This window comes from Microcaecilia unicolor, chromosome 1, assembly GCF_901765095.1.
Source record: "Microcaecilia unicolor chromosome 1, aMicUni1.1, whole genome shotgun sequence".
NCBI lineage: Eukaryota > Metazoa > Chordata > Amphibia > Gymnophiona > Siphonopidae > Microcaecilia > Microcaecilia unicolor.
Window position 1 is genome coordinate 314,374,290 of NC_044031.1, and position 72,089 is coordinate 314,446,378.

The 72,089-nt window shown below is 42.9% G+C and overlaps 1 protein-coding gene, 2 non-coding genes and 1 pseudogene across 3 annotated transcripts; 2 read left to right on the top strand and 2 right to left on the bottom strand.

Moving 5' to 3' along the window:
• Nucleotides 1–2,058: 2,058 nt before the first annotated feature.
• LOC115460786 lies at nt 2,059–2,249 on the bottom strand. The gene has a single exon (XR_003940577.1). It is a non-coding gene; the product is annotated as a U2 spliceosomal RNA (small nuclear RNA).
• An 8,148-nt stretch (nt 2,250–10,397) lies between these two features.
• On the bottom strand, nt 10,398–10,567 carry LOC115460790 (annotated as a pseudogene).
• Nucleotides 10,568–21,136: 10,569 nt separating this feature from the next.
• Nucleotides 21,137–43,100, top strand: RPL3 (ribosomal protein L3). Its single transcript, XM_030208498.1, has 10 exons — nt 21,137–21,243; nt 22,211–22,403; nt 27,692–27,860; nt 28,512–28,647; nt 33,647–33,833; nt 36,782–36,942; nt 37,024–37,125; nt 41,135–41,230; nt 42,685–42,804; nt 42,976–43,100. Exons 1-10 carry the CDS (start codon nt 21,241–21,243, stop codon nt 43,018–43,020), a joined length of 1,212 nt encoding a protein of 403 aa, XP_030064358.1. The 5' UTR covers nt 21,137–21,240; the 3' UTR covers nt 43,021–43,100.
• On the top strand, nt 34,172–34,264 carry LOC115460872. Its single transcript, XR_003940643.1, has one exon. It is a non-coding gene; the product is annotated as a small nucleolar RNA U83B (small nucleolar RNA).
• Nucleotides 43,101–72,089: the final 28,989 nt, after the last annotated feature.

The window sequence follows — 72,089 nt, forward strand, 5'->3', positions numbered from 1 at the left end:
ATTTGCATATTTATACAGCTGAAATTTATAATATGCCCACGATTTCTGGGCCCCTACCTGCAACAACTCGTTCAATGCTTGCTGTGCTTCCAAGAGTTGTGTACGGACCCTCAGGGAGTGAGCCCTGCCATATTGCTGCCTAAGGGTAGTCACCTTCTTTTCCAAGCGGAGGATCTCCCATGTTCTCACTTTCTTCTGAAAACTGATGTATGATATAATCTCCCCTCTGAGGACCGCTTTAGCGGTCTCCCAAAATAGACTAGGATCATCTCTATGCTGTGCATTGGTCTCCCGATATTGCTGCCACTTAGCTACCAAGTACGGCAGAAAATGACTGTCTTTGAATAGCTGCGAAGGGAACCTCCAGGTACTCCTTCGAGGACTTGTATCATCCTCCCTCATGGCCATCTCTACCCATGCATGATCGGAGATCATGATCAGCCCAATCTTAGTTGATCTCACTTGGGTTAAAAGTTCTCTTGAAATCAACAAATAATCCAGCCGGGACATCGTAGAGTGTGCCCTAGACATATGAGTGAAATTTTTCTCTAGCGGATTTAGCGTTCTCCACACATCCACGATGCCCAAGGCACTACTCAGCTGACTCACCCCTCTTCAGTGGTGTGCTGGAGCCGACTCGCACCGGCTCGCAAGAGCCGGTTGTTAACTTTGCTCAGCTCTTGCGAGACGGTTGTTGAAACGCGCGAGCCGGCTCTTCTCCTCCCTCCCGATCCGATTTGCTCCCTCCCTCCCGATCCCTCACATCATCGACCCAACCTGACTCTTCAAATTCATCGGGGCAGGCAGTCTTGCCTGCCCGCTGCCAGAACTGACTCTCCCCCGCTGGCGCTGCCAGTTCGCACTTTAAAAATGGCTGCCGAGACTTCCAGAGGTGGCCTCGTGAGACTTCTGCTGAAGTCTCGGCGGCCATTTTGAAGCGTGAACGGGCAGCGCCAGTGGGGGACAGTCAGTTCTGGCAGTGGGCAGGCAAGACTGCCTGCCTCGTTCGAAGAGTCAGGAGAGAAGGGAGTCACTGGGCATTTGTGGATGGAGGGGAAAGGAGGGTCACTGAGTATGGCTAGGTGCATGCAGGGCAGGGGAGAGGAGGGTCACTGCTGGACATGGGTGGATGGAGGGCAGGGGAAGGGGGGTCACTGGGTATAGGTGCATGCAGGGCAGGGGAGAGGAGGGTCACTGCTGGACATGGGTGGATGGAGGGCAGGGGAAAGGGGGGGGGGTCACTGGACATGGGCGAATGGAGGGCAGGGGAGAGGAGGGTCACTAGGTATGGTTGAATGGAGGGCAGGGGAGAGGAGGGTCGCTGGGTACATGCAGGGCAGGGGAGAGAAGGGTCACTGGACATGGGTGGATGGAGAGGAGGGGGGAGCCAGGTTTCGGTGGCAAATAGAAAATCTAATGAGTACAGAGAAATGATTAGAAACTGAAGGCGATTTGTGGCAAAGTAAGCAAACATTAAGTAAACCTACCTTCAGAGAACTAAGTGAAGGCAAAGCACAGAAGGTGGTGACATGGGAGTGAATAAGGCGAAGGTGCGGGTGTACATTAGGGAGAAGTTGAACTGGAATTGGAAGAGGGGGGAGGAGAGCGCAGAGGAGGCACTGGATAAAAGAAAGAGGTACGTGTGGGAAAGAGCCAGCAAGCACCCTAGTGGCGCCCAAGGATCACGACCTCTGCTCAGCTTTGATAAGAGACTGCTGAGGGGAGACATGATAGAGGTATATAAAATGAGTGGAGTGGAACAGGTGGATGTGAAGCGTCTGTTCACGCTCTCCAAAAATACTAGAACTAGGGTTTAAAACAAACTGGAGATTTCTTCACCCAAAAACTCTGGAATTCGTTGTGGGAAGCTCTGCAGGTGCCCCTTGGGCTGGATTGGTGCTGTCCTGGACAAAACGCTGGGCTTGATAGAACTCCAGTATGATATTACTTATGTACTTTCTGAAGCACATATACACCAAAAAAACGAAAGCAATGCTCGAAAAAACACATACTACTAACATAGCTCTATTTTTAAATACCCATAATGTTCTCCCCAAAGGGGAGTGCACCATTCCTGGAGATACTGCAATACCAGGTTGATGCGTGGAGTGGATGAAGCAAGCTCCTATTCCATCTCCCTGTTCCAAAAATCAATTTAATATATGGTCCCTAGATAAGGGACGTATCAGATATTAAACTGATAAGAACAGATACTACACTTGATCTTAGCCAAAAGGCCGAGAAGCGATACTGCAAAGCGTTCGGTGACGAGCAGCCCTCTGTTCCTCTTCTCTTTCTTACTCAGGGTGAGACAGTTCTTACTCTTTAATCCTAATCCCATAATGCCACAGGTTTTCTGGTCAATAAGCACAGTATTGGTTTTCAAAACAATTCCTAAGTAAACTGGCTTATTTTCTTTCCAGAGAGATTTTTTTCTCATTCCTTTCCTTTCTCCGGGTGTCAGGTGACTCGTTGATATTTGCATTGGCCTGCCCACTTCTCTGACGCTTTCACCTCTCTCGCTTCCCTTCCGTTGCTGCTGTAGCAGCAGCAGCAGCGAGCGAGCGATCGTACTTGGCTTCTATCTGGACAATGTGATCCTTTCGGGGAGCTGAATTTGAAGACAATTCCGCGAAGCTGGTAAACAGCATTTGAAAAACGAAATCTAATGTGAACGGAATGAAAGTGCCCGTTCCTGCTCTGCAGTGGCACCACCTGCAGGCCACACTTTGTAAACACATCACTTCGGTCTCTGATCTGTTAGATGGTAATGTATCGCCGAGTTCACTCATATCCTGTACACAAATCAAAGTTCAGTTGTTGTTAACTTGGGGAGCAACACCCAGTACCGCAGCCTGATGTCTTGGATACAGAGCTCTCAAACCTGTCGGTATTCCTTCAGATTTTTGCTTTAATTTATGGAACACACAAAACGTATCTGAGTACTGGTAAAATCAGTACAAAAAAATTATAGGTGTATATTGGATCAACACTGCAAAAACACCTCTTCTCCTAGTACTCTCACCATCTTGTGCCTTTCCTGAGGACTCCAAAGTCGCACAAAGTATATGGTTGGATAAGAGAAGTTAGCAAACACAGATCGTGTTGTACCCTGAAACCATTACCGAGCTGGAAAACATACACCTAGGAATAAAAGCACTAGCTGTGAGATAGTTCACTTTAGTACTCAGACACGGCTGGGTTTAATAATACGACAACTACAGAGACACAGCCGCTTACCTGGAGACTCTCTGAGCTTTTCACTATATTGCTGGCACCTGTAATGTACCCAAGTGGCTCAGATGAACCGAATGTTCTCTTAGCTCAGCAGCAACCAGAGCCTTCTCTGACACGCTGTTCCCTGAGATTCCTGCTCTCCCAGCTAGAGGGCTCACTTCTCCCTGGGACACACCTCCCCAAAGAATTGAACTTTGCTGTGTACAGGGCCGCTCTTAGCAAGTGCGGGGGCCCTATGCAGACCAATTTGGTGGGGCCCCATTCTAGCCCTGCCCCACCCTAGCTCCACCCCTTTGATAAGATTATTCCATTTTTAGAAAATTTAATTTATGAAATTTCAAATAGACAAATGAAGCTAAACTTGTACAAAAAAACTGATTGAAATAATAAGCACAATGCTCCCCAGAAATTATTCAGTTCAACTCCACTACAATTAGTAGTTCCAATTCTCAAAACAAAGGAGAATAAAGGAAAAATATTAAAAGATCCAGTACTTTCAAATTCCCCTATTACTCTGTAACCCATCAAACCAGAGAGGCAAGTAGCCACATCAGTTACTAAAATAGTTTGAACTGATTGTACCTGCTTTATATCAGATTTTGCTACTTCATGATTTCCATTCTCAGATTTTAGCTTAGTAATCTTTTCTTCCTGTGATTGCAAATGATTAATTCGAGGTGTCATATCATTAATTACTGGAAGCAGTGTTTTAGCTAAATCTTCTATTGCCATCCAAATTTTTATCAGGAGAAATATCTGCAGATCTATGTGAAAATAACACAGATATGTTAGAAACAGCCTCTTCCAAGCCAGAAGATCTTACTTGCTCAGCTTCTCCAGCAACTAATGTTGTTGGGCCAAATTCCTCTCAGGGAGGCAGACATTTCCAACCCTTGCACCGTCCGCAAGCATCGTTAGATGAGGGAGACACTTCTCCTGATCTCCTGCCTGCATGGAATCCGATTTCGATTTGGTATAAGTGCACAACTGTTGGCGTCAGCAATGATGGTTCACCTCACGTCCTCACCACCTCCGACCAGGCTCCAGCTTTTCCCGCTCAGTGACTCCCGCCCTCGCATCCGGAAACAGGAAATACATCAGAAGGCGGGACATTGAGCGGGAAACTGGAGCCTGGAGGTGAGCCGTCGCGCTCCAACTGTCTGTCGTCACCATCGGGGGCGGGGCCGTCGCTGCCTGGCTCGCTGGCATCGCTCAGTTAGTCGCTAGGGTCTGGAGACTCGGGAGCTGACGGCGGGCTCAGCAGGCCCAAGCCGGGGGTGGGCGCCACACCGGTGGTGGTGGGAGCGGAGCGGCTGAGCCGCGGGAATGGGGATCATCTCAGGCGACTAAGGTGAGCAGAGGTCGGAGCGGAGGCACAAGTGAGGTGCGCCACGTGGGGCCCCCTTAGGCGCGGGGCCCTATGCGGCCGCCTTGGTCGCCTCTGCTTAAGACTGGCCCTGGCTGTGTAGCACGCATGCTTTTACTAAAAACACATGGGTGTTGCAGAGTTATAACTATAAGGCTTTACAGAGGCAAGAACAAAAGCATCACCACCTCTCCCACTCGCTTCAGGTCCAAAAAGGAGCAACTGTCATGATGCTTTGTCCAAAACAGCCGTATCTGGAGGAAAAAGGACATTGGGGAGAAATGAGGCGGAGACTAATTAAGGGGTAACAAAAGACACCGCTTGCACGGGATCTCTCTGCCTTATTGGTCATTCTCCCTTGTCTCTTTCCTTTCCCATATCACATTTAGAAAACAATCAGAGCAGGGTGTGAAAAGAGGAGATATTGGAATCTTTATATAGACTTCCTTGCTTCCCATCTGCTTCATTCAGACTAGATAAGGGCACCTCCCAACCAGGGTTGAGAAATATGCAAGACTTCCGGATGTTGATTAAACGTTACTTCTCCTCCAACACTTGACAGTACTAGAAACGGGGGGGGGGGGGGGGGGGGGGGGGGGGGGGGGGAACTGAGGCTCCACAGTTTTAGGAGAGGAGAAGGAAGCTTAGTTTCTTGCACAGTGAGCTGCAGAACCTTTTTTAATTCCAGTGCCACGGATGAGCCATGAAGCAGTGACATAGCTATGGGGAAGCCTGGGAGAGCCGAGCCTGCCCGATTTAGATTTGCACCCACCCAAAAGTTTGGGGCTTCCTGCCGAGGAGGAAGAGGTCTTCGGCTGGCGGGGCTTGGAGATGCTCACTAGCTCTGATATTTAATATTTTGGGATATGCAGTGTGTTTTTTCTAGCAAAAAAGGTGCCGGTACTCAAATGCCAGGCCACCCTTCAGGGGTGGGGTGATCACTGATGGACCCACCCCACAATAGGCAGGTCCCCTACAACTAGTCACAGAATCTATGACAGGCACTGAGGGGGAGACCAAGATGGCGGCCTGAAGGGAGGGCGGCGAGGTTGCTCAGAGGTGATTGATTTTCCTGAGTCCCGTTTACCTGCGGAATACCGAAGCGGAAGGGCAAGCGGGTGCCTGGTCCTGTGGCACTCACGGGACCCGCTTCGGGCACGATGGACCGCTTTGTCGTGGTGGGAGGAAGCCAGCGGAGTTCGGAAGTCTTGCTGACCGGAGGGGCGGAGAGAGGTGAAGCGTCCCTGTTGCCTGAGATGGAACTCAGCCCGGAGGTGAGGGAACCGCCTCCCATGCCTGCGTCGGTGCGAGATACGTGCAGACAGGGCTTCCTGGCCTCCGAGGAGGGGGCGGACGGCCCTGCGACAGGACCTGACTCGGGCAGGAGAGCGCAGCATACCCCGGAGGGGGGGGCTTACCAGTGAGCAGGGTGGCGGTGCTCCAGGGGGACGACAACTGGAGGAGGGGGCCGGTTTCTCCCTGGGGTCCGAGAGGAGTGCTGAAGTTTTGAGTAAGTCTTCACTTTTGCCTAAACCTCCGAATTTTACCTTGGAAACTATATGGGATGCTTTACTTACTTTGGAAACTTCATTGTCCAAGAAAATGTTATTACTGTCGCAGGCCTCACAGCTTCCAACAGAGACTGTTTCACAATTGGGACAGCAATTAAAAATAGTAGGAGAAAGATCTGAGGCACATGATTTGGCCATTAAGTCAGTACAATCGGTACAAACAACCATTATTAAAGAAAATAAATGGTTGCATAGGAAGATTAAGGCTCTAGAAAATCGGCAGAGGGCAAACACTCTGCGAGTGATAAATTTTCCTAAACAACAGCTGACTGCACCGATTCTGACTTTTAAAAAATATCTCTTTGAAGTGTTAAAGGTGTCTGAACCGGCATGCCCGCCTATCTCGCAGATTTATTATTTGCAACCTTTTAAGCGAGTGGCTCAAGGCGAGCAGGCTGGTATTGTGGAGTCTGCTGTGCGGTTTGACACCTTGGACTTTATTCGGGAGTTGGAGGGTGAAGAGGAGTGGCGGGAGCGAGCTACTCTTATAGTGACATTTGTTTCACAGTTAGATAGAGATTGGATACTGAAGTTATTTTTTTAAATATCGGAAAGAAAAGTTTTTGAATGTTCAAGTACGGATGTATCCTGATGTGACCAAGGTAACGCAGAGGAGGCGACAAGCTTTTCTTAAGCTGCGCCCCACTGTGTTTCAATTGGAGGGCCTTTTTTGGCTAAATTATCCCTGTAAATGTGTGGTGAAGTTGAATGCTGTAAAGTATGTGTTTTTTTAACCTTTGCAGCTGAAAGCGTTCCTGGACTCCAGGGGGGGCGGGGGTGCTCCTTCTCTGTCACCTGGAGCGGAGATTGCATCTACACCTCAGATATAATTGTCTTCCACATCTCCCTTCAGAGTCTCTTTTGTGCTGGAATGTATTATAGTTTAATTTTTTTTCCCAGAATAGTGGCTTGGTCTTTAGCTTCTGTTGTGGACTAATATAGGAGGCGAGAGTGTAAGTTGGGGGTAGCGGTTTCCTGTGTAAAGATGTACTTACTGTTCTCCTAAGTTGTACAAGAGGTGTTTTTGGTACTGTATATATGAAATGTATAAATAAAGAAATAAAAAAAAAGAATCTATGACAAGGCAGAATTGGTGTGTAGAGCCTGATCTCTTCCATTAAAACTTGGGGGACCATGGGTCAATTTTACCAGACAATGGAAAAGGTGCCGGTACTCAGTACCCCCCAAGTACCCCCTCAAAAAAAGCTCTGAGGATGTGTGGGTGGGGGGAGGAGGAGGAGTGGACAGCAGAGCTGGGGACAAATTCTGTTCTCATCCACCTTGGACTCAAGCATATCCAAAATCAGCCTTCTGGCTACACCACTGCAATGAAGAGGACCTGAAAAAGACTAAAGAAGGACCAAACAAAGCACGCAAGGGGGAATTTAGGTAAATCACCTTTCTGGGCCAAAGTGGGAAAACCTAAAGGAATGAGAAGTGCAGACACCTCTTTCCTCCCCCCCCCCCCCCCACCTCCATAAACTGCCTCCCTTACAAATCCCTCTTCCTCCCCTGTGTCTGAACTGTCAAGAAGGGAACCTTCAGGGGCAAGAAAGAGAATGACGGGATGATCATTGCTGGCTCCTAAGAGGACCTCTACTTTCCCAAGTGATCTCAAACAGATCAGGATGACAGGACTTTGTTTTTTTAAATTTTTTTATTACAGCAACAACCGCCTCCTGTGAGCCAGCTTTAGCACACCTTTGCTTCAGGGGCAAGAAAGAGAATGACGGGATGATCACTGCTGGTTTCTAAGAGGACCTCTACTTTCCCAAGTGATCTCAGACAGATCAGGATGACAGGGGTTATATTGTTTGTTTTTTTACAAAGATTATTGTGGATCTCAAAGGAGGAATAGCTGGGGACAGACTCCCTAGGCTTGAATAGCTGCATCAGGTCTCCAGATCCTTAAAATTAGACAGGGCCTTAGGATTCATTGCTAAGTTGTGCATCAAGATATGGAGGTTCCCCAATTTGGACTTGCTGGAGTTGTAGAAGGAAGCAGCAGAGCTGGGCACTGCACTACTTATTCTAAGGGGAGGTGTGTTCGTGCTCTTGTCTAAGCAGGAGTGAGAGTGGAACATCCTGAATAACTGATGGCTCATCTGTTTCCTTGATGACTACATGACCTTGGGGAAGGTGATGGCCAACAGACTGAAAGGTGTTATCACTCATATGATTTGTCCAGACCCAGAGTTTTCAAGTTATCCAGTTGCAGGAGGGAGACTTTTTGTTCGGTCTTGGTTTTGAATTTACATCCTAAAGGAGTGCAAAATTTGTAGTCTCTGATTCTGTGGGTCCCAGGATGCCTCAGATGGGGTTGTCAGAAATCCTGGAGTGGCCCAAAATCTCCCTCCTGGGATTAGCTAACTTGGCAGCTCTGTAGACCAGATCTACAGTGTCAAAGGTCCCAGGATTGTACACACCCAGCCTCAACGAGGGACACCATCCAATATGCCGAACCCCAAATTCTATAATGTCCTATGCAAATTTATACATCTTCCCCTGGATTCTATATAAGGTGCGGCGAGTAGTGTGCATTAATTTATGTATGCAGCCACTTTACGTATGCTACTGAATTGAGTAACGAGCCAATCAGTGATGATAATTGGCTGGTGTCAGCTAAATGCACTGTGATTGGCTGAGAGAGACCTGGAGGAGGGGCATAATGGAAAGAGATGTCCAAATAGGTTTTTGATTTGGACGTCCTCGCACGTCCCAATTCTCTCCGGCGGTGGTCAGTATAGGCAGTAGAAGGACACCCATCACAAAATAATCTGGGGGAAAAACGTCCAAGTGCTCGTCAGGGACGTCCTTATTTTTTGTTTTGTGAAGGACGTCCATGTTAGGCACTTTAGAAGGACGGCCTAACGAGCACTTGGACTTTTTTTTCCTTTTTTTTTTTTCCTTACATTTATAGAAGTTTTTAGAGGCGAATAAATCCCGCACAGTCCCAACGAGAGGTACAGACCTCCTGTTAGATTTTCCACGGTTTGGCAATCGGAAAATGGTAGCGCATCTCATTACAATACGATTTTTACACATTATAATACTAATTTGCTCATCTGTATTCCGTTTTCATTAGCTGCTACCGTGATCGGAAAATGGCTTGGAGAAGCCTTTTGTGCATGCCACGGTTTACTACTTGCTCGTTAATGGCTCGTTAAGTTTAGTGCATCTGGCCCTGACTGAGAATGTCCAAGGATGACAGCGGATGTTTTTTTGTAAGGACCTCAGAAACGTGGGATGAAGAGTAAACTGCACGAAACTGGAAACCATGTTCTTTGGACCTACTGAGGCCCAGCAGTAAATTGCTTCCTCACCAGGATAGGGTTGATCAAATCCTGGGTGTGCTGTGTTGGAGTAGAAGCTGAAGTGGTAGAACTACACTTTCAAATGTGAACCAGTAGAGACTGAAGATGTGCTCCTTCAGGGGAAAGCTCCTGATGCCTATCCTAATTCAATGTGGTTTTAATGTAATTGTTCTTGATTTTGTTCTGTGCGGAGTTTGTTATCCACTTTGGACAGATATGTTTTCAAAATAGCGGAAAATAAAAACTGCAAAAATAAATAAAATGCTCAGGAATGAGGCCCCTCCCCATAACTGCAAACAGCAGTGCAGGTTTCAGCTTTTCCAGCAGCCATGGCCAGAGTCAACACCAAGGCTTTCTCTGTTTCATTTGGAGCGCCAATCCTCACCGTATAAAATGTGCAGTTCTGTTCATGAAGTAACTGAAAAGGGGATAAAGCAGGCCTTCATCTTGCCACTATCTTCAATTATTTCCAGGTGATCTTAGAATCAACTACAGTGACCTGGCAGGATTTCTTAAGCTTCAAGTCTTCCTCCCTACCTGTAGGAATGAAGGGGCATGCATCCCTTACAGATTTCAGTGTAGTTCTTCACATTTGCAAGTCTATCATCCCAACACTTCTGGGCTGCTTCCTCTCCCCTGAACCTCACCATTGACCACCTGCTAGGTATTACCCTTGTATGCTGTGATTCTTGCTAGTGTGGACGTAATTGCAGTGTACAAGAAATGAACAGTAAACCAGAAATAAAATACAGCACTGCAGTTTCCTTTATTACATCAGCCTGTTTTGCATCCCCAGCATCCAATATATTAAAGAATTACTTGACAGCCTAAAATGACTAAATTCAGAAGCAGAATTTTTAAAATTCTTAGCCAATTCTCTTTTTGTTACCAAGTAATATTTTCCCAGATGGGAGGTGCACCATTCCTGGAGATACTGCAATACCAGGTTGATGCGTGGAGTGGATGAAACAAGCTCCTATTCCATCTCCCTGTTCCAAAAATCAATTTTATATATGGTCCGTAAGGGGCACATCAGATACTGGTAAGAATAGGATTTTTTTCTAACTATTAAAATAAATTCTTTAATTACAGTATGATGCCGATTATCTAAACACCGATTAACTGGATGTCCAATTATCTGGACTGGCACTCGACAGAGTACTGTACATACGGGTGGGCCAGGGTGGGAACAGTAGCAGTGCATCACTTCCCTGTCTCCATTTCTCTACCACACAATTACAGTGTTCTGTTGTGTGCTCTATGTCCAATCATCCAGCTTTACAATAACCCAAACCACCCCGCTGCCAAGGATAGTCCAGATAATCGGAATTGCACTGTTACTGTATTATTTTTTTCAAACTCAAATCTGTAAATTGCCCAGTTTGAAACAAAGCAACTTCAAAACAGATTCAATGCCTGGTTATTGCAATAAATGCCTTTACATTAGCAATTTAATACAATACTTCAGCACATCAATCCAAACTTGTTTATTGTTCAGATTAAAGCAAATAACCTATTTCTGTATTTGGCCAAAATGACTGTAAAATTACCCATGGTCAACAATTCCACCATTTTACCCCTCTGTGCCTTTTTTTCCTTTTCCTCTGCCTCTCTAGTAAATGAATCATGGAGTTTTGTAAATATATATTCATGACAGTTTCTTTTGCAAGTTTCTTTTTTTATTATTATCTTTCCTCTTGACTGCCAAATATGTTTCTTTTAGGTTTCAATATTTTTATTGAATTTTCAGCAGAATACAATCAAAGTCAAGTTCAATTAATTATCAAGGAACAACTATAACATCATTCCAAAGAATCAAGCCCATGTTTAAATTATCTTCTTACTAGTGTTTTCTTTCAGGAGCTACCCTCCATATCAGATCTTTCTTTTCATTATTTAAAACCTTGGGAAGAATGGTGCCCCCGCCCCATTTTAATTCTGTTTACCTCTACAGTTCTTTTTTTGTACCGTTTAGCTAGTAACAGTTGAATACATTTTTTTTCTGACTGAGCAAAGCTTCCCTTCATATATCCTTTTTCCTAGTGGTAGAGTCTTTTCTCTGAAGCTCTCAAACCTGAGTCCTGCTTTCTCCAAAGCTTCAATCTTATCATCACACTGTCTTAGAAAGAGGACTTCAGCTGGCAGGGGTCTGTGCTGGGACTGCTGCTTTTTAACATATTTATAAATAATCTAGAGATGGGAGTAACTAGTGAGGTAATTGAATTTGCTGATGACACAGAGTTATTCAAAGTTGTAAAATTGCAAGAAGATTGTGAAAAATTACAAGCGGACCTTACGAGACTGGGAGACTGGGCGTCTAAATGGCAGATGACGTTTAATGTGAGCAAGTACAAAGTGATGCATGTGGGAAAGAGGAACCCAAATTATAGCTACGTAATGCAAGGTTACAAATTAGGAGTCACCGACCAAGAAAGGGATCTAGGCGTTATCGTTGATGATATGTTGAAACCTTCTGCTCAGTGTGCTGCGGCGGCTAAGAAAGCAAATAGAAAACAAAAATGAGGACGCTATAATGCCTTTGTATCAGTCCATGGTGTGATCAAACTTTGACTATCGTGTTCAATTCTGGTCACCGCATCTCAAAAAAGATATAGAGGGGCATAATCGAACAGAAACGCCTATCTCCATGGGCGTTTATCTCCGAGAACGGGTCCGTGAAGGGGCGGCCCCAAGCGTATTTTCGAAACAATTAGACGTCCATGTTTTATTCGCCAAGTTGTGAGCTGGGCGTTTTTGCTTTTCAGCGATAATGGACAATGAAATCGCCCAGCTCAAAAACGAATAAATCCAAGGCATTTGTTCGTGGGAGGGGCCAGGAGTCGTAGTGCACTGGTCCCCCTAACATGCCAGGACACCAACCAGGCACCCTAGGGGGCACTTTTACAAAAACAGAACAAAAGGTCAAAGAGCTCCCAGGTGCATAGCACCCTTCCCTTGTGTGTAGAGCCCCCCAAATCCCCCTCAAAACCCACTGCCCACAAGTCTACACCATTACTATAGCCCTAAGGAGTGAAGGGGGGCACCTACATGTGGGTACAGTGGGTTCGGGGGGGGGGGGGGTTGGACGACTAAGCATTAAGCAGCACAATTGTAACAGGTAGGGGGGGATGGGCCTGGGTCCACCTGCCTGAAGTCCACTGCACCCCCTAACAACTGCTCCAGGGACCTGCATACTGCTGCCAGGGAGGTGGGTATGACATTTGAGGGTCAAAATAAAAAGTTGTGAAACATCATTTTTTGTGGTGGGAGGGGGTTTATGACCACTGGGGGAGTCAGGGGAGGTCATCCCCGATTCCCTCCAGTGGTCATCTGGTCATTTAGGGCACTTTTTGGGGCCTTATTCGTGAAAAAACAGGGTCCAGGAAAAGTGCCCTAAATTCTAGCTAAAAACGCATACTTTTGTCCCATTATCTGTGAAATGCGCCCATCTCTGTTCGGCAGATAACCACGCCCCAGTTCCGCCTTCGCCACACCTCTGACACGCCCCCATCAACTTTGTCCGCATCCGCGACGGAGTGCAGTTGAAAACGTCCAAAATCGGCTTTCGATTATACCACTTTAATCGTTTTTGTGAGATAAACGCCCATCTCCCGATTTAGGTCGGAACTTGGACGTTTTTCTCGTTCGATTATAAGCTGGATAGTGGATTTAGAGAAGGTACAGAGAAGGTTGATGAAAATGATTAAGGGGATGGGATGACTTCAGTGGCGTTCCCAGGCTGCTTGACACCCGGGGTGGATCGCCGATGCGCCCCCCGGGTGCAGCGCAGCCCCCCCCCCACCGGCAAAATTACAACCCCTCCACCGACGAAATTGCACCCTCCCCCTCCGGTGCATTTTTACCTGCTGGGGGGGGGGGGTGCCGCGTGCCTGTTGGCCGAGTCCGCTCATTCCCTCCCTGCTGCTCCCTCTGCCCCGGAACAGGAAGTAACTGTTCCGCGCAGAGGGAGCAGCAGGGAGGGAACGAGCAGACTCGGCCAACAGGCACGCGGCACCCCCCCAGCGGCGTGCACCCAGGGCGGACCGCCCCCACTGCCCCCCCTTGGTATGCCACTGGATGACTTCAATATGAGGAAAGGCTGAAGCGGGTAGGGCTCTTCAGCTTGGAGAAAAAACGTCTGAGGGGAATTATGATGGAGGTCTATAAAATAATGAGTTGAGAGGAATGGGTAGACAAGAATCATTTGTTTACTCTTTCCAAAAATACTAGGACTAGGGGGCATGTGATGAAGCTACAATGAATCGGAGAAAAAATTTCTTCACTCAACATGTAATTAAACTCTAGAATTCGTTGCCAGAGAAGGTGGTAAAGGCAGTTAGCTTAGTGGGGTTTAAAAAAGGTTTAGACGGCTTCCTAAAGGAAAAGTCCATAGACCATTATTAAAATGACTTGGGGAAAATCCACTGCATATTTCTGGGATAAGCAGCATAAAATGTATTGAACTTTTTTGGGATCTTGCCAGGTATTTGTGACCTGGATTGGCCACTGTTGGAAACAGGATGCTGGGCTTGATGGACCTTTGGTCTGTCCCAGTGTGGCAATACTTATGTACTGCAACATCGATGGTAATCGAGCAGAGAGGGCTCTATTTTTGTGCACCATAGTTTCAAGGTCAGCTAAATAAGCTGGAGCCAAACCACGTAAAATCTGGAAAGTCAGGGTGCGCAATTTAAAAACAATACAAACCCTGACAGGAAGTCAATGCAATTTTAAAAATAAAGGAGAGACTGACTCAAGTCTAGATGACCTACAAATTACTCTGGCTGCATTATTCTGATAGGTTTGCAATTTTTTTTCAATAGACCTTCTGATAAGCCCACAAATATTACATTGCAATAGTCCAACTGTGCAAGAACCAAAGTCTGAGCTATCAGTCTTTGAGTGAAGAAATATTTTCTCTGATTTGTTTTAAATGTACTACTTAACAGCTTTATTGCGTGCCCCCTAGTCCTAGTATTTTTGGAAAGAGTAAACAAGCGATTGACGTCTACCCATTCCACTTCACTCATTATTTTATAGACCTCTATCATATCTCTCCTCAGCCGTATTTTCTCCGAGCTGAAGAGCCCTAGCCACTTTAGCCTTTCCTCATATGGAAGTTGTCCCATCCCCTTTATCATTTTTGTCGCCCTTCTCTGTACCTTTTCCAATTCCACTATATCTTTTTTGAGATGCAGTGACCAGAATTGCACACAGTATTTGAGATGCGGTTGCACCATGGAGCGATACAAAGGCATTATAACATTTTCATTTCTATTTTCTGTTCTTTTCCAAATAATTCCTAATATCCTGTTTGCTTTCTTAGATGCCACTGCACACTGAGCAGAGGCTTTCAATGTATAATCAATGATGACAACTAGATCCTTATCCTGGGTGGTGACTCCTAATGCATCACATAACTATAGTTTGGGTTCCTCTTTCCCACATGCATCATTTTGCATTTGCTCACATTAAACGTCACCTGCTATTTGGATGCCCAGTCTTCCAGTCCTGTAAGGTCCTCTTGCAATTTAACGACATTGAATAATGTGTCATCAGCAAATTTAATTACCTCACTAGTTATTCCCATCTCTAGATCATTAGTAAATATGTTAAAAAGCAGTGGTCTCAGCACAGACCCCTGGAGAACCCCACTGTCTACTCTTCTCCATTGAGAATACTGACCATTTAACCCTACTCTCGGTTTTCTTTTAACCAGTTTTTAATCAACAATAAGACAATACCTTCTATCCTGTGAGTTTCTAATTTCATCAGGAGTCTTTCATGAGGTACTTTGTCAAACGCCTTCTGAAAATCCAGATACACAATCAACTGGCTCACCATTACCTACAATTATCTACATGTTTATTCACCCCTTCATAGAAATGTAGTAGATTGGTGAGACAAGATTTCCTTACTAAGGGCCAGATGCACTAAACTTAATGAGCCATTAACGTGGGTTTTAAACTGGTTCTAGCCAGTTTAACGTGCAAGTAGTAAACCAGGACATGCACTAAAGGGCATTTTCCTATCACGGTAGCAGCTAACGAAAATGGAATGCAGATGAGCAAATTAGTATTATAATGAGTAAAAATCATATTAAAATGAGATGCACTACTGTTTTCCAATCCCCTCACCGTGGAAAACCTAACGGGAGGTCTGCACCTCTCGTTGGGGCTGCTGTGAAGGAATCGGAAGGGGAAAAAAAATGTCCAAAAGTGCTCGTCAGGGACGTCCTTCTAAAGTGCCTAATATGGCCGTCCTTCACAAAAAAGGATGTCCCTGATGAGCACTTGTAACCCTGGTCTCACTGTACAGTTTGGGCACCAGCTGGCTCTTTGCGGGTCAGCACTGCTGCAGCAAGTGGTCTCCACTATGGATCAGACCTCCCTGTCCACACTCCTCCCAAGGTGTACCTCTCAGGGCTACTACCTTTGGCTCCGAACAGGCTCCCTCCCTGTTCCTGCTTTCAGGCTAGGTTCCCCTGCTTTCCACCTGGAGCACTCCTCCACTTCATGGTTAATGCTTCGTTCAGTCTTAGTTTATTCAGTGCACTTTTTCTAGTGAAAAAGGTGCCGGTACTCAAATGCTAGGCCACCCTTCAGTAATCATTGAGGGACCCTCCCCACAATAGCCAGGCCCCCTGCAACCAGTCACAGAACCTATGACAAGGCAGAATTGGTGTGTAGAGCCTGAGCTCTTTCATTAAAACTTAGGGACCATGGGTCAATTTTAGCAGCCAATGGAAAAAGTGCCGGTACTCAGTACCCCCAAGTACCCCCTCAAAAAAAGCCCTGAGTTTATTGATCCCATCCAGGACACCCCCCTCTCCATACAGGTCCCCGCGGGGGTAGAGTCAACCAAAGACCATGTGCTCCCCCCAACAATATGTATGAACTCCCAACTCCTCCCCTACTGTCATTCAACACCCAAGAACATTTCTCTCAGCACTTTCCCATGAATACTCCCCTTGAGGCTGGGCTTCTTACTCTCTCTTTCCATCAAGTTCCTCTTCACCCCCCTCCCCATGACTCCAGGGAGCAGTCTCATGTCATGTTATATTGAGGGATTACAAGTAGATGTTACAAAAACACAAAGGCTTGATCTGGGACAGAAAGCAAAGCACCACCACCTCTTCTACTCATATCATATCTAAAGGGGAGAAAAGAGCGGAGGCTGCTGGGCTTGGCCTGGCGGAAGAAATTAACAAGGCTTCAGGGAGCGATGGAGAAGTGCCTGCCCCCTCTTTCTTTTCCTGAAAGTGGCAGTGGTGGGGAAGAGAGTAGCAGGATGATAGCTGGGTGGCAGTGGACTCTCCATTGTTGTCCAGTGAATCGATATGCTTGCGGGGTGTGCGGGGACATTTCAGACCCTACCTGTGCTGATAGGCTGTCTGGCCACAAACAGTGGGGAGCCTGAAGGAATGAATCACTCGCAGTGTAGGGACACAGGAGCAGGTTGTGCCACCCTCACCTCACAATCCCTTCCACCCACCCCTGGATATTAAGATGGTAAATCATAAGTTACCATGTATGCCATAGAACTCGAGTTATTCTGAGTGCCTCTGTTCAAGGAACAAGGGAGAGGAGAATAATTAAGGGGAAATAAAGGGATATCCTTCAGGTGCACTGTGCGTTGCTCAGTGTAAATATAGGAAAAAATGTAATTTAAATTACTTACTCCCCAGGGGGGGGGGGGGGGGCTGTTGCCAGCATCGAGAGGGTCCACAGGCAGGGAAAAGGGGGTGGAGCCTCATTATGCTGGCTCTTGGAGGAGCCTGCAACAAAGAGGAGGACAAAGAGTAGCTGCATACATGTACCTGGAAGTGCTTAAGACTGTGGGTCCTGGCTGCATTCCGGGACATGTAGGAAGAAAGAATTGGGCAGGCTGACAGCAGAGTGAGCCGTGGCACTCTCTGGTGCTGTGGAGAAGAAAAGAACAGTCAACAGGGGACCCACGGCACTCTCTAGTGTTGCAGAGGAGGCAAGAGACAGGCCGGCAGGGACAGTCGCAACATTTTTGGTGTGGCAGGTGAGTCACCAGTAGTTACCAGTTGCCAGATGGGAAAACAGTTCCCAGCCCAATCCGCTCCCAAAAGGAACCCAAGATGGCTAGCCCAAGCTGCCCAATGGGCTATCTGAGGAGCGGGGAGTGATGGGCAATACTGAACAGTTTATGCAAATCACATTGTTTAACACAATAATAGTAACCGTTTAAAAAATGCATGAGTTTTTCTGTATGCATTTGCATGCAATAGAGCTCATGACTATTTTTAGCATGTTAGGGTGCATCAATGCCACATGAGTGGAGGAGTGGCCTAGTGGTTAGAGCACCAGTCTTGCAATCCAGAGGTTGCCAGTTCAAATCCCACTGCTGCTCCTTGTGATCTTGGGCAAGTCACTGAACCCTCCATTGCTTCAGGTACAAACTTACTACTACTTAGCATTTCTATAGCGCTGCCAGGGTTACGCAGTGCTATTGAGCCCTCCTGGGACAGAGAAATATCCAGAATACCTGAATGTAACTTACCTTGAGCTACTACTGAAAAAGGTGTGAGCAAAATCAAAATAAATTAATTAATTAATGTTAACCTAAGCTAACACACAAGCATGTTAAGACTCTGTTAGACTAGAACCTACTTCAGTAGAAAGGGGCAATTCTATAAAACTGCATACCTCTGTTTAGGTGTCTCAAGGGTATATACTACCTGCTTATTTTATAACAGCACCTGGGTGCCCAAGTTCTAATATTAGCATGCCTAACATTTACTTACCCGCAGTTACATCAATGTGGCAGGAATGTGTATCATTTACAGTATTCTGTAAATTACATGTGTTAGTGGGATCTCCACCCATATCCCACCAATCTCCACCCATGCATATACTCCTTTGCATTTACATGCTATGTAAGTTCAGCGTGCTGTTACAAAATAGCATTTAGGAGCCCTGTTGACACTTATGCATTTAAATGCTAGTATTCTGTATATTTATGCATGCAAGGGATGTGCAAATGTGTGCGTCTAGATTACAGAATTGCTCTTCACATGCTCATGGTTGTGCACATCTTGGCACAACCGAAATACAGAACAGCAACCCTTGTATCCCTACAAACAAAACAGTCCCAACAAGGGTGATGGGAAAAAGAGGGAAGGATAGAAGATGATATAAAAAAATTCCACCTTATTGAACATCCAGGACTTGACACGAGCTGTGTTTTCGGCCCACAAGGGCCTTCTTCAGGAGTCATTCAAATTGGATGTATATTGATGCAACTAGAAAATTGTTATGTTCAATATCTGAACAAAAGTAAAGTCCTTATAACCTGTCTGTAGAAGTACCTCAAAATTCGCTGGACTCGGGTGAGTTTTTAGGAGTTTGAACTCACCCGAGTCCAGCAATTTTTGAGGTTGAAACCAGGGAGCATTTGAAAGTTTTTTTTTCCCCTTTGCCAAGCTCAAAAGAGAAAGATGGTTTGTGGGAACTTGCTCCTTCTGTTTTGAAGACTGCAGTGATATATTATAAAAATGCACTTAATATTGTTTATTACTGTTATTTACTACTGGTTGATATACAGCAGAAGTTAACCAAATCAGCTTAATGCTTTGTAATATAATTTTTAATAGCATTTTCTAAGTTATTACCCAAATACAAATACAATTATAATGTTAATTATACAACTGTGTCTGTCTCTTATGATAGGATAACCTGGTCCTGGAGTTACCCAAGGCAGTCAGGTTTGTCAGGATATTGACAATGAATATTCATGAGAGAGATTTGCATACAGCGGAGGCAGTGCTTTGAGTCCTACTGATCTGTTATTTTGGTGGTGTGGGCTTATAGGGAGGGAGGGGAGTACGGGAGGGGAAGGGTTCTTGGGGTATGTTCTCTGTAAAAGTTTTTATTTTGCCATGTTGGATGGTTTACTGTTTTTTCTTGTTCTGTATGAAGCTTATCAACCAACATGTTTTGCTTTTAATAAAGATGATTAAAACATAAAAAATAAGTTTTGGATGTTACTGAAATCTATTATTCTGTCTCACTGTATTTCCAGTTTTGGCACAGTATAAGCCATCATAAGAACAAAATATAAGAAAACCAATGGACTGCATTAGGGGCTTATAGCCCATTTAGTTATGTTTCAACAAATGAGAGATCTGTTTGACAGAAATTTTTTTATTATTTTAATTTATAAATCACTTGCCCCTGAAACATGCTCAAACAACAGAATAATCCATTTGTATATCTAAAAGGTAAACTTCTACAAAACAAATGAAGATGTGATTTCATGTGCCCCAATGAAATTTAATTCTACTTCCATTTAATTTCAATATATTCCATCATCTTTATAACACCAGGCTTCCCAAGGCAGATTACAACAACATTTAAGAAGAACCCTTCAGGCAACAGGATATCCTCACTGAAATTTGGCCATCTGTATTGTATGCAGTGTATTTATTTAGTTTTTAGAGTAGAAAAATGAACACAAAATACAGAGTTTAAAATAGCTGTTTCTACCAGCTATACTAATTTTTAAAGCTGTGTTAGTAATATTCAATTGTTATGTCATGATATTTATATCTACATATGGGAAGCTTTCAAATACTACTACTACTACTATTTAACATTTCTAAAGCGCTACTAGGGTTACGCAGCGCTGTACAATTAACAAATGGACAGTATGTGTGGACAGACAAATTGGGGCAGTCTAGATTCCTGGGTAGAGTTGAAATGGTTAGGTGCCGAAGGTGACATTTTTTATTTTTTAAATTACATTTGTACCCCGCGCAGAGCCATAGCGAGGGGAACTGACACCCGGGCGGGTCGCCGCTGCGCACCCCCCCGGGTACAGCACGGCGCACCCTTCTCCCGCTGGAGCGCACCCCCCCCCCCGGAGCGCATACCTCCCCCACCCTAGAGCGCATACCTGCGGCGAGGGACGGGCGGGAGGGCCGATCCGCCCCGACTGCACGTTGCTGGGGTGTGTCGGCTCCGCGCTGGTTCACTGCTCTCTCTGTCCCGGAACAGGAAGTAACCTGAATTAACCTGTTCCGGGGCAGAGAGGGCAGTGCACCAGCGCGGAGCCGACACCCTCCAGCGGCATGCACCTGGGGCGGACCGCCCCCCACCCCCCCTTCCTACGCCACTGACCCCGCGCTTTCCCACTCATGGCAGGCTCAATGCGGCAGGCAATGGAGGGTTAAGTGACTTGCCCAGAGTCACAAGGAGCTGCCTGTGCCGGGAATCAAACTCAGTTCCTCAGTATTGAAGAGATGGGCTGTCCAATAAGTAAAAAAGAACAAACAAACCCCAAAACAAACTTTTGTCCTCCACCTTTTAAGGCACTGCCTTGAAACAGCTTTAGACTTGCTACAGAGATGGACCAACAAATAAAAAAAACCCCGACAATGTGGATGCAGCAGCTCATAGGTTTGCTTGCTTTGTTTTGAGTGAATGGGGATGACGGCTGCGCTGGGAAGGGGAAAGTTAGATTGTCCTAATTTGCTTCCTTGCTTACAGTGGATTAGATAGGCTCACTTCCACTCCTGTTTATTAAACCTCCTTGAAAAGAAGCACAGGTTTTGACGCTCCGAGACGCACGGAGCGAGTAAGCGAGAAGAGCTGAACCGGAACTAAAGAGCACAGGGAAGAAGTCAGGAGAAGATGAAGGCGCAGGCGCGAGTTCTCCGAGTCTATAAAGGGCGCTCAGTAGGCGCATGTAGCCCTTTCTTTTCTTGGTCGGCTTGAGAGGCGAGATGGTAAGTGAGGTTGGGCAATTTTAATCGGGTTCCATCCGCCGCGCACCCTTCCCATCCGTTGTTGTTGTCCGTCCTCAGCCATGATATGATACTTTGGGGTTTCATACCATGCTTATTGTTGGGGGGATGGCGAGACAGTGAAAGGTGTAGGGCGAGGAACTAGGCCGCGGTGCGTCCGTGTCACAGAGGCGCTAGGCGGGCCGGGACCAGTTCCTCAGGGCTGACGTGTATTTCTTGTGAACGTTTTGGAGGGTTTATTGTAATTAGCTTGAGTTGTGCGTTTTGATTTACCTCCTGCCCAGTTCAATTCAGGTACGCACACCTTGCGTGGTTTGGGCCTGTTCCCAGCGCTGTGCCTAGCCAGGTTTTTCTTGATCTTTCGGTTTTTTTTTTTTGGTCTTTTACACTGGCATATTGCTTCATGCTTCCACCTTGAAGGAATATTTTGTGGTCTTAACGCCAAAGTCTATACTTTCTGATACTGATATCTAGATTCATTTAATCAGGGACTTGCTAGTCACTGAAACAGTGTTTGTTGTATGGGCGTATCAGGTACAATCGCTAAATTTATGCATCTTCCTCTCTGCTTAGTCTCCTGTAGGAAGTGAGAGACAGGTACATTACATATTTGGGTGTTTTCACGTCTTTAACCCTCCAAAATGCCCTTACTACGTGCATTATAGGACTCAATAGATTTTCTTTCCTCCTGGAACTCATTAGAGCAGGGTCCATAAACCAAATGAGTAAGCTGAGTAGATGTGAACTGGAAATCATAAAATGACTAGAGGCGGACAGTTTTGTGATAAATTTCTGTGATTTTTAGCTGTGTTGCTACTGACCTTAAATTCATCCATTTCAAATGGAAAGTTATAAAAAAACACTTTAGGGATATTATGAGGGACAGAAATGCAAAGCAACTTACCTGTTTTTGTGTCATTTTGTTATTGATTTAGATTTTCTTTTCTAGTCCCACAGAAAATTTTCTGCTCCCAGGCATGGCTCCTTAGGTTTCTTGCCCCGCAAGCGCAGCCGTAGACATAGGGGCAAAGTGAAGAGTTTTCCTAAAGATGACCCCAACAAACCAATTCACCTTACTGCTTTTCTGGGATACAAGGCTGGAATGACCCACATTGTTCGAGAGGTTGATCGACCAGGATCAAGTAGGTCTTGATCCTTAATGTTCTTGGCATTGAAAACTGCTGTTTAAATTCAGGGTTGGACAAATAATGTTGATGTATATGCTTTGAAGTAGAAAAGTACTTTTATACAGCTCAGAACCCATCTGTTACTGTTCAAGTATTTAGTGCTGATTACTGTATAAGGTAAATTCCTGTTCACTATTGGGGGGGGGGGGGGGGAGGTGATAGTATATAGATTGTGCAATTAGTACTAAAGATATATAGAGGCCCTTGTTTTGTCACTGGGTATCTTATTCGATCTGCTAGTATGCACACCACCTAGCACAAACTGTTTCTAGTGTAGCACAGAGGGGGCAGGTTTAGGGATATGGGCTTTTTAGTTCCATGCGGATTTGTGGATGACAGACTGCAAGTGATGATACATTCTCGACGGGCGGACATAAGAAAATCGCCTCTGGCGGTTGCTGCTGAATGTCGAGTACTGAGTGGTTCTGTTCATCCCTATCCCTTCCCTATGCATAGTAGTGTTCATGCCTGCCTTTTTCTGAGCTGCTTAGTAGCACTGTTAAATTCCTTTACAGTACTGAACAAGGCACTCTATTTTCTTCAGATATTTTTTTACATTGCAGGTGAGGGTGGGTGGTCTTACCCTTGGTTTACAGGTGGAAGTGAGGTCTCAGTTGAGGCTAAGCTTATAAGAGTTACTCAAAATCTTGTCAGGGTCTGCTCTTCATCCTGAAGTGTTCCAATCTGTCTGGCCCTGGCAAGTGACCTGGTGACCTTTGAGAGCTAAGGGGAAAGTTTGGGAGAGGAAAACAAAAAAAAGCAGTTTTGCTTAGCATAGTACTTCTGATCTTGTAAGTATAAAAATGTCTTCTAGGTTAGAATTTGTGATTCAGTTCAATATTCACATGCTTATCCTATAGCACATAAAATGTTTATGTAGTGGAACAACATTTTTAGTACAGCTTAGAGAAGGAGAGCACTTTAAACCAGATGCATGAAATTTGGTTCTTGATAACTGCTCTGGTTATATCACAGAAACAGTATTACATATTACACAAAGGGTATATAGAGGAGTTATGCTGAGCTAATAGAATTTTAGAGGATGGGCAGACTGGATGGGTCATATGACCTTTATCTTGTGTCATGTTTCAATGTGTTGTGCTAATAACATGTACCACAATGTTCCCTCTAAGGACCAAGTTGATGTGAGCTAAAAATATTTTTAATGAGCAAAGGACTGAGTTGAGATGAGCAAAAATTTTCACAAAAACAAGGAGGTTGGAAAGAATTTCATGAGCCATGCTATGCATGCTTTCCCTACTTATTCACTTGTAGTTTAACTTTATAGCTATTCTGAATTTTACTCAGCGTAGCTTAGAGGGAATGCTGTTCTCACTGTAGGAGCACTCTTAAAAAAAAAAAAAAAAAATCAATCACCAAGGTGGGGCACTTTTGAACATACAGTGGTGGAAATAAGTATTTGATCCCTTGCTGATTTTGTAAGTTTGCCCACTGACAAAGACATGAGCAGCCCATAATTGAAGGGTAGGTTATTAGTAACAGTGAGAGATAGCACATCACAAATTAAATCCGGAAAATCACATTGTGGAAAGTATATGAATTTATTTGCATTCTGCAGAGGGAAATAAGTATTTAATCCCTCTGGCAAACAAGACCTAATACTTGGTGGCAAAACCCTTGTTGGCAAGCACAGCGGTCAGACGTCTTCTGTAGTTGATGATGAGGTTTGCACACATGTCAGGAGGAATTTTGGTCCACTCCTCTTTGCAGATCATCTCTAAATCATTAAGAGTTCTGGGCTGTCGCTTGGCAACTCGCAGCTTCAGCTCCCTCCATAAGTTTTCAATGGGATTAAGGTCTGGTGACTGGCTAGGCCACTCCATGACCCTAATGTGCTTCTTCCTGAGCCACTCCTTTGTTGCCTTGGCTGTATGTTTTGGGTCATTGTCGTGCTGGAAGACCCAGCCACGACCCATTTTTAAGGCCCTGGCGGAGGGAAGGAGGTTGTCACTCAGAATTGTACGGTACATGGCCCCATCCATTCTCCCATTGATGCGGTGAAGTAGTCCTGTGCCCTTAGCAGAGAAACACCCCCAAAACATAACATTTCCACCTCCATGCTTGACAGTGGGGACGGTGTTCTTTGGGTCATAGGCAGCATTTCTCTTCCTCCAAACACGGCGAGTTGAGTTCATGCCAAAGAGCTCAATTTTTGTCTCATCTGACCACAGCACCTTCTCCCAATCACTCTCGGCATCATCCAGGTGTTCACTGGCAAACTTCAGACGGGCCGTCACATGTGCCTTCCGGAGCAGGGGGACCTTGCGGGCACTGCAGGATTGCAATCCGTTATGTCGTAATGTGTTACCAATGGTTTTCGTGGTGACAGTGGTCCCAGCTGCCTTGAGATCATTGACAAGTTCCCCCCTTGTAGTTGTAGGCTGATTTCTAACCTTCCTCATGATCAAGGATACCCCACGAGGTGAGATTTTGCGTGGAGCCCCAGATCTTTGTCGATTGACAGTCATTTTGTACTTCTTCCATTTTCTTACTATGGCACCAACAGTTGTCTCCTTCTCGCCCAGCGTCTTACTGATGGTTTTGTAGCCCATTCCAGCCTTGTGCAGGTGTATGATCTTGTCCCTGACATCCTTAGACAGCTCCTTGCTCTTGGCCATTTTGTAGAGGTTAGAGTCTGACTGATTCACTGAGTCTGTGGACAGGTGTCTTTCATACAGGTGACCATTGCCGACAGCTGTCTGTCATGCAGGTAACGAGTTGATTTGGAGCATCTACCTGGTCTGTAGGGGCCAGATCTCTTACTGGTTGGTGGGGGATCAAATACTTATTTCCCTCTGCAGAATGCAAATAAATTCATATACTTTCCACAATGTGATTTTCCGGATTTAATTTGTGATGTGCTATCTCTCACTGTTACCAATAACCTACCCTTCAATTATGGGCTGCTCATGTCTTTGTCAGTGGGCAAACTTACAAAATCAGCAAGGGATCAAATACTTATTTCCACCACTGTAACAGGGAAGGACCTTGGGCCTCTTCACTGTCTACCTGCTGCCTTCTTCAGTACCTCGGTTACTGATTAATTTTATGCACACTGTATACACTTCAGGGAGTTATGTACCAACAAAATCAAATTAATACATCCTATTAAAAATAGCACTTGCAGTATTCTGAAAGTACATGCAGTTTTCATTTGGCTCGCATTCCCTAGCTCCCCAGTCCAGCATCTTCCTGTTGGCTCATGTGGTCATTGATGAGCAGCACTGTAACAGATATCCCAAGGTAACTAGCAAGCATAAAAATTTTTTATCAAATCAGTTTTTAATAGGTTGCCATATGGCCACTAGGCTTCAGCTCTGCTAGCATTTAGTCTGCTGTTGAGCTACCAGACTTTCTGTGGTTTTTCCAACTATATTCAAAGCAGTTTACATATTATATACAGGTACTTATTTGTACCTGGGACAATGGAGGGTTTCGTGACTTGCCCAGAGTCACAAGGAGCTGCAGTGGGAATCAAACCCAGTTCCCCAGGATCAGAGTCCGCTGCACTAATCACTAGGCTACTCTTCCACTTAGAGCAGCAGGCTGAGAAGCAGGGAAGCATGGATTCACATTCCACTGCTATTCCTTGAGGTCTTGGACTTAAGTCACTTAACCCTCTACTGCCTCAAGTACAAAACTTTAGTGTAAGTCCTCCAGGGACAGGGAAATACTTACTATAGATGACATATAAGTTGCCTTGATTACTGCTCAGAGGTGTGATGTAAATCCAGGACTAGGCATACTGTGAAGTAATACAAAACGCTACAAATGTAACTGAGGACCTACAGAGCGATTCTAGCATACCATATCATTAATTTCCATGAGTCACAACAAGGACCTACCTAGGAAAAGACAGCATCACAAACACTGCTTTGGGTACTGGAACACGTATTTCAAATTTGAACAAGACTGATAAGTACAGATTGATCCTGCACAATCAGTGCTAACAGAAAGCTGTTTTTCACACACGCAGGAATTTCATCCAGTGTAGAATAACCATAAACCAAAAAGTAGAATTATGTAGACAAAAAATAAGCTGAACCTCGAAGCCAGACTGCATATAGTACACTACCAAAATGATGCAGGTCCCCCTGCAGAATATAAAGGTAGCAGATGTAAGTTTCAAAAACTTTAACATACTCTAATTACTACATTACAAATTAACAAATACAAATCAAGCAAATGGAAAATACCATTTTATTGGACTAAATGCATTTTTGAATTTGCTTTCAGAGGCCAAACTCTCAGGACAGTATATTGCTGTTATGGTATCCTGACCTGAAAGAGTTTGCTCACCAAATATTAGTCAAAAATATATTAAAATTAGTCTAAAATATTACCATTTCCTGTTTAACTAACATTAACACAACTACTGCACTACTTTATCCTAAACTAAAAATAAAAAAATTTTGTACCTGTGGTCTGGTCATTTTGGTCCCAGTCTTTGGTATCTGCTTTTTGTCTTAACTCTCTTGCCAGGATTTCCTGTCCATTTCACATTTTTTTCTCCTCCTTTCCTTTAGCTTTTTTCAATTTATTCTTCTTTCCAAATTTACATTTCCACTTCTCTTATTACCCAGTCTCTTGCTAACTGTCCCCTACCTCCCAGTGTCTGCCTTCTTTTAATTCCTTCCGTCAAGCATCTACCTCTGCCCCTCAATACACCTGCTGCATTTATAGACCAGCAGCGGTGCCAAAGGAAGCTACAGTCACTGAGGGGCTGGACTCTCCATATGACTGCCTGATCTGTCCCGGAACTAAAAGTGATGTCAGAAACGGTGAGACAGTCTAGCAAATAGTCTGGCCCTATGGTGATTGCTATTTCTTTTGCTGCCTCTGCTGTTTGGTCTAGAGAAGAATCAGTGGAGGCAGGAGGGAAGTGGGCAAGGTCCCAGTGCCCTGCTGTGTAGCTTAGAGTGAACATTGTTCTGCCACGTTGTGTGTATTAACAAGGCTAATGCATACTTTTACTGCGAGCCCTCTATGCACTGGGGACTAGTTAAGTGTTTTACATGTTGACACGTGGTAGGGCATGTTAGTAACTCTAGCTGTAAACAATCTAAAATTCCACAGTTGACTCCTGTTTATGTAGACAGCTGTTCACTTAACTCATGTAATGTAAGTAGTTTTACTCTTGTGTGATAGGGATTTTTCATGACTGTTGTCTTAACACTATAGAAACATTGGTGTTGAACTGATTGTTCACTGTTCTCCCACAGAGGTGAATAAAAAGGAAGTTGTGGAGGCTGTCACAGTAGTGGAAACGCCTCCTATGGTAATTGTTGGTATCGTGGGCTATGTTCAAACACCTCGTGGTCTCCGTTCCTTCAAGACCATCTTTGCTGAACACATCAGTGATGAGTGTAAACGACGCTTCTACAGGAACTGGTGAGGAATGTGGAGTGAACTTCATCAGGCAGTCTTGCTGGGAAATTCCTGAAATGAATCTGAGCTTGGGCAGATGCCTGTGCTGTTAAGTCAGCATCATAGTGTCCCTCTCCTTATAGATGTTGGAAATACATAAATTGGTAGTTAAGCATGCTGCTCTGACATAAAACTAGTAAATTGGTAATTATTGAAGGAAAAACAAATATGGCTGTTTTTTTTTTTTTTTTTGCTAAATGATGCTATTGTGTGGAAACCTTTGTTGGCTTGCCATAGCTTTCTAGGGATGAGCTGGGTCACATGGCTTTTTGTGGGTGAGCAGGGCTGGTTAAGGGGCTGGGTGAGATTCAGCAAATAGCTCTGGTTTAGCATCAGTGTGTAGTCAGCAAATAGCTCTGGTTTAGCATCAGTGTGTAGTCAGAAGATGTTCTTGCACTGTGTTTTGATGGGAATAAACTGGCAGCTCCGCTCAGCTTTGGTTGTTGCCACTGTCTGATGAGCTCCAGGTTCCGCTTGCTGGTGGAAATACTCCTTTGAAACCAGCAATGAGCCAAAAATGGTGGTGCACCCACCCTGGTGCTATTTCCTTCCGCTCGTGCCAGCTTGGCATGATGAAGGGTTGCACCAACTCTCTCCCTACTCTGCCTTTTAAAGGTATAAGTCCAAGAAGAAGGCTTTCACGAAGTACTGCAAGAAGTGGCAGGATGAGGATGGCAAGAAGCAGCTGGAGAAGGACTTTGCGAGTATGAAGAAGTACTGTCAGGTGGTACGGATCATCGCACACACCCAGGTGAGTGCATCAGCATGTGTTCAGTTCCTGCTTTCACCCAGTTACACTGTTGGCATGTTGATTCTCGACTCCGTGGTATTAGTGGTGATACAAAATGTTAGTGCAGGAAGGAATTTGCAGTGTGTTCCATTTGCTTATTCTAGCCCTCTTAACAACCAGTCTTGGATCACTGCTATGTTGTGTTTTTAAGTTGTTCTCAAAGACTTTGCAAGAAACTCCAATCATTGCAAAATACTGCTATGCATCTTCTCTGCCACCTCCGCATGAATGATCATCTCCCCTTAATTTCAGCAATACCACTGACTTCCTGTGGAAAAGTGGATAATTACAAATTGCTTATTTTAACCTTCAAGGCTTAGCAACACTCACTGTCTCTCAAGGAGGTTAGATTGATTGAGAACAGGAGGTGGCATGCTGTCAAAAAGTTGAAGCTGGCTCAGCCCCACCTCCCCCGCACAGCTGTCACCCTCATACACCCAAAACAAAGCAAACAAACCTATGAGCTGCTCAATCCACGTCGTTCTTTATTGTTGGTAGCATTTTTATTTGATCTTGTTTTTGTTTTCAAACATGCGGGCTTGTGCAGCATATGGATGTACGCAGGAAGTATCTGTTTCATCAGTTAGGAGTACTAATTTTTTCTAAATTGTAGTCAGTGTGTCATTTGGAGGGTTATAGGGACACTCTGCATTCATGCAGAAAATTTTTCATCTAGTAAAGGACCACCAAAACAGACATGTTATGCAAATCGGGTGCTCAACATTCAGAGTTTCTATTTATAAGTACAAATGCTTTTTTAAAACTTAATTAGGTTGAACCTGGGAGCATTTAACATTTTTTTTTCCTGTACATAATGTCAAAAGAAAAAGATAGTATATGTGAATTCACTCCTTTTGTTTTGTGGAATACAGTAGTATATTATAAAAATGCATTTACATTTTTATTACTATTTCAGACAGGTACTGAATGAGAGGAACTTCCTTTCATGCAGAAGTTGTCAGTCTAAATGTGCCAATTTGTCCAGTTCTGTGTATATATATTCAAGTCTGTGTGGTTGTAAAAATGGTTTCTGAACATGTGGCTTCATTGAAGGACAGACTTTTAAATGCCCAATTAGGTATATATGCTAATCTCATCTTTGTTAAATGTTTCACACATGTTCCTCAACTTGCTCTCATGTTACAGAATTCTATTCTGTTTCACTATTTTCAAATATAAGCCACATTGAATCCAGTTTGCTTGGGATAATGTGGGATATAAATGCCAATTTGGAGTGGAGGAGTGGCCTAGTGGTTAGGGTGGTGGACTTTGGTCCTGGGAAACTGAGGAACTGAGTTCGATTCCCGGCACAGGTAGCTCCTTGTGACTCTGGGCAAGTCACCTAACCCTCCATTGCCTGCCGCATTGAGCCTGCCATGAGTGGGAAAGCGCGGGGTACAAATGTAACAAAAAAAAATTCAAATAAAATCCTTTATCCTCCACCTTTAAAGGCACTGCCTATCCACCTGGATGGTGAATGGCACAAGGAAACCAAGTTTGGTCCAGTGGAGACTAGCTCAAAATAACCTGTTCCTTAGCTGGGCTCTAGTATTACTATATTGAAAATGCAATCATACTGTGTCTTTATGGTTTTTCTTCTAATAAGTTAAATGATTAACTTGCTTTCTTAAAATTATAACATTTGGATGTAGGACTAGGAATAAAAACACACACATTTGCAATATCACAATTCCTCATGTACAGCCACAAAACAACCTTTCAGGGAGGATAGTGTTCACAATGAGCTCCTTTTATCTATCAGTTTTTTTCAGTTTTGACACAGTAAGTCATCACAAGAACAAAATATAAGAAAACCAATGGATTTCATTAGGGGCTTATAGCCCATCTAGGGCAAGATGCACTAGACTCATTAAAGCCCTTTCCTTACCGATTCCCTTAGCGGATCGGTAAGGAACGGGCATGCATCAAGGAATAGGTTATCAATAGAAATCAAACAAAATAAAACATGGAAAAGAAAATAAGATACCTTTTTTATTGGACATAACTTAATACATTTCTTGATTAGCTTTCGAAGGTTGCCCTTCTTCGTCAGATCGGAAATAAGCAAATGTGCTAGCTGACAGTGTATATAAGTGAAAAACATTCAAGCATTGCTATGACAGTCTGACAGGGTGGGAGGATGGGGGTGGGTAGGAAGTATGCATGGGGATATCAAAGTATATCTTTGGTATTCTAACAGGGTGGGTGTGGACAGGTGAGGGGAGGGTGATCAACAGAGACATACAGCTTTATGGTTTATAATGGGCTAGGAACCCCAGGTCCTTGTTAAGTCCTTTCTGTTGGGTGTTAAAATATTCAATCATTCTGACTTCAAAGGTCTTACGTTCTTGTATGGTTTTAAAGTTACCTTTGAGGATTCTCACTGTGAAGTTAATCAAGGAATAGGAATGCAAATGAGTTGCTCGTAGCTCACTTGCATTCTCTATTCCATCGTTAAACAGTCGGGCCAGTCAAGCATGTGCAGAGCAGCTAAGCATTATTCTGGCTGCTCTGCGCATGTCAAGGATGTCCTTTATGGACGTCCTTCACTATATATAAAAAAAAAGCCTATGGACGTCCCCTGGCCTCCCCGCCATCCTCTGCACTGCCCCCGCCATTCCCCCCCTCCATCAGCCCCCCTCTGTGCCGCCGGGCTCTCACAGTGCCTCTCACTTCTGTGAAGGCGCTGCAGCAAGCATCAGCTGATCGCTTCCCTTCGGACTTCCCTCCTTTCCTCCCTGGCCCGCCCTCGTCTGATGTAAGCGAGGGCAGGCCAGGGAGGAAAGGAGGGAAGTCTGAAGGGAGGCGATCAGCTGCTGCCTGCTGCAGTGCCTTCACACGGAGGTGAGAGGCGCTCTGAGGGCCCAGCCCGGTGGTGGGTGGAGGGGACGGCAACGACTTCGGGGTGGGACGGGTGAGGAGGATGGCGGGGAGGCCGGGGCTGCGGGAAGCTGTTATTTCAATGCAGGGTGGAGCAGCGGTGGTGACCTCGGGGGGGGGGGGGGGCTGAGCTAAACGTGCTGTGAGAGACTTCCAGGTCTCTCAGCTGAGTGGAGCACATCCATAAAAGACGTCCCTGACGAGCACTTTTTCCCTGATTTTTTTTTTTTTTTTTTTTTTTTGTAACATAAGACGTTTTTCAATCCCGCGCAGCCCCAACGACAGGTACAGACCTCTCATTAGATTTTCCAGCGTTAAGGCAATCGGAAAAAGTTAGTGCATCTCATTACAATAGGGTTTCTACACAATGTGCTCATCTGCATTCCATTTTCGTTAGCTGCTACCATTGGAAAATGGCTCAGAGACGTCTTTAGTGTATGCCAGGGTTTACTACTTGCTCGTTAAGTTTAGTGCATCTGTCCCTCTTTAATGACTCCGAAGTTCTGAGGTAAGGTTCCAACCTACTCTACTCAGTAAAATTCAACAGGGTTAGCTCAACAGACCATCCAATGCCATGCTCGATTTTGTTTCATGATATATCGAGTTATGGTAAACTTTCAAAACAAAAAAAATCCCTTATCCTCCACTTAAGTCACTGCCTATCCAACTGGAACAGCGTTAGACTTTTTAAAGATGGACCATGCATTGGCAGTCCATTATTTTTAATAAGCTTTTGCCATTTTCAATAGCATTTGCCATTGTTTTAGGTGAACTAAAATGGCAGCAAGCTCCATCTTACTGGCTTCAGTCCCCATAATGGGCTAGATAGGCTCATGCCATCTCTGGTTCTGAATATTACCTCCTTACTATCCCGTATTCACCCCCCTCCCCCACATCCCCTTCACATCGATTTCACTGACTCTTGCTTCGTTCTGCCCAACTTGAGTCAATTAGACATTGGGTTTTCTTTTTTGAAACTCCATTTTACTGGAACTCGCTCTCTGTTAAATCATTCAGAGCTGTCTTTTAAGAATTTTAAATGTGAACTGAAAACTTGGCTCTTCCGTCTTGCATTAGATGTAAATGAGAAAGAAAGCTGGTAAAAATTATCCATTAGTGTTTTTTTTCCCCAGTTTGCCTCGCCTGTCTCTATTGGTTCTTTACTGACTGACTGCGGGTCCTAACCCTTTTAGGTATTCCTCTCCCTCTCTTCCCTCTATTCCTTTGCCTAAATAAACATACTGCATTTCTTTAGATAGAGCTAATGTTTTTTTTTTTTGTATGCAAATCAATGACAAGTTGAGAGCAGGATGGGGTGAAAGGCTTCTTAATTACCCAGTATATTAGATATGTTTTAATTGCTTTGTTCTTTCTTTTGTCATTGTACTATGTCTGACTTGTGCCTCACCATGAATATTTTGAAGTAGAAAATGGGTAAATAGATAAATAGCAAGTGATAGTATACCTAGTAGTCATTGCTGAATGAATTCTACAAACAGTTTACCTCGTTAGAATCTACCACATCCATTGCTTGCTTGGGACCAAAAAAATCTAGTTACTAGAGTTGGAAGAAAATCTGGAGTTAAAAAAAAACCTTCATTTTTTCTGAAATATTGCCTTAGATGTTTTCAGACATTTGGTTCCCCAGTTTCCAAAATGAGTTCCCTCCTGCTCTGAAGGGAGATGCAAGGCTTGAATGAGGCCTAGGTAGAAATATTAAAACTTGTCAAACTTGGTTTTTCGGGAGGAGGCAGGAACAAAAGTATGATTTTTGTTTGTGTAGGTAGTCTGCGGAGCCAGGCTGTTGAGCTTGTTTTGTTTCTTGTAATTTTTATGCTGGTGAAATGTAGCTGGTGTGAGGAGTTGGGTGCACTGAGTTGTAAGCTTGCTAGCTAATTGATACATTTGATTTGCTCCTTTTTCCATGGTCTGGAGTTAGAAGCCCCTATGCATACGTTCCTCTATTCATATAAATTACATCATGCATTAATGTGTCAGGTTAAGCTCACTGCCTCTGTTTTGCTAAGATGGAACTTATGCAAATATCACAGCTTGATGAAACCTCTCTGCTCGGTTATAGATGCGCTTGCTACCCCTGCGCCAGAAGAAGTCTCACCTGATGGAGATCCAAGTGAATGGTGGCACCATTGCTGAGAAGGTGGATTGGGCTCGTGAGAAGCTGGAACAGCAGGTGGCAGTGAATGGAGTCTTTGCACAGGATGAGATGATCGATGTGATCGGTGTCACCAAAGGCAAAGGCTACAAAGGTACAATTCTCCAAGTATGCCAGTTTTTTAGGAATGCAGACTTGTCTCATTGGGTTTTATAATTTGCTGTGGCATAAGGTGCACAGTGATGTGTTCTCAGCACTGGTTTTTAAACAGAAGATCTTTTCTACTTGGCATTCAGTGCTTTTTACCAGTTAACCTGCTTTGAAATTTGACTTCTAGCTGTCATTTTAAGTAGTACTGTTTTATTCAGGAAGCCTGGCCCTTTTTGCAGAAGAAACCTTAAAAGGTATCTTTACTAATGCTGCTGTTGTGCATCTAGGCAGCCATTTTTTTCTCAAAATTTGGGGGAGACTGACATACCCAAGTCATAATAGGCTGTTCTGTGATGATACCACGGAATTTGCGCCTGGCACGGCGCCTGATACACATGAGGAGTGGTTCCGTGCTGCCTTCCTTCTGAGAACAGCTTCGGCTCTGGGTGTGGGAGCAGAGGAATTTGCTGGAAGAAATGTGGGATTTGCATTGCTTGTTCTGAGTCATTCTAAATTAGTCTTCTGGGTGTATTTGACTTAAATCCATGTAAATTGGGATTTGCTGCATAATTTTCTTGTTCACTAAGTGTTACTGTGAGGAGAGAAGCCCTTGAATCTGATTTTTGTCTGCCAGATGTCACATGACAGTCTTAGATCAGTATCCATTTTTGTCAGGAACTTGACAGTTAAAGCAAATTGCAGAGAAAGTGTTGCCTTGCCTATTACATCTATATATATAAAACTCACCCTCAACGTTCTATTTGCACTGACGTCACTGAAGCCAGGTTCGTAAGTTCGAAGCTCTGAAGCCACAGAAAATCAGTCTGTGGGCCCCGCCCTCGCATCAAACGTTATGATGTGGAGGGCGGAGCACATTCTCAGCTCCAACGTACTGCACTGTAGCTCTGCTCTGCCCTCGCGTCAAAACGTGATGACTTCGAGGGCGGAGCACATGGGGGGCGTGCCAAAAGGGCCAGGGTCACACATTCGCACGGAGGCTGCAGGGGGGCCGGCGACACACGGAGACACAAAGGGACGGAGGGGAGCCTTGCTAGCGCCCGTTTCAATTTGATTTGAAACGGGCCTTCCTTACTAGTATTATATATTTGGCAAGGGTCCCATGCATGGAGCAAGCTATGTTGGTGACATTACAATTATCTAAATTGGAAATTATCATTGCTCTGATACTGTTAATGGATAAGAAGCTAATACTGTAATGTGCTATAGCTTTCTTTACCTTGAGCAACCAGTTTCTTTTGAGATCTTTTGTTCCCTTTAGCACATTTGTGCTGTCCCATTTGTTCTCATGCTCACATGTGTAATTAAGATGGAGATGGCCTTGTATTGTGGTTTGTTTTGGGGTTTTTTTTTTTTGCCCCCCTGTATCCAACAAGGTTAGAACACTGGTTATTTCCCGCTCACTAGCAGAGGCCTGAAATACCATTCTTTGCTGGAATTTATGGATTTTCAGAACTGATTACCACCAGCAGGTAGAGGCTTGGTAACATTTAGGTGGATCCCGGGTTATGTCTGCTGTAAAAGAAATTTATTTCATCTACATTAATGATGATTTATAGTACTGCTTTTGTTCAAACATGAACATCCAGTTCACCTCAAAAGCCCACCCGTAAGCCATGCCCAACAAGTATGACATAACATTTACAAACGCAAAGACCTTCAGGCGTGCCGTCAGTTTATTTAAAGCACAAAAATGCAATTCTCATTTGAACAGCTGGACCTTGCATTTATTTGTTGCACTGTTTGCATTTGCATGCTTGTCTTATCGTAGGTGCTGGAATTTATTAAAATATTCCTAAATGTGCTCCGTTTTACAGCCTGCTGCCCATGATATGTTTTCCCCACGATGTGCCACACTTGTTATCCTATATAATAATTCTCACCTCCAACAGGATGTGCTTGGGACCGTGCCTGCCGGAAGTGGTCTGCTAGGCAGGCACGCACTGACCTCAGTGACATCAGTGACAGACAATTTGGCAAAGCAAAACAATCTGAGTGCTGGCCATTAGGACACAGGGTTGATAGGAGAGTTTTAAAAGACTGAAGGAACCGAAAGTGTTAAATGGGGGGAGGGGGGGAGTTCTGAACGACTGAAAGACATTCAAATTTGGGACAGGAAAACAATCTCAATGCTGGCCATTAGCACACAGGGTACATAGGAGAGTTTTAAAAGACTGAAGGAACCAAAAGTGTTTGGGGGGGGGGGGGGGGGGGGCAAGTTCTGAATGAATGAAAGAAATGAAAATTTACGAGAGGAACACAATCTGAATGCCGGGCATTTGTACACAGGGTAGATAGGACACTTTAAAAAAAAAATGAAGGACGTGAATTACATCTTGGGGGAGGGGTGAGGAGGAAAGCGGTGGGGTATCCGGATACTGGGCGTTAGGGCCACGGGGGTACATAGACTTTTGAAAGCCTTAAGGAACCCAAAGTGTGGGAAGGAGGAGGAAAAGGAGGGGAGGGAACAGGGTGAGGGGCATTAGGAACAGGGGAGGGGGCCCTGTCACACACTCTCATTCTCACACACACTGTCACACAGACAGTCTCGCTCTGTCACACACCCGCACATTCACTCTGGCTCTCTCTCTCTCAAACATACACACTCCCAGGAAAACCTTGCTAGCGCCCGTTTCATTCGTTCCAGAAACGGGCCTTTTTTACTAGCATTTTCATATTGCTGCTCATTTTCTTAGGGTTCATTACACTAACACAAATACATACTTTGGGAGGTAATGTTTAGATATGGGTAGGACATTGGCTCTACCATATCAATTTGGCCTGTTGAGTATTGTGTACTTCATATGAATTCAGATCATGTGTTCTAAAAGTATACACCGAGATGAGGGATCACATTTGAATTTGTTGTCAACTTTCGGTTTGTAGCTCTAATACCTTGGTTTGTCCTTTTTTTTTTTTTTTTCTTGTTTCTAGGTGTTACCAGCCGCTGGCACACAAAGAAGTTGCCCCGTAAGACTCACCGAGGTCTGCGCAAGGTTGCCTGTATTGGTGCCTGGCATCCTGCCCGTGTGGCCTTCTCAGTTGCCCGAGCTGGTCAGAAGGGCTACCATCATCGAACTGAAATCAACAAGAAAGTACGTATTCTCTGAGTGGTCATTTGCAATTCAATCCTAAGTTCTTTACTTAAGTCAAATGCATTTACTTTTTACCTCCAGATTTACAAGATTGGCAAGGGATATCATACTAAGGATGGCAAACTAATCAAGAGTAATGCCTCAACAGACTATGATTTATCAGACAAGAGCATAAATCCTCTGGTAAGTAGTTGCAGTTAATTCAAGCAGAGCAGTGATTTTCAACCTTTTTCACCTTGTGGCACACTTACAAGGTGCAAAAACTGTCAAGAGATGCCATCAGTTTTTCAAAGATATATATATCTTAAATGCATATTAAGATTGTTTAAAGTTTTAATTATTGAACTGTAAACATTATCTTTATAGTCACAAATAACATGCATTCAAAAACAGTTTTAAAGCGAAACCCTACACACTACCCACTTGTCTTTAAAAAGAGAAATCTGTGAATCTGTGCTTGGTGATGTTTAATGATTGTTCCAGCCACAGCAGTTTATTGCCATCATCTAACTTAACGTTTTTTTAATTACAAATCTGGCCATGTCTAAGAAGCCCGGGGGGGGGGGGGGGGGGGGGCATAATTAGGAACTAAATTCAGACAGTCACCAAATACAGGTTGTAAATTGGAAATATGAGAAAAAAATTGAACTGGTAACCCCAAGAAATCAACTTAGAATGGTCAAAACTGCAGCGCATGGGGGGGCCTGGTTCCTATCCAATGTCCAGGCAACTCAAGTACAATTCTGCCATGAGGAACAGAAGCTAGAGCACTAAGAACATTTCAAGCCCCCTAGTACATAAGTATTGAAATACTGGGACAGACCAAAGGTCCATCAAGCCCAGCATCCTGTTTCCAACAGTGGCCAATCCAGGTCATAAATACCTAGGAAGATCCCAGAAAAGTACAAAACATTTTATACTGCTTATCCCAGAAATAGTGGACCCCCCCCCCCCCAAAGTCCAATTTAATAGTGGTCTATGGACTTTTCCTTTAGGAAGCCGTCCAAACCTTTTTAAAACTCTGCAAAGCTAGCCGCCTTTACCACTTTTCTCTGGCAACGAATTCCCTGAATGTAATAGTCAGCACCAGAACAGAATTTACTGAATAAATACTCCAGCTTTCAGACAGCATTTTGCATAATGAGAAATAGGAAGGTCAGTAATACTATTTCAGTATAGCAAAGGGGTTCTCGATGTTGCTTTACTTTGAACCATATAGTTAATTTGTGTTCAGTCTAATTGACTCATATAAAAGGAAAGAAATATGGAAGAAAAATTAAGTTACAGTACAACTAAGTGGAGAACATGTCTACCAGAATAAACCACTGGAAAGCTCTGAATATCCAACACCATCTATACTGGATATCTAGGGTCCAAGTCTATGCATAAACATCGTAGAGCCCCCACAAAGAGCTGCAGTGGGAATCAAAGCCATATATATATATATAAGGAGGAGGAAGATCAGTTGGGGGCAGGGCTGGTGGGGAGCCATTTTAAATACAGATTTTTGAAGAATAGATTACTCAGTTTAAGGAAGCCTTACTGTCAGGTCTCCAAGGTAACAATTTAAACCACACAGTCCTCAGGAGGAGAGAAAGATCATACTTGGGGGATCATACTTGGGGGCAGGGCTGGGTGGTGCTTATGACAGCCATTTTAAAGAGAGTACAGAAGAATAGGATACTCATTGTGTAGGATTGGAACACAGCCTTATTGTTGGTCTCCAACCACTATCCTCACAGCTGTCCTCCTTCAGTTATGCTCCTCTGCTCACACACAGCTTACCTCACAGTTACTGCACTACCTATATCGCCACTTGGCCACCACACATTATTAAACCCCACAAAATGGCCTACCTGACCCTTGCCACAAGCCACAGCAGTGGCGGTATCCATAGGATCTGTGCCTTTAACAAAGATTTAGAGCTCTGGCTTATTTTTTGCCGCATCAGGTGTAAAAAGCACTTGAAGAAAGCCACACAAAAGGATTGGAGAACTGGGTAGGTAGGTGGTAAGAGGCTCATGCACTTCCCATTGAAACCCCACAGGAAATACTTACATGTCTGTGTGACTCAGCTGACTATTACAAATTTATTATAATAATGTGATCAGTGTTCAGTGCATTACACTCAGACCAAGGTCATATATGTAATTCCACCATCCAACCATTATAGCACCATAGTCCATTCCTGCCTACCAATATATACTGTTTTGTTAGTAAATTCATTGTTCAATATATAGCTTGCCAATATTCCCCCCCCCCCCCCCATTTTTTTTTCTTAGCTTTAAATGGTAGACTTGCTTCAATACAGTGATTTGCTGTTCACTGATGTAACTTCTGGTGGTGATTTTCATCCGGTGCTATGTTTTATTTGGCGTTAGTCTTGGTCTGGTGTAATGCTATTGATAACACCTCATGTTGAGGGTAAAAAATCATTTGTTTACTCTTTCCAAAAATACTAGGACTAGGGGGTATGCAATGAAGCTACAAAGAGAACGAATTGGAGAACACATTTTTTCACTCAACATGTAATTAAACTCTGGAATTCATTGTCAGAGAATGTGGTAGTTAGCTTAGGGTTTAAAAAAGGTTTGGATGGCTTTCTAAAGGAAAAGTCCATAGACCATTATTAAAATGACTTGGGGAAAATCCACTGCTTATTTCTGGGATAAGCAGCATAAAATGTGTTCAACTTTTTTGTGGGATCTCGCCAGGTATCTGTGACCTGGATTGACTGGTAGAACGAGAGGACATGAAATGAGATTGAAGGGGGGCAGACTCAGGAAAGATGTCAGGAAGTATTTTTTCAGGGAGAGGGTGGTGGACGCTTGGAATGCCCTCCCGCGGGAGGTGGTGGAGATGAAAACGGTAACGGAGTTCAAACATGCGTGGGATATGCATAGAGGAATCCTGTGCAGAAGGAATGGATCCTCAGAAGCTTAGCTGAAATTGGGTGGCGGAGCAGTTGGGGGGAAGAGGGGGTGGTGGTTGGGAGGTGAGGATAGGGGAGGGCAGACTTATACGGTCTGTAACAGAGCCGGTGATGGGAGGCAGGACTGGTGGTTGGGAGGCGGGAAATACTGCTGGGCAGACTTATATGGTCTGTGCCCTGAAAAGGACAGGTACAAATTCAAGGTAAGGTATACACATATGAGTTTGTCATGGGCAGACTGGATGGACCATGCAGGTCTTTTTCTGTCGTCATCTACTATGTTACTATGACTGACCACTGTTGGAAACAGGATGCTGGGCTTGGACCATTTGTCCCAGTGTGGCAATACTTATGTCTCAGTAGTAGACTATGGAATTTTCCTCTAGACTGGGTATGAGATGAGGGTAGCTTCTGTGCAGAGCACTATCTTTGTTTCATGATATGAATTTGTTTTGTGAACTGTTCCTGATAGAGCAGTTCCATGCTGTCTGGCCTTGCAGTTTCTTCCTCTAGGCTTGTAGGTCTGGTGGAACTATGGTGCTATGAGTCTGCTTTCATTATACCCTAGAGTTTTTCCCCACTTTGTCTCCCCACCCCCCTTTACTAGCACGGCCAACATAATGAAGGCTCTCAACTGGGAGCCACAGATTGCAGCTTCCTCAAGACCCTGGTAGATGTGCATCTTTGAGGATGTCCGCTTTTCACCTCTGTGGTGGCTGAATGTTCTAAATCCTTTAGCTTCAGCAAACTCTGTAGAAGCCAGACTCAGGAATGGCAGCATAGTTACTGGGCAGGCCATGAAACCTTTTGTATGGCAGGCATTTATAAACAGACTTCACTGTCACTATAAAGTCATGTCATATATAATCATTTTTATATTGATCCACAGAAAAAGTGGGAAGTGATTACTTTTTAGTGCAATCACTTCCCACTTGTCATTGGTCCAAACACTTGGAATTTTTTTTTCAAAACTTTATTTTCAAATATTAGCTTTTAAAATTTTTTTCAAGGTACTTAATTTCATGTAGATACTTATGTAACTGTTAAACTGGACCTACTGCCAACATGGCCAGGTTTCTCATTCTTCATGGATAGAGGTCCAAACAGCATAACTGCAGCATTCTTACAGACAGCCAATACAGTACTGGAGCACGTGCAGTACTGACCTGAAAAGCAATTGTGTGCATTGTATAAACTTCTATTAGCTTGAAAGGTGAACCTTATGTAGATGTTACCTTTATTTTTTTCCACTCTGAATAGGGTGGCTTTGTCCATTATGGTGAGGTGACCAATGACTTTATTATGCTGAAGGGCTGTGTCATCGGTACTAAGAAGCGGGTCCTTACCCTGCGTAAGGTGAGTCCTTCATGGCGTTTCTTGTTTCTAAAATGACTTCATGCACTCGCACCCAAGGGGGGTGGGGCAGGGGGACAGATCTAAACATTCTTAGGGCCTAATTGGCTAACTTTCATATTTTGTTTTGTCTGAACAAGCATTAATATATCACTCTTTGTCAAATTGTGGTATAGACATAAACTACATGACAGACCAATGTTTCCCAAGTTGGTCCTGGAGTATCTTCTTGCCGGTCAGGTATTCAGGATATCCACAATGAATATGCGTGAGATTGATTTGCATACACTGCCTCATTGTATGCAGATCTTTCTTTCGTATTCATTTTGGGTATCCTGAAAACCTGACTGGCAGGAGGTACTCCAGGACCAATTTGGGAACCTGTGATAGACATTCTCAGACCCTGGGATACTCCTAAAACTCCAAGTCTTCTGTTTACTATCTCCCCCCTCCCCCCAAATATCCTATTGTCATCCCTTCAAACACCCACACATAGGCCTGGACTCTTTTTTTTTTTTTTTTTTAATTTTCTCAATATATCTTGCATATATAATCCCATATAGTAAGCAGGCAATATGCAAGTTCATATCAATGGGGAGATGAGGAGAAAACAGGTAATTTAAAATAGAAGAAAAAAGATAATCTACTTTTAGGTACCCTTACTGAAAACCCATATTTTCATATAACAGGCCTCTTCTTTCTTAAAAGCAGTCCCCAGGAGGGATCATTAGTCACTTTTAACCATTTTGAGTACAAGGAGCATTCTACTATTTTTGAGGCTGGAATTGCACAATTTTTTTTTTTCATCACTGTGTGGATTTTTCCTCTTCTGAAGTGATGGTCCTTGGTATGGGGGCAATGCACCAGGTTGTCTTTGGGAACCCTGGAGTCATAGGCTCTTAGCATGGCCATTAGCTGTCAAAGCTGTGCAGTGACTGACTCCTTGTTCCAGTGCTATTTCTGAGGTGAGAGAATGAGCCAAGAGTTTGAACCTATGCCCTTTTATGCGGGTGTGCACAATCTAACAATGGGTAAATTAGAAATCAGTTGAGTATTGCTACTACTACTACTATTTAGCATTTCTGTAGTGCTACACGACGTACACAGCGCTGCACAAACATAGAAGAAAGACAGTCCCTGCTCAAAGAGCTTACAATCTAATAGACAAAAAATAAAGTAATCAAATCAATTAATGTGTACAGGAAGGAGGAGAGGAGGGTAGAGTATTGCTAAGTGAGACATGCCAGTAACTGATACTAATAATCACTGCTCTATAGAGGGGTATTTTTTGTGTTTTTAAACAAGTACTTCCTTTATATATTCACAAAGAAATCATCTTATTCAAATGTTTTAATATTTTTTTATTTGGAAGCCCCTTTTAATTCTTTGACTCTAGGATCTTGTGGGATTTTGTAGTATACTGAAGTAGATGAAATACTGGTGTCTTTCTCTGGTAGTCTCTCCTCGTCCAGACGAGCCGCCGTGCTCTGGAGAAGATTGACCTCAAATTCATTGATACAACCTCCAAATTTGGACATGGTCGTTTCCAGACTGCAGAGGAAAAGAAAGCTTTTATGGTAAGGACAGTGGCTGCATTCTGCTTTCACAGAAATCTTGAGATGTGAGCAGGGTTGCAGAGTGTGGAGGAGCCTGGATGTAAGCTGTTTGGATTTGTAATTTTGGTTTTAATGTTCTTCATTTGAAAGAGAATAGAATGTCTGAAAAGTAACAATTCTTCTTTCTTATAGGGACCACTCAAGAAAGATCGTGTCGCCAAGGAGGAAATTGCATAAAATGTTGGAAGTGCTGTGCTGTGCTATGCCAGCTTGTTCACTATTTTTTCACCTCAGATTAAATAAATGCAGGAACTCAATCATTGCATGTCTGATTTGAAATTGCACGGTAGAAGTCAAATTGGGCTAAGGTTGAAGCCTTCTAGCATGTAATTGCTTTATAGGTTTTGCAAATTTTCATATGTCTAACCTGCAATGCGTCTGCAGTCCACTGTGGGTTGTACTGGGTAAACCAGATGCTACAAAGTGTAGAAGGTTGTGGACATCTGATGGAATTCATATGGGGCCTCAGCTTGGTCTGAATCCCAAACACCTGCACTCTTTTCCTTCAGTAAGAGACATGGATATATATTTTGGTATTTAGTGTTGATTGCCAGTGGAATGGGTCCCTGTTCTTTTAGCCCTTGATGTAAAGCTCTGCTATGAATGAAACTACCTACCAGAAGATACTTAGGTGAGCACTGGCAATATTAAAGGGTCTAATGCTGAAAATTGACTGTTAAGGGCAGAATGAGAGTATCTAAAGATTCAGGTATACTAGAGACAAGAAGGATCAGTGTGCCATATGGAGGATCATATTGGTCCTAACCTATTGTCTCTATTAACTAGTCATCTTTCTGCATTACACAGACAAAATGTGGGGATGTATAATTAGTCTTGTAATGTTGTAAATATTAAATGTCTAGAGGAAGTTGAGTCAAGACAATACAGGATTCTGATGCTGATCAGTAGTGCTTGGGTAGCCAAAGCATCAAAATCACTAAAGTAGGATTTAGAACATTCCTCATTGTCAGCAATCTGTAGCACTAGACATGACATCTGTGATCTTTTGTTGGGGCCACTTTATCAGTAACTTCATTGCTGCACAAAGTGGCTTGTAAGTTTCATACTCCTAGTACTATGAATGACCAATCTTCTTGGGTACATCAGAACACCTAACTATGTGCTTTGCTCATACCCTTCCTCTATCTCATTAGTCAACCAACCACTTAAAACTTAGGTCTGCAAACCAAAGCAATGGTGTAAAATATTTATACAGTTAACCAGGCTAAATTGGCTAGCTTGAGTTCCTTCACTGTCTTCTATATTGGTTGGGGGAATGTACTTGTATGGTTCCTGCTCCATTCCTTCCCCTACGTTTTGGGCAAGTTATGTGGATCCTCTAGTATCATTCTTACCTTGTGACATGTTGGTGTTAAATCTGGCATCGGTCCAGTATTCCAGCCTGCAGTTACCAGGTCTTAATTTTTTTTGTGAGATGAGGAAAAGACCATACTGCCTCTCCTTCCACACTAGTTGCTCAGCTCTACATTACCACCTCCTTGAGTACAGATGTGTGCCTGTCCCCCATGCTTTCTCTCTCCTAGTCTCACTAGTATCCCTCACTGGGAGGCTGTGCTATGTATTTGGTATATAAAGAAATATTTCCTTAGATCACAACTTAGTTTACCCACTTCTTTCACTCCCATTCTTTTTTTATATTTTAATTTAAAGAGGTCTTAAGGAAATCTCAAAAATGCAAGAGGCAAAAGCCATCTACCCAAGTATTGCAGCAGCTGCTAAAGAAAAGCACAAAAATTTCCATAACATTCAGGCTGATAGTGTATAAAGAAGCAAATAACCATAGCATTGTACTAAAATCTACATATTTCAATTTTTACTTTTGTAATAAATTTTCCCTGCCCCTTAAAACTAACTGCCTATTCAACTCCCCCTCCCAACCTTATGAGACCTTCATGTAGACCACCAAACGAAGACAACCTTCCCTTTCTGTCCAAGGTAAATATGCTGTAAGTTATTCTTAACATTAGTAGCGCTATAGAAATTAGTATTACTTCAGGGACACTTCTGTAAAAATAGTATTTTTTCTCATCTCCCAACAGTTTGTCTAGATTATGCTATGGGAAGTTCCCCGTCACAAATATAATGCAACTTATTCAACTATTTGACAATGGGTGGACTTCCAACTTTGAGCTATGTTTTGCCATATTCACATTGATGGCAGCAAAACATGTTTAGGCAAAGAAAGGTCAGCAACTTTTTGATTTAGCAAAAATATACCTAAGATACTGTAGCATGCATCCAGGATTGCAACCTACTGTGGACCAGAAACTATGAATCTTACGGCAACTCCGCCAAATGTAACTTCCTTCACATTGACACCAACGTAGTGGTGAAGGCTTCAGTGAACATCCAGTGCAGATGAACAGGCATTACCAATGATACATAACTTTAAAACTGTACTTATGCAAGTTTTTACTCCCATCTTTTGACTCCTCATTGTAGAACTTCCTTTCTATTGAAAGGGAAATGGGACTTGATAATACCACCTTTCTGAGGTTTTTGCAACGACATTCAAAGCGGTTTACCAGGGGCAATGGAGGGTTAAGTGACTTGCCTAGAGTCACAAGGAGCTGCAGTGGGAATCAAACTCAGTTCCCCAGGATCAAAGTCCACTGCACTACCCACTAGGCTACTCCATACAAAGAGGGCCAGCTTCTGTATTTTTTCCCTGGGAGTTGAATGTTTGGTATTTTCCTTTCTACCTTTCCTCCAAGTACTGTATACAGGATTAGATCTTTTAAGTCTGTCCCCATTTACTTTATTGTGGACATGGCTGCCCATTTTAGTAGCCATCCTTGCCTCTTGACTGTTCAGTTTTATTTCCTTTTGAAGGTATGGTCTTCAGAATTGTACTTAGTGCTTCAAATGTAGTTTCAGATAGAGGAAAGGCCTGTCCTGCTGGCTCTTTGAATACTCCTGCTGCCTTAAAGATAATCAGATATGGTCATATCAAAGTTCCTTGGTGATTTACTGCACAGGACTTCATCCCTTGTACTTGTTTAGGTTTATACTGTCCAGGTGCAGCTATGCTATTCTAAAATCATGTTGCTATCGGTGGCCTTAGCCACCTTTGAAGCAAAGCCAGCTGAAGATTGCAGTACCTTGATGTCTAAAAAAAATTTGTCCTATGTATGTGTGTGAATTATATGACTTGATGGAATGCCTCAGCCACATGACAAACTGTATAAAAAGTTTTCTTCAGAAGCCTTTCATAAGACAAGTACAGTGTTATGTCACCATAAGGCAATCTCCCCTCCCCCCCAAAAAAAACAACCAAAAGCTGCCCAAATAGGTTCAAACTCTGATATGTATATGGTGGCAATTGTGGGGGCAAAAGTTGCTCCTATGGCAACACCAGATTGTTGGTGATATAATTCATCCAAAAATAAAAAATGATTTTCAGATAAAGCTAAACAAGTTAGTTGAAATAAAAAACTGGACATTTGCTCTAGCTCTTGATTACAAAGCTTTACTTGGAGCTGGATTTCTGACTGGATTGCCTTTTTTTTTTTTTTACACAAGTCATCTGACCCAACCTCTTAGAGGCAGATTGGCAGACTCACTGCTCATTGCCTCAGCCACAGCTGCCCCAGTTCACCTACTTGTAACTCCAGTGGTGGACATCTGTAAAGCAGCAACCTGGGCCTCTGTCTGCATCTTCTGCAAGCACTATTACCTTGACTCCATCAGCTCAAGACATGGCTTTTGGTTAGGCTGCCCTTTGTAACCTCTGCTCTCTAAGCTGCTGCAGCCCACAGCTTGGGTATCACTGACTAGCTTAGCGGAGTTTAAAAAAGGTTTGGATGGCTTCCTAAAGGAAAAGTCTATAGACCATTGTTAAATGGACTTGGGGAAAATCCACTGTTTCCTGGGCTAAGCATAAAATGTTTTGTACTTCTTTGGGATCTTGCCAGGTATTTGTGACCCGGGTTGGCCACTGTTGAAAACAGGGTGCTGGGCTTTATGGACCATTGGTTTTTCTCAGTATGTCAATACTTATGCATTCTCTGCAGACAAGCAAGGGAGATGAAATTGCTTATCTGTCTCTAGCCCCTCCATTCATGCTTATGAACATTGTTACATATTCACCACTGTTCCTGCTTTGGCACTTCACCGATGGTACATCCTGAAGTCTCGTGCATGCCTCTGCAATTTAAAAGTTTCAAAAGCTAGGGTAGAGTGACATCAGCAATTCCACTTCTGTCTATGGAGAACCTCTGTTCTAAGTAAGAAACTTTGTTTTCACTCTATCTTCCCCCCCCCCCCCCCAAATGTGCTCTTATCCCCCAAAACTTAGGCTCATACAGTTCCTTGCTTTCTCTTTGTGGTGAAGGATGTATTCTGACTTTAAATTGGTGGTGTATCAGAAAACAGGTGTATCCCCTGATGGTCGCTGCTAATGTGGCCAACTGGATCCAGATTTGTTGGAGGGGGTTGATCCAGTCCTGGGTTTACCCCATTGCATGCTGGGATTTGTAGTCATGCTTTTCTTAGGGGAAACAATGGGAAAAATCAGAACTACAATTCTCTGCATGCAGTGGGGTAAACTCAGGCCAAGATCAACCTTGTCCTGTGAATCTGGATCCAGTTGGCAGCCTTACCCTTTTTGCATCAACTGTCTCATAGCCATGGAGTTGCAGATTTACTGCTGTAACCCCTCCCAACATTCCACTATAATAAAAGGCCATTTAAATTCTAATTGTTTACAGGGTCTTAAGACACAACAAACCTGCTCGGACCTCAACATCACTGCTGCCCCCTCCCTCAACCAAAAACCAGTGCTGCCCAAAGTTCTTGGAATTGTATTTGTATCCAACTTCTTAAGGACTCCTTAATTCACTCATTTCCCCACCACAGGCAGGAGAGGTTCTTTACCTCCTAGCTTGCCCAATGTTTGGGGGAGGGGGAACACACGAAAAAGCAGGACAATGCACAGAAGAAAAGGTTCTGGCAGGCCTGGGCCCTGAGGAGGTTTGAGGTGTGTGTGGGTGTGGCCTAGTGGTTAGGGTGGTGGACTTTGGTCCTGGGGAACTGAGGACCCTGAGTTCGATTCCCAGCACAGGCAGCTCCTTGTGACTCTGGGCAAGTCACTTAACTCTCCATTGCCTGCTGCATTGAGCCTGCCATGAGTGGGAAAGCACGGGGTACAAATGTAACTAAAATAAAAAAAAATATATATAATTAAAAAAAAAAAAAAATACTGCAGGCCAGGGTTCATGTATGGCAAACACTGCCCCTCATCATCTGGGGCTAGTTATTGCATTTTGGATAAAGCTGTTGTCTGGGTTAAGCATTACTGCGGATAATGCTAAGGGATAAGGGTCTCTTTCTGAAGCTTCAGTAATGTGTATGTGTGGTTGTGGTGGGTTCCTTCAGCCTAATGATACAGCCACACACTAGCAGGTGTGTTAGGAAGTGAACAGGTTCCTACTGCCTGTATAGAGGTCTTGGCAGGAGCATGGAGGCACATTGGTGACCCTTGCCAAACACCCTACCTAGAATAATTAAAAAAAAAATACATATATGACTGCAAAGATTTTGTTTTATAACATTGTTTTATTTAGTGTCACCATCTTACCAAAGTCAAAGGAGTGGCCTAGTGGTTAGGGTGGTGGACTTTGGTCCTGGGGAACTGAGGAAGTGAGTTCAATTCCCACTTCAGGCACAGGCAGCTCCTTGTGACTCTGGGCAAGTCATTTAACCCTCCATTGCCCCATGTAAGCCACATTGAGCCTGCCATGAGTGGGAAAGTGTGGGGTACAAATGTAACAAAAAAAAGTTGCTGCTTCTTCATCTGCTTCCCCCGCCCCCTCTCACAGGGAATGGTAGTTTTGATTTTTGTAGGATAATCTGTGAAAACAAAAATCAGGGTCAGAAATCTATCCATTCCGTGGAGCAAATCTACGACTGGGCCAGCCTGTTTCACTGACGTGGGGGAGGAAGCAGGCCTAGCAGCAGCCTGTCTCTAATTACTTCATCGTTGACTTGCCTTAGGGCTGATGCAGAAAGCTTATGGGCAGAAGTGTGCAATTATTGAGCGATCTATGCAATTGTTATGGGCCACATGATGCAGAAACAACTCACATGATAGACATCAGCACACAGCACATTAAAATGCATGGTAAACTATACCCTGGTATCTACTGTGGTTCTACAACTGTACTGCTAGATCTAAGGTGCTGTAGAAAGCTAAAGAGCTCCCTGTCTGAAACTTCTGTCCTTGACATAGTACATTGGACTGACATATCTGGTAATGTTAGCGGCCCCATTCCCCCAAATTAAATATTCTGTAGTGTCTAGTGCAATCCCTGACTTGGACCCCCCTCCCCGACTTAAAAGTAAACATTCCCTGATACTTCTGGGTGACATCAGTAGCAAATGGCTGCCTGACTGCAGATCTCCTGATGAGCTGTCCTTCGTCATGTCTCATCTACCCTTAAAAGAGCGTTAGTAGCTTTTAAAAGTAACCACATTGCTTTCTGAAAGATTACTACAGCACTTTTCTGATGCGTCCAAGAATCTGTTGAAGCCAACACCTACAGAAGGTGATCTCTCCATAGGAGAAATTAAAGCCAAAACAAACGAACAGTGGATCCAAAAGAGTCCTCTCACAAATGGTGTTTCCTGAACAAAGTCTTTATTCAAATCAATAAAAACAACCCAACACGATTCGTGTTTCGGCCATAAAAGCCTGCGTCAGGGGGTCTATGAGTAAACATAAACATGATAATCAAAAACACATATATTCATCTCATAAATACATATAAAAAGGAAAAAAAATTTTGATTTTACATATAAAAAGGAAAAAACTTTGATTTACATATAAAAAGGAAAATGTTTTTATTATGATTTTTTTAAAACCTGTAGATAGAATGTATTTGGATACAGGCAGCAGATGATGTTTTGTATATTCCTGAGAATCTAGCATGTGATGTTTTTGTTCTTTCCTGAGAAAGTAGCAGAATAGCAGGTGATGTTTGTACATTCCTGAGCAGGTTCACGAGCTGTTCATGTAGAGTTGTTCTTGTAAGCAATGCATGATCATGGTTGTGTAAGCAAAATGTAACCAATAGTAATGATAATACATGTAATATCCATGAATATTCATAGAGTATATAAGAAGGGGATTGACTCCCAAATAAAGAGTTTTTTGCCCAGACACACGAGAGGAGAGTTATTTTGCAACATCTGGTGATCCCCGACGTGATCGGTGAAAACGTGACGTACTTACTACGACTGGAACAGTCAGCGCGCCATTCCTTCTACGGAACACTGTAAGTATGGGGGGAAATTTAACATCATCACATAAACAACATGCACAGGAGCTATATACTATAACGCAAAGATATGGTTCCTCCCGAAATCCAATAACTCTTAAAGATATAGAGCGTTTAATTGAGGAAATAGTTTGTCAATGTCCCTGGTATCCAGAGAAGGGATCATTCGATCCTCAAACATGGGAAAAGATAGGGCAGCAGTTTCGTTTAGAGCCTAGAGTTTCGACTCCTATATTATTGACTTGGAGAGAGATATATTCTACTATAGTAATTCTCTCTTCTGGATTGACAGGCATTACTAACGAAAATATATCCAACAAATTGCCAGGCAAGACCTGGTCTCTTTTACCTCCCGCGACTCTTGGACCTACACCTTCTCCTCCTTCTTGTCGGCTGGCCACCGATATGGAAGGGAAGAGCAAAACAAAACTCCTGACTTTACTACTACTACCCCTAATAAACCAATTGAAAATATCCAAAACAACAACGCTAATGATAGCGTTATTATTACCAAAACACCAAAGAGCGTAGAACGACCTAGTTTAATTCAATTAGGTATACAGCAAGCACAAAAAAATGGTGAATTCATTTGGAACGATGATCTATGGGATAATTCGGAACCTAATCCTAATTTATACCCAGTTACTAGAACTACAACAATAGAGGCAGGGAACGAAACACATCATGCAGAATGGACTGCTCTACCTTATCAAGTTTTGAGAGAATTACGTAGAGCTATCGTAGAATCAGGTTTAAAAAGTTCATTTGTTCAAGGCATGATAGAAGGGATTAGTAACGGTTACTTAATGACTCCAAAAGATTGGAAAGACCTTTTCCGTATGCTGTTAACTCCTGCGCAATATGTAGTGTGGGATAATGAATATAAGCAAGCAGCACAACTTATCACTGGGACTAATTTGGTGCCTGATCAAATTTATGGATCGGGACCATTTTCAACCCTTGATATGCAAATTCAACAAAACGATACCTGTTTTCAAGCCATAGGCACTTGTATCTTGCGAGCATTTAAAAGAACACCAGAAGGGAATAACCAACAAAATCTTTTGCATCAATTAAACAGGGTGCAACCGAATCTTACCTTCAATTTGTTAATCGATTGCAGGAAGCTGTAACTAGGCAAATTGATAATCTTGATGCGCAAACAGAGTTATTGATTAAATTAGCCCAAGAAAATGCAAATTCAGATTGCAAAAAGGCATTGCAGACTGTAGCTCATCGCCCAGGAATTACTTTAGCAGATTTATTGAGCGCATGTGCAGATGTGGGGACTCATGGTTATTCTATGAATTTGTTAGCAGGAGCTATACAAAAAGGTAATAAGCCACAGGGGACGTGTTTTAATTGTAAGAAACCAGGACATTTTCGAGCTCAGTGTAGAGCCCCAGGAGGGGGTGCCAACTTTGCAAAAGGACCTTCTCGACCTTCTCGAAAATGTCCTCGATGTCAAAAAGGATATCATTGGGCCAATCAATGTCGCTCTAATCCAATTAATTCCACACCGCCACCCCCAAAAAACTTTGCTCCGGGTTAACTCCTAACCTCGGTCCAAAGGGAGTGCAAGGGTCTTTTGCTCATAGTACTACTGCTACACAAGGTAGTGCAGGAATTGACCTTATTGCAGCGGAATGTAAAACTGCCATCTTACCTCATGAAGTTTTGGTATATAATACTACCTTTAAAGGACCCATTCCAGCGGCTACTGTAGGTTTAGTATTACCTCGCTCCTCTGCATCGAAGGCAGGTATTCATGTTATCCCTGGAGTTATTGATGCTGATTACACAGGCATTGTTAAAATTCAAGTATGGTCCTCATCACCTTTAACAATTTCTCCCGGGGACTCGTGGGCACAATTAATTATTTTACCATATTTTACAGCACCTATTCCTTCTACTGTCTCTCGTACAGGGGGCTTTGGATCTACGCGACAGGTAAGTGCAGTTTTAAAACCGGTTTCTAATGCACGACCCACTGCTCAATTTTTATTGCAACAAAAGCCCTTTGTTGGTATATTAGATACCGGGGCGGATGTTTCTGTCATAGCTTATAAACAATGGCCTGGGGAATGGCCCATTGAAGATACTTCACATGTGACAGGAATAGGGGGAACTCAGTCAGCCTCCCAAAGTTCTCAATGGTTATCTATTACATATCCTAACGATACCAAGGTTCTAGGACATATTAAGCCCTGTATTTTACAAGTACCCTTTAATTTATGGGGTCGTGACCTTTTGGAACAATTAGATGCATCATTGATCCTACCTGATTAACAGTTCATAAATATGTCTTTTTCTCTTCCTTTGGAATGGAAAACTGACAAACCTGTTTGGGTAGAGCAGTGGCCGATTACCAGAGAAAAACTGTTGATTTTACATCAATTGGTGGAAGAACAATTACAATTAAATCACATTGAGCCTACCAATTCTCCATATAATACTCCGGTATTTGTGATCAAGAAAAAATCCGGAAAATGGAGATTTTTACATGACCTACGAGCTATTAATGCGATTTTAGAACCAATGGGCCCGTTACAATGTGGTATTCCAAATCCTAATTTGATTCCTTATGATTATCAATTAGCTATTATAGATCTGAAGGATTGTTTTTTTTCAATTCCTCTCCAGGAAAAAGATTATAAATACTTTGCTTTTACTGTACCTGTTTACAATAATGCACACCCTACTACTAGGTATTGTTGGAAAGTTTTGCCCCAGGGAATGTTAAATTCACCCACTATTTGTCAATACTATGTTCATCAAGCCTTGCAACCATTTCGTGCCTATTTCCCTCAACTTTTGGTATATCATTATATGGATGCCTCTTTTTATGCTTTACTGTTAACCCTCCAAGGTTACTTGGAGAATCGCCTTTCTTCTCTCTTTATAGGTCATATCCGCAGTCATCAACCTTTTCCTGGTGGTCTGTCTGAAGGGAATGCTCGAGCGGATCGCCATCTTCATTTTTTCTCCACAGCACACTGCAGTCATGAACTTCATCATCAAAATGCACCTAGCCTAGCTCGCCAGTTTCAAATTTCTTTAGAAGAAGCTAGAGCTATTATCAAAAATTGTCCACAATGTTCCTTTTCAGCTCCTACTACCTTTTTTCCTGGAGTTAATCCTCGTGGTCTGGAAGTTAATAGCCTCTGGCAAATGGACGTTACTCACTTTCCCCCTTTTGGTCAATGGTCTAAGCTTCATGTGGTTGTTGATACTCATTCTGGATTTTTGTGGGTCACTGCACAAAAAGGGGAAACTACATCTCATGTCCGCTCTCATCTTCTCCAAACTTTTGCGGTCATGGGTGTTCCTAAAACTCTCAAGACAGACAATGCCCCTGCTTATACTTCCACCTCCTTACAGGAGTTCCTGACCCTCTGGCATATTGAGCACCTTTTTGGTATCCCCTATAACTCCACTGGTCAAGCTATTGTTGAACGTGCTAATCGCACACTGAAAACTGCTTTAAGTAATCTGACTACAAAAAAAAAGACGGTATTCTCCGTCATAGAGTAAGCATTGATGAATGCTTAGCACAAATCCTTTACACACTGAATCATCTCAATCTCATCAATAATCCTGCTACAAAAACTTTTTCTTCCAGATTTGAACAACATTTTCGTACTCCTGCCCCACCTTTATCTCGTCCTTTGGTCATATACCGACAACTACCTTCTGATCAGTGGAGTTCCCCTGTGCCTCTCCTTACCTGGGGTCGTGGTTACGCTGCTGTTCAAACAGATTCTGGCCCGGTGTGGATTCCAGCAAAGTGGGTGAAACCTCATGTCGTGGCATCAAGGTCTTCACAACCCAATTCCCAATTTCACACTCACCCTTCAAGGACCGCAGATGCAAACACGCAAACGGTCAGTGACTCGTCAACCTAATGCTCCTGTTACTTGGGGACAAATTAAAGCCTTGAGTCAACAAGCTACAGAGACTTTAGAAAAAGCTCATATTGAAAAGACTGATGATAACTTCGTAGTGGCTATTATTGCAGCGCTTAATGCTAATTCCATTACATTGCTTCTACTGTGTTGTTGTTTGTACATACCTTGTGGACAGTCACAATTACTTCCCACAAAAAATATTTGGGAAGCGTTTGCAATTTCACTGAACCAAACTGATTTCTGTCTTTCTCATCAAAAGGCAGTTGGAGAAGTTTTGGCAACTTGCCTGATTCCAGTATGTCATGATCCTAAAGATATGCAAAATGATACTTGGTTTTATTCACAGCTTCCTGTTAATTCATCCTATCGAAATGCTTCTTATGAATACCATAATTGGGGAACACAAACCCTGTTGCCGCCTACTTTGGCAATGCATGTGAGAACCAATCAAATAGCTAGTATCAATATGACATGTGCTCGTATGGTTAATTGTACCCGATCAAATTGTGTTAATTTTGGACCAACTTTGTTAAATTGTAGCTCCTACGAAAATGTTTCATATATTTATAAATTTACTCATTTACCCCCTGGCTGGTTTTGGTCATGTGGAATGTATACCTTTAATTATATTCCAGCTAATATATCTGATGGTACTACATGCTGTCTAAGTCGACTCACTATGGTACTTCCCAGTAAACATATTTTATTTTCTAACTCCTCACATATGCGATCCAAGCGTATGACCCTTGCTGCCAATTGCAATGATAATGTTAAATTTCTGAGTCAAACTGAATATCTGGCACTTGCATTTTCATTAATAGGTGTCCCTGCATTGGCAGCGGCAAATGCAAAAAATATTCGTGAATTAGCCTGTTGGGCAATTAAATCAATCAATGCAACCTCCACTGCTATTAGTTTACTTAATGCTGAGCAACAGCAATTACGTCATGGAGTTTTACAAAATCGAGCAGCCATTGATTATCTTTTATTACTTAACCATCATGGTTGCGAAGAGTTTCAGGACATGTGCTGTTTTAATTTATCTGACAATTCAAAGGCCATTGACAAACAATTAGCTTTCCTACGGAATTTAACTACTCATATTACTATTCATAATAACCTACTCTCTGATGTATGGGATCAATTGTGGCAATGGATCCCTTGGACCTGGCTCCGCCCTATTATCCAGTATTTAGTCATTGGTATTTTTGTTTTCACTATTTTTTGCTGTTGTATACAATGCATTCCTAACCTTTTTTCTTTATGTTTTCCTCGTCCATTCGCTCCAACACGTCACTCTGCTCAATATGTTTATAAGCTATTACAAACATCTCCACCTCCATCTCCAGCTGGCACACCACGGAGATTTCATTAAAAAAAAAAAAAAAAAAAAAAAGGTGGAGATGTAGATAGAATGTATTTGGATACAGGCAGCAGATGATGTTTTGTATATTCCTGAGAATCTAGCATGTGATGTTTTTGTTCTTTCCTGAGAAAGTAGCAGAATAGCAGGTGATGTTTGTACATTCCTGAGCAGGTTCACGAGCTGTTCATGTAGAGTTGTTCTTGTAAGCAATGCATGATCATGGTTGTGTAAGCAAAATGTAACCAATAGTAATGATAATACATGTAATATCCATGAATATTCATAGAGTATATAAGAAGGGGATTGACTCCCAAATAAAGAGTTTTTTGCCCAGACACACGAGAGGAGAGTTATTTTGCAACAAAAACCAAAGTTTTTTCCTTTTTATATGTATTTATGAGATGAATATATGTGTTTTGATTATCTTGTTTATGTTTACTCATAGACCCCTGATGCAGGCCTTTACGACCAAAACACGAATCGTGTCGGGTTGTTTTTATTGATTTGAATAAAGACTTTGTTCAGGAAACTCCAAGAATCTGTTGACATTAAAACGTGCTTTCCAGCATCTGGCTGTGAGGGAGTCAGGGAGCTCTCCATATGTAGCATGGTGGACCACAATGCATCAATTATGGTGCCAGAGTGATCCTCTGGAATGCATGCAATTGCAAAACATGATTTACAGCATTGTTTGCAGAGATGAAGTAGAGAGATTTAGTAGCCATGTTAGTCCTCTTTTAAAGGTACTCAACAGAAATAGAAAAAAATACTGAGAAAAGAAAATAAGATACCTTTTTTATTGGACTAAATACATTTTTGATTAGCTTTTGAAGGTGGCCCTTCTTTGTCAGATCAGAAATAAGCAAATTTTGATAAGTAACAGCATATATATAAGTGAAACATCAAAGTATTTCAGTGACATTCTGAAAGGATGAGAGAGGGGTGGGTTAGGTGAGAAACAGAGAGGGATGAGGGAAAGGGAGATATGCATGGTGATCAGAGGGTGACAGAGCAGTGGAATTTCATGATTTATAATGGGCTAGAAAACCCAGATCTTTGTTAAGTCCTGTCTGATGGGTGTCAAAATATTTAATCAAAATGCCAGTGCCAACCAGAATGTTACCTCTGTGGGACAGCACTTTACAAAATCAGAATACTGTACCAATGATTTTATGGTGAGAATACTAAAAGGGAACTTTAAAACAATACAGGAACGCAAGACCTTTGAAGTCAAAATGATTAAATATCTTTTTTCTTGAGTGCTGACCCCAAGGTGGACCCTAGCATCAGGTAACTATGATTCCGATTATTCTTTCCAATGTGCATCACTTTTCATTTGCCCACATTAAATTTCATCTTCCATTTGAATGCCCAGTCTTCCAATTTCCTAAGGTCTTTTTGCAATATTTCACAGTCTGCACGTGTTTTAACAACTTTGAATAGTTTTGTATCATCTGCAAATTTAATCACCTCACTCGTCGCTCTGATTTTCTTATTTATAAATATGTTAAAAAGCACTGGTCCCAATACAGATCCCTGCGGCACTTCACCCTCCTCCATTGAGAGAAATGACCATTAAACCCTAACCTCTGTTTTCTGTTCAATAACCAATTCCTAATTCACACCAGAACCTTGCCTCCTATCCCATGACTCTTTGATTGTCTCAGGAGTCTTTCTAAGTGCATCACTTTGCACTTCTTTGCATTGAATTTTAATTGCCAAACATTAGACCCACTCCGGAGTGTCCACTCTGTTACAAATCATGGTATCGTCTACAAAAAGGCAGACTTTACCTTCTAAACCTTTGGCAATATTGCTTACAAATATATTGAACAGAATTGGCCCCCAGCATTGATCCTTGAGGCACTCCACTACTCACCTTTCCTTCCTCCAAGTGAATTCCATTAACTACCACCCTCTGACGTCTGTCTGTCACCAAGTTCCTAATCCAGTTCACCACTTTGGGTTTTAACTTCAGCCTGTCAAGTTTATTCAAGAGCCTCCTATGAGGAACTGTCAAAGGCTTTGCTGAAATCTGGTGGATTCCTAAACCTGTAGAATAATAGTTTAGCATGGATCTCATGCCTAACTTTGGGTGCTGCTGAAACCTAGTTAATGGGTTCCAGGGGTGATCTGGGAAATTAAAGACCAGTACCGGGTAAAATACTGGAAACTATTATAAAGAATACAATTATGGAACACATAGACAAACATGGTTTAATAGGACAGAGTCAGCATGGATTCACCCAAGGGAAGTCTTGCCTAGTTAATGATCCTATTCTATAATATCAAGCCTAATTTCTGGGAACGCTCCTGACCTGACCATGCCCCTCCCATGGCCATACCCCCTTTTGAGTTGCACACCATAAAATTTAGGTATGCATTTTATAGAACAAGGCACAGGGCAGATGAGTGCCAATTAACACCAATGATTAATTCTAAATGGCTCATTAATTTGCACATGGAGCTGGACTCTGTGCCCAATTCTGGCAAGCTATATAGAATCTGGGGGTTTAATGTGTCCCCTTTTATCTTCATGTTGTAAAACCAGAGACCTACTTAATCTGGTACTTTACCTTCCTGTCTCTGCATCCTCTCGGCTTATCCCCGGCTCTGCTGAATTTTTGTTTTGTTTCCATTGGCTCCATGCAGTGGTGTGCAGGTAAATTTTTAACAACAGGCTCTCTCCCTGGTCCACCTCGGTGCCCTCCCATCCACCTCTGCGCCCCCACCCACCTCTGCGCCCCCCCCAAAAAATTGCAGAGTTGGCTATACCCGGGGGGGGGGGGGGGGGAGGGGGCAGCAGCCAACACATTACTCTCTCCAGGAAAAAAAAATTAAATGATCCCAGGTTCCAATCTAATTCATGTTTAATATGGGATAAAATGCCATAAATCAGTAAATAAACATAAATTTTTAACGTTCAGCACCTGATTCTCAAAGTGGACATATTCCAAACACTATAATGAAAATAAAATTATTTTTTTTCTACCTTTGTTGTCTGGTGACTTTGTTTCTCTGATCATGCTGGTCCAGTATCTGATTCTGTTGCTCTCTATCTGTTCCCTTGACTCAGTTTCCAGGGCTTCCTTTCCATTTATTTCTTTTCTTTCCTCCTTTCTTCTTTATTTCTGGTCCTCCGCATACTTGACTGTACAGTGGATCCAGCTTCTGCCTATTTTCTCCATCCATGTGCAGTTTCTCTCCTCACTTCCTTTTCCCTCATCTAATCTCCTTCCTCTATCTTCCCTCCATGTCCAGCATTTCTTCTCTCTCCCTTCCCTCCCCTCCATCCATGTCCAGAGTTTCTCTTGCTCTCCCCACCATCCATGTCCTGAAACTCTCCTCTCTCCCCTGCCCCTCTCTATCTATCCATACCCAGCAATTCTCTTCTCTCCCCTGCCCCCTCTGCCCATCCATGCCCAGCAATTCTCTCCCCTGCCTCCCTCTGCCCATCCATGCCCAGCAGTTCTCTCCCCTGCCCCCTCTGCCCATCCATGCCCAGCAGTTCTCTCCCCTGCCCATCCATGCCCAGCAATTCTCTCCCCTGCCTCCCTCTGCCCATCCATGCCCAGCTCTCCCCACCATCCATGTCCTGAAACTCTCCTCTCTCCCCTGCCCCTCTCTATCTATCCATACCCAGCAATTCTCTTCTCTCCCCTGCCCCCTCTGCCCATCCATGCCCAGCAATTCTCTCCCCTGCCTCCCTCTGCCCATCCATGCCCAGCAGTTCTCTCCCCTGCCCCCCTCTGCCCATCCATGCCCAGCAATTCTCTCCCCTGCCTCCCTCTGCCCATCCATGCCCAGCAGTTCTCTCCCCTGCCTCCCTCTGCCCATCCATGCCCAGCAATTCTCTCCCCTGTCCCCCTCTGCCCATCCATGCCCAGCAGTTTTCTCCCCTGCCTCCCTCTGCTCATCCATACCCAGCAATTCTCTCCCCTGCCCCCCTCTGCCCATCCATGCCCAGCAGTTCTCTCCCCTGCCTCCCTCTGCCCATCCATGCCCAGCAATTCTCTCCCCTGTCCCCCTCTGCCCATCCATGCCCAACAGTTTTCTCCCCTGCCTCCCTCTGCCCATCCATGCCCAGCAATTCTCTCCCCTGCCTCCCTCTGCCCATCCATACCCAGCAGTTCTCTCCCCTGCCCCCCTCTGCCCATCCATGCCCAGCAGTTCTCCTCCCTCCCCTGCCCTCCCGCTCCCATCCAGGTCTAGCGATGTCCTTCGCCAATCGCCCCCCACCCTCCCCAGCAATTCTCCTCCCTCCCGCTCCCATCCATGTGTAGCGATGTCCTTCAGCCCCCCCCATCCTCCCCTGCCGCTCCCATCCGGCAGTTTCAATTACCTGCCTCGAAGCGCCGCATTATTTAAGGCCTGCGTGCTGCCCGTCTCCAGCTGCCTTTCCTGCTTCTCAGGAGTTCGGTTCGCGCCCTTAGTCCCGCCGCGGGAAAAGGAAATGACGTCAGAATGACATCAGAAGGTGGGACTAAGGGCGCGAACCGAACACCTGAGAAGCAAGCAGGGAATGCAGCTGGAGACGGGCAGCAGGGCTTTAAATAAGGTGGCGCTTCGAGGCAGGTAATTGAAACTGACGGATGGAAGCGGCAGGGGAGGATGGTGGGGCGAAGGACATCACTAGACATGGATGGGAGCGGGAGGGGAGGTGAGCATGGCGCCCTCCTGCCATGCTTACCTCGTGCAATGGAGCCGGCTCGCCCTATACAACAACCGGCTCGCAAGAGCTGTCAAAATTTAACAAGCGGCTCTAGCACACCACTGGCTCCATGTGAAGCAGTTCTGTGCATCCTCCATTTTTTCTGTGAATAAATGTTTCCTTTTGTTTTTGGCTTTTTCTATGACCTCTTGTACTTTTTAAATGGGCAATTGCTTTATTTATACATCTCCCTTCTCCTCTAAGGTATTCATATTTAGGACCTTGTCCTCTTTACTGCTACTACTAATTTCTATAGCACTACTAGACATACACAGCGCTGTACACATTGTATGCAGGTACTTTCTCTGTCCCTAGAGGGCTTGCAATCTAAGTTTTTGTACCGGGGGGCAATGGACTTGCCCAAGGTCATAAGGAGCTGCCGTGGGAATTGAACCCAGGTCGCCAGGATCATAGCCCACTGCACTAACCATTAAGCTACTCCCCCACTCCACTCTCTTTGGAGCGCTTATAGTACAGATACCACACCATTCTGATAGTTGTCCTCTTGACTTTCTGCTGTATGTCCTTCTGTAGCTGTGTCTTCAAGAATTGGGCACAGTGCTCCAGATGTAGTCTCCTGGGATTGTTAAAGTGTCGTTCTTACCCTGAGTTGGTGCACCTCAGTGTCCATTCCCTATCATGTACATTTCTCTTGGATTTCAGGCAATCACAAGCAAAAATCTACACTGTTAGAATTAAATCATTAACTTCCAAACTCTGGACCATTCCTCAAGCTTTTTTTGGATCAGTCCTCATTATTACCACACCGTCTAGGTTGTGCCACTGTGTTGCAGATCTTAGCATCATCAAAAGACAAAGCGTGTTCTGCTACACCCTCTCCAATAGTACATGAAAAAATTGAATGGAATTGACCCTAAGGTACATCAGTGATTACTTTCATTTTCTTGGAGTGAACTCCATTGACCATTACATCTTGTTGTAAATCATGCCATCTATATAAAAAATTTGGCTTTTACAGGGCACTAGAGGCATAAAGAGAATTTGCTCAGGACTGCTGTGCTGAACTTTAACCTTTGGGTCACCTGTTCAAATCTGGTACAGACTGGTAGTGGATAACAGTCGGTCTTTTGTGGCTGTTTTCCCATCTGAAAGATTCTTGGTAGTATCAGTCTAGGTTCTAGTTGACAGTTGTCTACATCCTTCAAACCAGAGCTGAGAGGCCAAAGACTGCACAGGACTGGAAAATGAATGCCTCTAGAGGACATTCTGTACAGAACAAGGACGGGGAACCTTAGCAGAGAAGCATAGGATATCTTGCACTGCTGCTGCTGTTGCTGTATTTGTTCTGTCGATAAGTGGAGAATCTGGTTTTCTGCACTTCTATAACACATTTACAATGCTTTATTTAAGTATTTTCAAATATTACAACCATTTCAAACCATTTTTCAATTAAAATCTCCAAAGTTGTCTCTGGAAATACTCAACAGATCATGGGGGTGGGGGAAGATGACTAAAATCTTTAGAAACAAAAAATAAGGTTTTATGCGAAGAAAAGTTACAGAATTCAAACGTAACTTTTAGACTGCTTATGGACCCATGACATGAAAAATCAGCCACTCAACAGTCTGAATCTGCTACTTTAATCACCTTTTCTTAGAGATGGTCAGATATGGTTTGTTATAATTTTTTTAAAAATGTGCTGTAAAGTCTGTCCTCTCACCTTTAGGTGACAGCGCTTTCCTATACAAATTTACCGTTGATGATATTCATTGTGTATGGAAAAAAGTGAGCCAACTAAGCATTTTGCAATAGCAATCTCAATCTGCAACAAATTAATGAAAATTTTATGTATCCAAAGTGGCATCTATTTTCACCACCAACGCCAAATTACATAGAAATCCCTAAAATTTTTACAAACTGCTGTGACAAATCTCCGTTTCCAACATGACTTAATTAATTACTTAACACTGACATCATCCATGATGTCATTGCGGGTTAATAAACAAACAAAATGTCAAAAGAAGATTGAGTTTTAATAAAATACTCACAGTTGAAAAAGGATGTGGTGCTAAAAGATCAGATTTAAACATTTGGGGCCCTGTTTACAAAGGTCCGTTAGCGTTTTTAGTGCACGCTAACTGTGTAGATGCCCATAATATTCCTATGGGAGTCTACAAAGTTAGCTTGTGCTAAAAATGCTAACGCACCTTTGTAAACAGGTTCCCTCGGACTGTTCAGGTTGACATTAACTGTGTTAGAAACTTTAGCTTTTGGGTAGTGTTATATAAAATTTGACATTTCAATAATGTTAAGGTGGATTTCTACGAAACCACACAACATTGTTTGAAATAGACTTTGTACACGCAAATTTGTAATTATTTTGGTGCAGGTTTGTGGTTATTGCAAAATGTTTAGGGGGCTTACTTTTTTCCAGACACAGTGTATACCAGAAATTTGCCACTAGATGGTGCTAGAGGCAAGCCAATATTTTAAAGTAAAAAACTGCATTCTTTTCAAATACCTCTAGATATGTTTTCAAATGGGTTTCTCTAGATTCAACTACTACTACTACTTAACATTTCTAGAGCGCTACTAGGGTTATGCAGCGCTGTACAGATTAACATAAATTGACATAAAGGACAGTCCTTGCTCCAAGGAGCTTACAATCTAAAGGGCGAAATGTCAAGTAGGAGCAGTTCAGGTTTCATGAATAGAGGTATGATGGTTAGGTGCGGAAGGCGACATTGAAGAGGTGGGCTTTGAGCAAGGCTTTCTAGATTCAGTGGAAAGAAAACTGATCTGTCCTTTGCCTAGCCCCACTGCTGTCTGTAACCCCTCCCATTCCTTTGTCCTTATTGCTGGCTCACTCACTCACTCATCCCCAGCTCCACTGCTGTCTCCTACCTCCCCTCCATTCATTACTTATGCTGTCCTGCCACCAAAACTGCTGTTTATTCCTGCATGGGTCTGTATGACTTTGAGCTTGCAGTATCTGTAGTCCCAGGCTGCATGGGTACTGTATAGCTTAAATTTCCAGAGAGCTGCACAAATCTGAGTCAACAGTAAAATGCCGCGTAAGCTCTGCTTCCAACCTCCTACTCAGAGCAGCTGGAATGGGTATCAGCTTGGGGCTGTGACCCCTACTTTGAAAAACACTGCTCTGGTTGGGCAGCTATTATAGTGGAGTATAGCCAGGTGATTTATTCTATGGTATATAGGGGTCAAAATCTAATTAACTAGCAGCTGTTAGCACCCTCTCCACTCCCCTTCTCCACACACAGCATTATTTGCACACACTTCACTTTTGGGGTTACAGGGTCGCAGCTTTATTGCTTGTACAATGATGCCAAGTTACGGATTTCTACCTACCCCATCCTGGTGCAATTTGCTTTGTTACTGACGGTTCTTTGCAGCATTGGCAGTATTGTCTCAGTATGCATTCTTCACACATTGAAAAATTATTTTGCCTACACATGAATTTGACACCTACATGGCTACATCTTGAGACTCCTGTGGAAGGAGTGGAGGAGTAGCCTAGTGGTTAGTGCAGTGGACTTTGGTCCTGGGGAACTGAGTTCAATTCCCACTGCAGCTTCCTGTGACTCTGGGCAAGTCACTTAACCCTCAATTTCCCCTGGTACAAAATAAGTACCTGAATATATGTAAGCTACTTTGAATGTAGTTGCAAAAACCTCAGAAAGGTAGTATATCAAGTCCCATTTTCCCTTTAATATCCAAAACACAGATCTGTGTTGAGTCTGAATCTTTAGACTTACAGGCTGATGTTCAGAACTCCCATGGCAAAGCCAACACTACAGAACCCATACTGCTGCAACAGAACAGAAAACAAGCTTGCCAATGCTCAAAGGAAAATATATTAAAATTATATGCATACTATTTAAGGTTATCAATAGAAATCAAACAAAATAAAACATGGAAAAGAAAATAAGATGATACCTTTTTTATTGGACATAACTTAATACATTTCTTGATTAGCTTTCGAAGGTTGCCCTTCTTCCTCAGATCGGAAATAAGCAAATGTGCTAGCTGACAGTGTATATAAGTGAAAACATTCAAGCATTACTGTGACAGTCTGACAGGGTGGGAGGAGGGGGGTGGGTAGGAAGTATGCATGGGGACATCAAAGCATATCATTGATATTCTAACAGGGTGGGTGTGGATAGGTGAGGGGAGGGTGATCAACAGAGAAATACAGCTTTATGGTTTATAATGGGCTAGGAACCCCAGATCCTTGTTAAGTCCTTTCTGTTGGGTGTTAAAATATTCAATCATTCTGACTTCAAAGGTCTTATGTTCTTGTATGGTTTTAAAGTTACTTTTGAGGATTCTCACTGTGAAATCACTGGTACAGTGTCCTGGTCCTGTAAAATGTTGACCAACAGGCGTGGGAACCCTGCTGGCACCAGTATTGTTCATATGATGAATATGTAAATTGAATCTTGTCTTAAGCATCTGGCCTGTTTCTCCAATATAGCATCCTTCATTACATTTTTTACACTGAATGATATATACCACATTGGAAGATGAGCAAGTGAAAGATCCCTTTATGTTGAATATCTTTCCTTTGTGGATGACTTTGGGGTCCTGTGAAATATTTTGGCATAGTTTGCAACTGGATACATTACAGGGAAGTGTGCCCTTCTGTTCCTTTTCAGTCTGTGAAGGAAGTTTACTTCTGATTAGCTTGTGTTTTAAATTGGGTGGCTGTCGGAAGGCCAGTACTGGTGGGGATGGGAATATCTCTTTCAGTAATTCATCCTCCTGGAGTATAGGTTGTAGATCTCTTATGATTTTCCTCAGTTTTTCCAGCTCTGGATTGTATGTCACTACAAGCGGGATTCGGTCTGTGGAGTTTTCTTTTTGTACTGTAGCAGATTCTCTCTGGGTGTTTTGATGGAGGAGGCAATATTCTTGGAGATTATTTTGGGGTTGTAGCCCTTCTGTTTGAAAGATTCAGTCAGGGTTTTAAGGTGTCTGTCTCTGTCCCCTGGGTCAGAGCAGATACGGTGGTATCTTGTGGCTTGGCTGTAAATGATGGATCTTTTTGTATGTGAAGGATGGAAGCTGGAGTTGTGGAGGTAGCTACATCTGTCTGTGGGTTTCTTGTATATAGATGTTTGTATACAGCCATCACTGATTGAGACCGTGGTGTCCAAAAAATTGACTTTTTCTGGGGAGTAGTCAATTTTGAATCTGATTGTAGGATGGTATGTATTGAATGCAGAATAAAATTGTTTCAGAGTTTCTTCACAACTACTTCCACTTTAACAATGATATCTATCTGCAAATAATGGGCACTACGATGGGCACCAGGACAGCACCCCAATATGCCAACCTTTTTATGGCTGAGCTGGAAGAGACATTTCTGAATACACACCAGACCAAACCTCTAAAATACTACCGGTACATCGATGACATTTTTATGATTTGGACGGAGGGTGAAGAAACTCTGAAACAATTTTATTCTGCATTCAATAAATACCATCCTACAATCAGATTCAAAATTGACTACTCCCCAGAAAAAGTCAATTTTTTGGACACCACGGTCTCAGCTGTAAGGGTGGCTTTATTTTATGCGCTGTTCTCTGAACATTGGGAGGAAATAGGAAATGACTTCATTAACATCTGTGTGATACTGTGAGTGAAGGTTGAGGGTAGGCCTCAAAATAACACAACCAGCCAATTTTGGGGGAATAAGATAAATGCTTTATTCACTAAGCCTGAGGCCTGTTGCTTCACAGGGTCAGGAACAAAAGGTAAAGTCTCTTTTATTCAGAGGAAAAAGTCTTGATAGGGGCTTGTGGCTGACAAGGCCCAAACACAGTCCATGGCCTGTGACTGCCATGTCCCAAACACAGTCTGTAAAGTTCTTTCTCATTCTTTCTGGGCCAGCCAGGCTTCAGAACGGAGTTCACAAGTATCCAATTGAAAAAGGTTGGCTTATCTCAGCCAGGTCATAGTAGCTCGACGTACGTAATGAAGGTATATGCTCGGAGATCACTTAGTGGAATGCACGGCATGGTATAAGAGGTAAAAGTGTTGGCTCCCCTGGGAAATAATAACATGATCAAATCTGAGCTGATATCTGGAGTCACTAAAGAAATCTACTGTAGTCATATTTAATTTCCAAAAATTTGACTGTGACAAAATGAGAAAAATGGTTAAAAAGAAGCTGAAATGGTCATCTGCAAAGGTTAGGACTTTAAATCAGGTGTGGACGTTGTTTAAAAATACATCACCTCTACCAAATGTCGAAATTGACAGCTATCCGAAAAGGGCAACTACAAAAATTTCAAAAAATTTGGCATATGTATGAACAATGGAAAGGAATTTAGGGACAATAAGTATTGTAACGCTGAAAGGGGGAGGGGGGGGGGAAGGGAGAAATAGGGGAGCAAAAGCAAAAAGATGTAACTGTATGGTTAAGCTGATATTGTTATACAATTAATGTGTATCAAATGCTATGTAGAAGCATATATTTGTTAATGTTTAAAAATGAATAAAAAGATTTATAAAAATAAAATAAAAATACCATCATAGAAGCCCAGACCAGATGTATTCCACATGTTATCAGAGGTGGAAAGAACAGCAAACGATAGCCAGCATGGTTAAAAAGGTGAAGTGAAAGAGGCTATTAGAGCCAAAAGAGCATCCTTCAAAGAATGAAAAAAGGATCCGAATGAAGAAAATAAGAAGCAACATAAGCAGTGTCAAACTAGATGCAAAGCATTGATAAAGAAGGGTACAAAAGAATATGAAGAAAAACTTGCCGTGGAGACAAAAACTCATAGTAACACTTTTTTCAGATACATCAGAAGCAGAAAGCCTGCGAGGGAATTCGTGAGACCATTAGATCATAAAGGAGCAAACGGGGCTCTCAAGGAGGACAAAGCCATAGTGGAGAGATTGAATGAATTCTTTGCTTCGGGCTTTACAGAAGAAGATGTAAGAGATCTACCTCTATCGAAAATGGTTTTCAAGGGTAACGATGTGGAGGAACTGAAAGAAATATCGGTGAGTTTGGAAGATGTACTGAGCCAAATTGACAAGTTAAAGAGTGATAAACCACTGGACCGGATGGCATACACCCCAGGGTACTGAAAGAACTCAAACATGAAATTGCTGATCTGTTGTTAGTGATCTGTAACCTGTCATTAAAATTGTCTGTAATACCTGAAGATTGGAATGTGGTCAAGGTAACGTTGATTTTTAAAAAGGGTTCCAGGGGAGATCCAGGAAACGTCTGACTTCAGTGCCAGGGAAAATAGTGGAAACTATTATAAAGAATAAAATTATGGAACATATAGACAAACAGTGATTTAATGGGACAGAGTCAACATGGGTTCACCAATTTGCTTCATTTGTTTGAAGGTGTAAATAAACATGTGGACAAAAGTGAGCCAGTTGATGTAGTGTATCTAGATTTTCAGAAAGCTTTTGACAAAATTCCTCATGAGAGACTCCTGAGAAAATTAAAAAATCATGGCATAGGAAGAATGTCCTTCTGTGGATTAGGAATTGGTTACTGGACAGAAAACACATGATAGGATTAAATGGCCATTTTTCTCATTGGAAGAAAGTGAATAGTGGAGTGCCGCAGGCAATGTTCCCTCTAAGCAGAGCACATGAGTGATTGCTCATACATTTTAGGAGTGTTGATCACAGATTTTACATGGTTGCTCACAAAAATGTTTTTTTTGTGCTATATACAGAAATGCACTGCAAATACTGGCGTTCAAAAATTGTTGGTTTTAAAAGTTGTTGCTCACACGAAAAAAATTTGCACACACCAGATCACTCCTTAGAGGAAATATTGGCTGCAGGGATCTGTACAGGCCCAATATCAATATCGGGCTGGAAAGAGAGCTTAAGGGGCCCCGAGGGGCAGAAACGACATAGATCACAGGAGAGATAAACCTTGAACCACTGAGATTGAGGAACTTACAGTTAATTTCCCAGACCTAGGGGAAGAAGGGAAAAAGACAATACAGTGGAGTGGCATCCAAATAATTTATCTGCCTGCCCCTGGCCCGGAAGGTGAATCAGAAATTGTATATCTGATATGAAGGACCATGAACCGAAGTTTTAGTGTGCCTTTATAAAGAAATCTGTGGGCCCGGGTCTCGACGAAGTGCTGGCAGAGGCCCAGCACTACGTAATAGCTGAGTGGGACATTGAGGCGCGTGGAGGTCGAGTATCTACCACTTTTTTAGTGTCTTTAGCGAAAGTTGCTATGAAAAATAATTTTTTCCTTTTTGAAGACAAGATTTACCAACAAATCTCAGGAGTTGCGATGGGTGCAACGATGGCTCCTTCCATTGCAAATCTTTTTATGCGAGCTTTTGAGGAAAGATTTGTGTATCCATCAAGATATTATAAGAATATTGGTGTATGGACCAGGTTCATAGATGACATCTTTATGCTATGGACTGGGAATGTTCAAGAGCTGAATTCATTTATAATTGAACTGAATACGTATCATCCATGCATTAAATTTACTTCACACATACATACAACAGAAATAACGTTTCTAGATGTACTAATCAGAAATGAAGGCAATAATTTCGCTACGACCGTGTTTCACAAAATTACAGATAAAAACACGTTTTTGGATTATGAGAGCAGTCATCCGATCGCTCTAAAAAATAGTCTACCTTTATCTCAATTTTTGAGGTATCGTCGGATATGCTCAGAAGATTCAGATTTTAAAAATCAATCCAGAATGTTGTTTAATAAACTGAAAGTTCGAGGTTACCCCCAATCGGTAATTAAGTATGCATACAGAAGAGCACGTTACAATCATAGAGTACATCTTTTAAATGCAAACACTTCAGAGGTGAGAGAAGAAAATGATCAACAAACTTTCACCTATGTTACACAGTATAATTCTACATCGCCTCGAATTTCATCTATTTTGAGGAAACATTGGAAACTTATTCAAACTCATCCACAATTTGTAGATGCCCAGCTCAGATTAGCATATAGTAGAAATAAAAATTTAAAAGAGTTTCTTAGTCCAGCTATACCATTGAATAGAGTTCCTTTGCCTATTTGGACTGGTCACATTAAATGCAACAGTTGTTCAGTATGCTCCGTCATGTTGGAGATTTCCACTTTCGTCAATCCAGTGGATCAGAAGACATATGAACTCAAGATAAACACCACATGCAGATCGAGTTCAGTAATTTATTGTCTACTCTGCCCATGCATGAAACTATATGTAGGACAAACTTCCAGGCCCTTACATGTGCGCATAATTGAACATAAAAGCGCCATAAGTTCTCATAAAATAGGTCTACCTTTGGTCAAACACTGTATTGATCTAATGCACGATTTCAATGATTTGAAATGTTTTGTCCTACAAGAAATTTTAAAATCCATGCGAGGAGGCGATCATCAAAGACAATTACTACAAGCTGAACAACGTTGGATTTTTAAATTGCACTCTTTAGAACCGCGAGGTCTGAATTCACGATTGGATTGGTGCTATTTCTTTTAGAATATCCAATAAGAGCTTTTTCCTGAATTTTTGATTGGACAATTATTAGTTAGCGTCTGACGTCAGATATTTTACTTATATCAGTGAAGCAACGCCTCCCGAGGTCAGACATGTTGTATCTGAAACGCTGTGTAACGAGTTCCAAGTACTGTGCTGACGGCTTTATAGTAAGGATTTTTTTGTTAAACAGCTAATGCTGCACTATACTAATTCTTGTGTTTGTATCCCCTAGTAATTACCCGAGACCTTGAAGAAGCAGCGAAACGCTGGCCAACATCGGCTCAGGGTAACTCAACAGGGAACAGCACAGCATGAAGCAGTAGCAATACTGAATATCAAGCAATAAAAAGCTAAGTGCATTGCAATATTATACGCTTTATCTTTAAAAATTCTTATCTTCAAATAACAAAAAATTTAGAAAATTTACTGCGGTCCCAGAAGAAATTGTTCTAGGGCTGCCTATAAGGGGTTTTTGCCTATGATGAAGAGAAGACCAGTTGGTCTATTTTAGCTCCGACAGATTGATATTGGATCTGGGAGCTCTTTGAGGCTTTTCCCCATATACCATTGTAATTTTGTATTGGGTGGAAGTTTCGTATTTAGAATTTGTACAAACATCTATATACAAGAAACCCACAGACAGATGTAGCTACCTCCACAACTCCAGCTTCCATCCTTCACATACAAAAAGATCCATCATTTACAGCCAAGCCACAAGATACCACCGTATCTGCTCTGACCCAGGGGACAGAGACAGACACCTTAAAACCCTGACTGAATCTTTCAAACAGAAGGGCTACAACCCCAAAATAATTTCCAAGAATATTGCCTCCTCCATCAAAACACCCAGGGAGAATCTGCTACAGTACAAAAAGAAAAAATCCACAGACAGAATCCCGCTTGTAGTGATATACAATCCAGAGCTGGAAAAGCTGAGGAAAATCATAAGAGATCTACAACCTATACTCCAGGAGGATGAATTACTGAAAGAGATATTCCCATCCCCACCAGTACTGGCCTTCCGACAGCCACCCAATTTAAAACACAAGCTAATCAGAAGTAAACTTCCTTCACAGACTGAAAAGGAACAGAAGGGCACACTTCCCTGTAATTTATCCAGTTGCAAACTATGCCAAAATATTTCACAGGACCCCAAAGTCATCCACAAAGGAAAGATATTCAACATAAAGGGATCTTTCACTTGCTCATCTTCCAATGTGGTATATATCATTCAGTGTAAAAAAATGTAACGAAGGATGCTATATTGGAGAAACAGGCCAGATGCTTAAGACAAGATTCAATTTACATAGACATCATATGAACAATACTGGTGCCAGCAGGGTTCCCACGCCTGTTGGTCAACATTTTACAGGACCAGGACACTGTACCAGTGATTTCACAGTGAGAATCCTCAAAGGTAACTTTAAAACCATACAAGAACGTAAGACCTTTGAAGTCAGAATGATTGAATATTTTAACACCCAACAGAAAGGACTTAACAAGGATCTGGGGTTTCTAGCCCATTATAAACCATAAAGCTGTATGTCTCTGTTGATCACCCTCCCCTCACCTATCCACACCCACCCTGTTAGAATATCAATGATATGCTTTGATGTCCCCATGCATACTTCCTACCCACCCCCCTCCTCCCACCCTATCAGACTGTCACAGTAATGCTTGAATGTTTTCACTTATATACACTGTCAGCTAGCACATTTGCTTATTTCCGATCTGAGGAAGAAGGGCTACCTTCGAAAGCTAATCAAGAAATGTATTAAGTTATGTCCAATAAAAAAGGTATCATCTTATTTTCTTTTCCATGTTTTATTTTGTTTGATTTCTATTGATAACCTTAAGAGTGGACTAACACGGCTACCACACTCCTCTACTATGCATACTATGAAAGCAAGGGGGAGGGGACATGCTTGGCACATGCGCAGAATAGTTTCATGGTAAGCTCAGCTCTTGTGCACATGCACCAGGAAAACCCGAAAGTGAAAAACACATTAGCACCTGTTTTTTCCACCTTTAAATATAAACTGATCAAAATAATGTTATTTACTTGGAAGGCTTATATTTAAGCGCAGGGAACAGGTTCCAATGTGTACTTTCACTTTCGGGTTTGCTTGGACTCACACTCATTTATTTATTTTTTTTTCCATATCATTTTATTGATAACATGAACATAGCACATCAAATAATGCAAACAGTACATACAATAATGTCATCAACTTTTTGTATATTCCCTCCCCCCTCCCCCCCCCCCTCTCCCACCCTCAACTATTCCGCTACAAGTTCTGTTAACAATTCAATATCCTACTTCTCAAAACGGGTGTCAAAGTATCCCAAAACGGGAGCCAGGTTTTACAGAACTGGTCTCCCTTCCTTGAGGCTAAGTCTCCCACTTTTTTTTTTTCCAACATACAACATTGCATCATAGCACCACGCCATTGTGGTGTTTCGGGTGGGTCTGGTTGTAACC

Coding starts and splice junctions, on each gene's coding strand:
- RPL3 (XM_030208498.1), top strand. Junction 27,861..28,511: donor CGACGCTTCTACAGGAACTG/GTGAGGAATGTG, acceptor TGCCTTTTAAAG/GTATAAGTCCAAGAAGAAGG. Junction 28,648..33,646: donor GGATCATCGCACACACCCAG/GTGAGTGCATCA, acceptor GCTCGGTTATAG/ATGCGCTTGCTACCCCTGCG.